This window comes from Manis pentadactyla, chromosome 1 (assembly GCF_030020395.1).
Source record: "Manis pentadactyla isolate mManPen7 chromosome 1, mManPen7.hap1, whole genome shotgun sequence".
Lineage (NCBI taxonomy): Eukaryota > Metazoa > Chordata > Mammalia > Pholidota > Manidae > Manis > Manis pentadactyla.
Genome location: NC_080019.1, coordinates 87,636,492 through 87,708,580, shown reverse-complemented (window position 1 = coordinate 87,708,580; position 72,089 = coordinate 87,636,492). Strand labels below are relative to the sequence as shown.

General features: G+C 35.1%; 1 protein-coding gene across 1 annotated transcript; it reads left to right on the top strand.

The window, feature by feature from the left end:
• Positions 1–19,848: 19,848 nt before the first annotated feature.
• Positions 19,849–71,817, top strand: GPR149 (G protein-coupled receptor 149). The gene is made up of 4 exons (XM_036903957.2): positions 19,849–21,409; positions 22,342–22,534; positions 27,446–27,903; positions 70,869–71,817. The coding sequence occupies exons 1-4, from the start codon at positions 20,417–20,419 to the stop codon at positions 71,439–71,441; spliced, it is 2,217 nt and encodes a 738-aa protein (XP_036759852.2). The 5' UTR covers positions 19,849–20,416; the 3' UTR covers positions 71,442–71,817.
• Positions 71,818–72,089: the final 272 nt, after the last annotated feature.

The following is a 72,089-nucleotide window of genomic DNA, read 5'->3' as shown; positions in this document are numbered from 1 at the left end:
ATACAAAGATGCATCATCATTTAAGGGTGCTGGAATATAATAAAAGATGAAGGGACCATTTCTGCAATTCTTCTAGAAAACAAAGTTCTGGTTATATTTTGCATCTTTGCCACTCATGTTTCTCGAGTTCCTAAAAGGAAATGCTGTGTTTGGAAGAAATACATGAGAAACAAAAAAGACAGACAGAGACAGAGGCAGAAGGAGGGAAGGAGAAAGAGAGAATCTAAACTAAAGAGCTAGAAGATTTGTACTCTGTATGATTTAATTATGAACAAGTGGAACTATAAAAAGAATATTCTATAGTTTCACAGAATGCTTGTTGTCTTTTCAATAAACTGATGGGAGTTGTGTTGGTAATTGGCTATGTTAACAGTAAACTCCCTTCTGGAAATATGTTTAAAAGAGAAAAGAATGTTTTATTAGGTTTATTAGTCAATTACTAACTAGACTGTCATTTTAATACTTTAATATGTGTCCTAAAATCTTATAGAATACATTTAAATCTAACTTCAACACCTCAATATCAAAAGCCTATGTTTTTATTTCTAAAGATGCATTGCTTTTTCTACTGAGATCCAAGAAAGAAATGAATTCTAGACCCATAGATTTTTTGGAATTGGAAGAGGCTATGTCATTCAGTCTAACCTCCAACTCAAATTATGAATTATCTCTACAATGTGCCAGACCAGTGGGAATCCACATGTTCTTTGGACATTTCCCACTACTCCAGGAGATCTTCATTTGAATTTCAAGAGTTCTAGTGGGTTCTTTTTAAAAATGTATATGTTCACTTTAAATCATCCTTCTTAAAATTTACACAGCTTAGTTCTAAATTCTCCATATGGAGAATCAAAGAATAAATCTAATCCCACTTCCATATGAAAACCCCAAAACATTAAAAAATAGCTGTGATAAGTAAGGCACTTGGAAGAGACTGTAGCACCTAACAATCACTCAATAAATGCAAGCTATTATTATTTTTATCATCAAAACCCTAAAAATGTGTTTTTTCTCATACTTTCCATGCCTAGTTTCTTCACGATACTCTTATTTAGAATATTTTAAATATTCCTCTCAACTTCAATTTCTAGCCATGTTCACGACACAATTCTTTTCAGAGAGGTTGAGAATATTACCTAATGTGACAGGATGCTGTGACTCTATCCTCATCTTTACTTTTTCACCATTTTTTATTTGTTTACAAAGGCAGCTTAGTTCAACAACATAAAACAAATATTTACTGAATGCTTATTCTATGCATGACACAATGGAGTCTCAACTCTTTCTACTAGGTGGTCTTCAGAGAAGAGAAAATAATCATGCAAGTTTTCCTTTGCTCTTTCATAATCATTATTTATAGAAGTATTTACCCATTACCAATATATATTAAAACCCATATTTATGCTTAATATTGATTAGTTCTCTTACCAACTGATACTATTCATTGGCTTTATTTAAGAAAGCTTGACTCTAATATATATATTAATATTATATTATAAATATTTATGTAATAGAAATGCTTGTTTTTTAATAGGTCAAACCCCATTACAATCAAAATCTTAAAAAAGTATTTCGGAGCGGAGGATTCAAGATGGCAGCATGAGAGGTGAGATGAAGAACTCCTCCCAAAACCACAAATAGAGTCTCTTCCAACTAACCCTAAAAGAGCAACAAGAAAGAAGGCTGAACCAGACTGCATACAGACCTCACGAACAGAGCAGACCTTGCAAAACAGGGTAACGTTCAAAAACCTTGATCCCGCGGGACCCAGGTACTTCCCCTACCCCAGCTCACTGGCGGGAGGAAGAGAAACAGAGTGGGGAAGGGGTGGAGGCCTGGGACTGCTGAACACCTAGCCCTTGAGATCTGCTTTGTTAGCAGAAACCTACACTGTGTGGTGCTTTGGATGTTGGGGAACTGGGACAGGAGGAGTGTTTGGGAGACTGAGATTCCAGCCTTTGTGGAGGAGGGGATCCACAACGGCCGCTCTGTGTCAGAGGAAAGGCAGGTGGTCTGAGAGGCTTCCTAGCAGCAAGGGGGCTGTTGAAGGGGTGGGGTTTGCATGGAGCTTGCTGCACAGGAGAAGGGAGAACTGGACAAGGTTGTTTGGGCATGCTCTGCCCAGCTTCAGGAGCTCCATCCCCCTGGCTGCCTAGTCAGCTCTGAGGCCCCACACTGTGATATGCAACCTGCTGCAACTTCTTCCTGGAGTGCGGCACCAGTTCACAAACCAGCAGTCACGGTGCTGGCCTCAGGCCAGCCAGAGGGAGGCCCCGCCTACAACAGCTAGAGATGCCAAGCACAGAGACTTACACCTGTGTGCTCGGTGCACTGGCTCTGACACAGGAGACAGGCACTGCAGCCGGGAATCAGGAAACATACCTTTCCTCCCACCAGGCTCCAGCTCCACTCCCCTACAACTCCCAACCTCATTCTAGGGGCTGAGAAGCTACAGAGACTGGACCTTCTGGGCACTAGAGGGCACAACACAGAAGTATGAAATGTAAAAAGAACATAGTTCAGACCAAAATCTCACAAACCCCGGAAAAAGGGCCACATGAAACTGAACTCACCAATCTTCCTGAAAGAGAATTCAAAATAAAAATTATAAACATGCTTATGAAAGTACAAAAAAAATATTCAAGAACTCAGGAACAAATTTAAGCTGGAGATTCAATCATTAAGAAATTCCATATCTGAAATGAAACATACAATGAAGGGATTTAAAGGCAGATTAGATGTAGCAAATGAGACGGTAAATGGAATAGAAAGTAGAGAAGAGGCATGCAGAGAAGCTGAGGCATAGAGAGGAAAAAGAATCTCTAAGAATGAAAAACTATTGAGAGAACTGTGTGACCAATCCAAACAGAACAATATTCACATTGTAGGGGTACCAGAAGAAGAGAGAGAAAAAGGTATAGAAAGTGTTATTGAGGAGGTAATTGCTGAAAACTTCCCCAATCTGGGGAAGGAGATAGTCTCTTAGGCCATGGAGATCCACAGATCTCCCAACACAAGGGACCCAAGGAAGACAACATCAAGATACATAATAATTATAATGGCCAAGATCAAGGATAAAACAGACTTTTAAAAGCAGCTAGAGAGAGAAAACAGATAACATACAAAGGAAAACCCATCAGGCTCTCATCAGACTTCTTAACAGAAACCATACAGGCCAGAAGGGAGTGGTATGATATATTTAATGCAATGAAGCAGAAGGGCCTTGAACCAAGAATACTCTACCCAACAAGGTTATCATTTAAATTTGAAGGAGGGATTAAACAATTTTCAGATAAGAAAAGCTGAGAGAATTTGCCTCCCACAAACCACCTCTACAGTACATTTTGGAGGGACTCCTATAGATGGATGTATTCCGAAGGCTAAATAGATGTCACCCAAGGGATAGTCAAAGAGTACAGAATATGATTCATAACATACAAATAACGGGGGAGGAAGAAAAAAGAGAAAAAAAAAAGAACCTTTATGTTGCGTTTGTAATAGCATACAAAAGTGAGTTAAATCAGACTGTGATATAGTAAGGGAATTACCCTTGAACCTTTGGTAACCACGAATCTAAAGCCTGCAATGGCAATAAGTACATACCTATCAATAATCACCCTCAATGTAAATGCTCTGAATACACCAATCAAAAGACATAGAGTTACCAAATGGATAAAAAAACAAGACCCATCTATATGCTGCCTACAAGAGACTCACTTCAAACCCAAAGACATACACAGACTGAAAGTAAAGGGATGGAAAAAGATATTTCATGCAACTAATAGCGAGAAAAAGCAGGAGTTGCAGTACTTGTATCAGACAAAATAGACTTCAAAACAAAGAAAGTAACAAGAGATAAAGAAGGACATTACATAATGATAAAAGAGTCAGTCCAACAAGAGGATATAACTATTATAAATATCTATGCATCCAACAAAGGATCACCTACATATGTGAAACAAATATTAACAGAATTAAAGGGGGAAATAGAATGCAATGCATACACTTTAGGAGACTTCAACACACTACTCACTCCAAAGGACAGATCAACCAGACAGAAAATAAATAAAGAGGCTGAGGCACTGAACAACATATTAGAACAGATGGACCTAATGGACATCTACAGAACACTCCATCCAAAAACAACAGGACGCATATTCTTCTCAAGTGCACATGGAACATTTTCAAGAATAGATCATCTACTAGGCCACAAAAAGAACCTCAGTAAATTCAAAATGACTGAAATTGTACCATCCAGCTTCTCAGATCACAAAGGTTTGAAACTAGAAATAAATAGAAATAAATTACAGAAAGAAAATGAAAAAGCCCACAAAAACATGGAGGCTTAATAACATGCTCCTAAATAATCAATGGATCAATGACCAAATAAAAAAGCAGAGATAAAGCAATATATGGAGACAAATGACAATAATTCAACAACACAAAATCTGTGGGATGCAGCAAAGGCCTTGCGAAGAGGAAAATATATTGCAATACAGGCCTACCTCAGGAAAGAAGAACAATCCCAGATGAACTCCCTAAACTCACAATTAATGAAACTAGAAAAGGAAGAACAAATGAGGCCCAAAGTCAGTAGAAGGGAGATATAATAAAGATTAAAGCAGAAATAAATAAAATTGAGAAGAATAAAACAATAGAAAGAGTCAATGAAAGCAGGAGCTGGTTCATCAAGAAAATAAACAAAACAGATAAAATCCTAGCCAGACTTATCAAGGAAAAAAGACACACATAAACAGAATCAGAAATGAGAATAGGAAAAATCACTATGGACACCACAGAAATACAAAGAATTATGAGAGAATACTATGAAAAATTATATGCTAACAAACTGGATAATCTAGAAGAAATGGACAACTTTCTAGAAAAATACAACCTTCCAAGGCTGACTGAGGAAGAAACAGAAAATCTGAATAGACCAATTACCAGGAAAGAAATTGAATTGGTAATCAAAAAACTACCAGGCAGCAAAACCCCTATACCAGATGTTATCACTGCTGAATTTTATCAAACATTTAGTGAAGATGTAATACCCATCCTCCTTAAAGTTTTCCAAAAAGTAGAAGAGGAGGGAATACTCCCAAACTGATTCTATGAGGCCAACATCACTCTAATATCAAAAACTGGCAAAAATAAAATTACAGACCAATATCCCTGATGAAAGAACATAGATGCAAAAATACTCAACAACTATTAGCAAAATGCATTCAAAAATACATCAAAAAGGTCATCCATCATGATCAAGTGGGATTCATCCCAGGGATGCAAGGATGGCACAACATTCGAAAATCCATCAACATCATCCACCACATCAACAAAAAAGAAGGACAAAAACCACATGATCATCTTCATAGATGCTGAAAAAGCATTTGACAAAATTCAACATCCATTCATGATAAAAACTCTCAACAAAATGGGTATAGAGGGCAAATACCTCAACATAATTAAGGCCATATATGACAAACCCACAACCAACATTATACTTTACAGAGAGAAGCTGAAAGCTTTTCCTTTAAGTACAGGAACAAGACAAGGATGCCCACTCTCCCCACTTTACTCAACATAGTTCTGGAGGTCCTAGCCACGGCAATCAGACAACACAAAGAAATAAAAAGCATCCAGATTGGCAAGGATGAAGTCAAACTGTCCCTGTTTGCAGATGACATGATGTTGTACATAAAAAACCCCAAAGAATACACTCCAAAACTACTAGATCTAATATCTGAATTCAGCAAAGTTGCAGGATACATAGTTAATATACAGAAATCTGTTGCATTCCTATACACTAGCGATGAACTAGCAGAAAGAGAAATCAGGAAAACAATTCCATTCACAACTGCATCAAAAAGAATAAAATGCCTAGGAATAAACCTAACCAAAGACATGAAAGACCTATACCCTGAAAACTACAAGACACTCTTAAGAAGAAATTAAAGACAACACTGATAAATGAAATTAATCCCATGCTCTTGTCTAGGAAGAATTAATATTATCAAAATGGCCATCCTGCCTAAAGCAATCTACAGATTCAATGCAAACCCTATCAAAATACCTACAGCATTCTTCAATGAACTAGAGCAAATAGTTCTAAAATTCATATGGAATGATGAAAGACCCCAAATAGCCAAAACAATCCTTAGAAGGAAGAATAAAGCAGGGGGAATTATGCTCCCTGACTTCAAGCTCTACTACAAAGCCACAGTAATCAAGACAATTTTGTACTGGCACAAGAACAGACCCACAGATCAGTGGAACAGAATAGAGAGCTGAGATATAAACCCAAGCACATATGGTCAATTAATATATGATAAAGGAGCCATGGATATACAATGGGGAAATGACAGCCTCTTCAACCGCTGGTGTTGGCAAAACGGGACAGCTAAATGTAAGAGAATGAAATTGGATCCTTGTCTAACCCCATACACAAAAGTAAGCTCAAAATGGATTAAAGGCCTGAATGTAAGTCCTGAAACCATAAAACTCTTATAAAAATATATAGGCAAAAATCTGTTAGACATAAACCTCAGCAACTTCTTCATGAACATATCTCCCCAGGCAATGGAAACAAAAGCAAAAATGTACAAGTGGGACTATATCAAACTAAAATGCTTCTTTACAGCAAAGGACACCATCAGTAGAACAAAAAGACATCCTACAGTATGGGAGAATATATTCATAAATGACATATCTGATAAGGAGTTGACATCCAATTCTATAAAGAGCTCATGCACCTCAACAAAAAAAAGCAAATAGGCCAATTAAAAAATGGGCAGAGGTGGTGAACAGACACTTCTCCAAAGAAGCAATTCAGATGCCCAACAGACACATGAAAAGATGCTCCACATTGCTTGTCATCAGAGAAATGCAAATTAAAACCACAATGAGATATCACCTCACACCAGTAAGGATCTTCACCATCCAAAAGACAAACAACAACAAATGTTGGTGAGGATGTGGAGAAAGGGGAACCCTCCTACACTGCTGGTGGGAATGTAAACTAGTTCAACCATTGTGGAAAGCAATATGGAGGTTCCTCAAAAAGCTCAAAATAGAAATATCATTTGACCCAGGAATTCCACTCCTAGGAATTTACCCTAAGAATGCAGGATCCCAGTTTGAAAAAGACATATGCACCCCTATGTTTATCGCTGCACTATTTACAATAGCCAAGAAATGGAAGCAACCTAAGTGTCCATCAGTAGATGAATGGATAAAGAAGATGTGGTATATATACACAATCAAATATTATTCAGCCATAAGAAGAAAACAAATCCTACCATTTGCAACAACATGGATGGAGCTAGAGCGTGTTATGCTCAGTGAAATAAGCCAGGCAGAGAAAGACAAATATCAAATGATTTCACTCATCTGTGGAGTGTAAGAACAAAGCAAAAACTGAAGATACAAAATAGCAGCAGACTCACAGAACCCAAGAAGGGACTAACAGTTACAAAGGGAAAGGGACTGGGGAGGATAGGTGGGAAGGGAGTGATAAGGGGGGAAAAGGGGCATTACAATTAGCACACATAATGTAGCAATGGAGGGCACAGGAAAGGCAGTATATACAGAGAAGACAAGTAATGATTCTATAGCATCTTACTACACTTATGGACAGTGACTGTAATGGGGAATATGGGGGGATCTGATAATAGGGTGAGTCTAGTAACGATAATGTTCAAGTAATTGCACATTAATGATATTTTAAAAATTGTATTTCAGGCTTCATTCTAACAAGATTCCAACAATCCCTAAAAAGATTCCAAGAATGAATCTAAGAGTGTTCTAACAATAAAATTATAATACAAAGAGAGAATTGTAGGAGTCATGTGAAAAACCTTAAAGAATTTTTACTATAGAACTTGAGCATAATATAGGCTCCTTGTTTTCACTTGAAACAAGTAAGTTCTTTAATTCTATACATTTAACTTAGACTTCATTATCTTTTTTATTTTCAAGTCTTATTTTAAAGCATTTATTAGGGGAACTTCTAATCAATATAGTGGTGAAAAGGTATTTCTATTCAGCCCTCCTATACAAAACTAACCATGCCACTACCAAAAAAAGGAAAATGACAAATAGAAAATAAAACCCCCTCTTTAATGAAGCTGTCCAATGCAATGAATTTTGTACAGGAGGTAGTGAGAAGATAGCAAGAGTAAACACATGTCTCTGTGGTTAAATTAATTAAACAAGGAAGACAGTAGACAGAGGTGGTTGTAATGCCATAGCAGCCTACATAAGCAATGCGAAATCTAAGCCTGAAATGCCTCAAGTTAAGGAAATAGAAACTTAAGAATAAGCAATCACAGCCAACTAGGCTCTAAGCTATAGTCAATCAACAGTTTCCCTTCTTTGCTTCTGTACCTTCTTTATATAAATAGTTCCCCTAGTTTCCTTACTTCCGGTTTGGGATGCCCAATTCAAATCAATTTTTGCTCAAATAAACTCTTAAAATGTTTAATATGCCTCAGCTTCTCTTTTAATACTGTAGTCCAGAGCAGAGTTATACACACGTCTGTCAATGCTGTATTTCAAAATAGACTATAACTTTTTTTTAAATGTCCATGGATCTTTCATAAAAATGAATCAAATATATCACCAAGAAAGCTTGAATTCATTACAAAATTTAAAAAACATTTTCTCTCATCCAATACAATAAAACTAGAAAGTAAGTAAAAAACATGAAAAATATCCTCTCACTTGGAACCTAAAATGAAACCTCAATTTTGGATCAAGGTGAAAAATACTCCAAACTGCATATAATGTTTTAAAATCATGAAATTAATATGAAACCCTATATTCTTCTTCATCTGCCTCTCCTGTGTTGCTCATTCCATGAAAATCTGCTACCTGTTTTATGAGGAGGCATCTAAGAAGAGTCTAATGTTCATTATAGCAAGCAAAAGCCCAAGGACAAAACCAAAACTCAGAACAGAAAGTTATCCATTTTCAAGCAACAGACAAATCCTAGTGTGATTGGCAGGATTTGTCATTGAGATTAGAATAAGATTGCAATTTGATGGTCAGTCATTCAATGAAATAAACACATGCACAGCTGGAAATGGAGGAGCAAGTTTCATTTGAGTTCAGAAGAGAAGATGCTACAGAATTATTATCCCATAGACAACAATGCATTCACAATTAGAAAATACCATCTGGTTCTAGAACATACAGACTAATACTTCTGTTCTCACTGCAAATAAGAATCTATAGGATTTAGCTACAAGAAAGCAAAATGGATTTTTTGTAATAATAATTATATATACACATATATCTTTAAGTATTCACATTACTAAACAAGAAAGGTGGAATTAACTAATTAATTATGCATTCTAAGAAGGAAAAAAAGTGATTTAAATTAAAATGAAAATAGCTTCCTTCAAGTTATGAGCATCGAGGTTACCTCCAACTCACCACCCACACAACTAACTCTATAATGAAAACACTGTTACATGTCCATTTATGAATATGTATTAAAACTTCATATAAATACAAGGTTGTAGGTATGAATTTCCTTAATATCCATGAGGAGTGCTTTCTCAGAATACAGGTTACACCATGCTATACTCCCATCAGCGATGCAAAAACATTTCTATAGTTTCATATCCCTGTTAAACTTCGGTGTGATTTAGCTTTCCTATTTTTGTCAGTTCAATAGATGTAAAATGCTATCTCATCATTGTTTTAATTTGCATTTCTCTACTTTTTACATCTCTTCATTGCTTTCTTGGCTTTCAGGATTTCTTCTTCAATCAATCATCTGTTCACAACATTTGCCCATTTTTCTATTGGGATGGTTGTCCTCTGAATGTTGACTTAGCTCTATTACTTTTCTTTTTTTTAATTTAATTTAATTATTCTAAGAACACTTACTATGAGATCTACCCTCTTTTAACAAATGTTTAAGTGTACAGTACAGTATTGTTAGCTATTTCAAAGTGATGTTAGCACTTCTATGTTCATTGAAGCACTATTCACAATAGTCAAATATGAAAACAGTCTAAATGGTCAGTGATAGATGAATAGATAATGAAAATACATACAATGAAATATTGTTCAGCATTAATAAGGAGATTCTGTAATATGCAATACTAGAGATGAGCCTTATGGTCATCATGCTAAGTGAAATAAGCCAGTTACAGATGGAACTATTCTTTTTAAAAGATATCAATCATCTTTTGTTTTTCTTTGGTTTTAGCAATTGCAAAAATATTCTTTCCTTATATTATCTCTCCACAAACTTTGTCCATGGTTATTTGCTTTTTTAAGCAGGAATTCTTCATTTCTTAATTTTAATGTAAAAAAGATTCATCAGTATTTTTCTCTCATGATTTGTATGCTTTTAGTTTAATTAATAAAACCTTCACAGCCCTGGGTTATAAAGAGCTTAGCAATATGTCTTTTATATTTAGGTCTCTGATCCACCTAAAAATCTCTTTTGTATATGATACAAGGAGTCATTTTTATTTTTCTCCACATGGTAATCCATCACCTTCTTTCATCTTTCATGTGTTTCATGGGCTTTATTTGTTATATTAGTTGTCATATATACATATGCCTGTTTCTGAACTTTCTGTTCTATTGCATTAGTTTATGTGTTCTTGTACAAACCTCACACTGCCTTTAGAACAACGGCTTCATTGTATGTATTACTCCTCTTTTATATCACTGACCTAACTATTAATGAACCTCTACCAAATAAACTTTAAATTAAGTTTGACTTCTTCAGAAATTTTTAAAGAATTTTTATTAAGATTAACTAACATTTTTATTAAGATTGTATTGAACATATAAGTTTGTATAAAAATTATATCATCTTTATACTAAGTCATTTTACCTGGAATCATGGAATAGCTCTTGTGGGTAAATGGTTTACTTGTCCCAGGCTGGGAACATGCTTTCCCCAGGAGCTACACTCTCCATTTATTTAGATCCTTTTCTTTGGACTTTTATTAAAGTTTTTAAGTTTTCTCTAAGTAGGGCTTGAGTGTTCATGGTTAAATTAATTCCTCAGACATGAAATCATGATTTTTATGGTTCCAAGGGTAGAAATTATGATAATAGGTATTTTATTATATTTTCTAGTTGGTTATTACTCTATTGATTTTTAACAATTGATTTTTTGCCCAACTGAATTCTTTTTAGTTGTAATAATATGTAAATTGTTTTGCTCTCCAGGTTTATGATATCATCTGCACATAGTGATACTCTTCTTTCTTAACTTCCATTCTTTCCAAACTCTTGCTTGCATTTTTGCCTCATAGCAGAGCATTGACTAGAACCCTCGGCAGTTGGTAAACATTGATGGTAAAAGTGGACATACTTGTCCTGTTCCTCCTGGGAGACAATTATATATGTGTATCTCATGTTTCTGTATGTCTTATAAGCAGACACTGACTGCCTTTCTATAATCTCTTTTCAGTGGTGTCTGCATCCAAAGTAAATGGCAGTTTTGCTTACAACCTTGAAATAAGTCTCCCTCCAGAGTGAAGAGCAGGCACTGCCCAGGATAAATTGTTTGTGTTCCCTCAGCTAGTGCAGGGTTCTCTCCCATAAAGCATCCTCCGTTTTGTGTGCAGGGGTCACCTGGCCCTCTGCATGTGACTCTGTGGGATTTAGGCTTGGGGTACTGGCACAAGAAAATACTGACATACTATTCCTATTGCTGTAATAAGGGCCTTTAGTTCTGAACCATGATCCTCCCCCATATTCTGCCATGAAACTGCAGCAAGCTAATTTATCAGCTTGTAAGAAGGTAAAGTCTACAAGCACTTGTTTGTAATAACCCAAATTCGCAATAATGCAAATGTCCATCTATGGTGGAATTGATAAGCTGTACAACATTCATAAATTTAGATTAAAATTATGTTGCAGCAACTGGACAGCTACTTGGGAAATAAAAATTGAGCAAATCTTTTCCTAAATCCTTGTATCAATATACATTCAACAAGTAAAAATTTAAATGTAAAAAAGTGACTCCACACTAGTACAAAACATGATATAATTTTATGTTTTTGATGTGAAACGTTTTATGCAACACAAAGAAAAACAGTAATTAACTTGTCTGAAAAATAAAAACTTCTTTTAAAAAATAAACTGTAAAAAGATTAACAAGTAACCTGAGAGACTATTTCTTAGACCTTGTTTCTCCCAACTCATGAAGTCTTTGATTACCTTTAAGTTATTCAGCCATACAATTTGTTTGGAACAAAAGGGATGAATGACAATGCTGAAGTTAACTAAGCCCTTTGCTCCCAGAAAGCAGGTTGAGAGACTCCCACCTTTATGTTCTGAGAAAAGGCTAAATTCAAAGGACCACCATGTTCTGGCATTTTCCCAGGTAAGACCCACCTACACTCTTGTCAATAATTCTTTTATTTACCTGCCTATATACAACTCAGACCCACTTCCTTTCCTTGGAGTTGTTTTTCATTAATGTCTATTACAATTACATTGTATCCCAATTACAACAGCCTGAATAAAATAATCCCCTTTAAAAATAAAAATAAATCATAAACAAGATCAAAGTATAATCAACAAATTCATAATATCTAAACATATAAAGTTCTTATTTCCTTCACAGGCACTTACAAATGAATGTTTTTTTAACCTAGCAATTGACCAAAAACATTAAAACTTTTCATAATGCTCAGTACTGGTGAGAATGTAAGGAAAAATGGGCAGTCTTAGTATATTTATATTTATACTTCTGTTATTGGTATAACTTCTTGATAGGTGCATAACCAAATCTGTCACAACTTGGAGCAACTTTGGCCCAGCAATTCTAATGTTAAGAATCTACCTTGTGTATGTACTCACAAAAACATGCAATATATGTGCAAGGATGTTTACTCAATATTGATTTTTAGAGCAAAACAACAGGGAAAAGGTACATGTTCTTTAACAAGGAACTAACTAACAGTTCATGCATCCAGTCAAATAAAAAATAGCTATATAATAGGAATGAAGTTCTGATATAAAGTGATCTTCAAGATGATTTTTTCCTTGAAAAAAATAAGATGTAAGTATGATCACATATGATTACTAGGTTCCATTTCTATGTATATGTGAAACTGCTAACAGTCATTGCTTCTGCACAGTGAAAGCATGACTTCCTCTCATAGTTTTATTTTATTTATTTGTCATATCTTTAGAATTACATTTAAACCATTTTCAAGTCTGACTTAATGGCTTTCATCTCAAATCCTTTCTGGAACAAATCAATTTTAAAATATAGAATCGGTGTCCACCAATTTCTCTGTATCTCTTACTCCTGACCTTGCTAGGCTGGCCATATTCCCTCCAAGCCCAATGCCTACCACCACCAGTACCACCATATATCAGCCCAAATACCTCAAGTCTACTATATAGACTCACTCTTGCTCTCTCCCCTGCCCCCACTGTTTTTCTCTCCCCTCTTTTCATTGCACATTTTAACATCAAATGGAAAGTGACATAATACATACAGTGACTTTTGTGGTTCTGATATCCAATGCATTGGATATGGTTAAGAAAGGAAGGAGGTAAATGCCTCACCACAACCGTTTCCCCTTTATTGTTATCTAGCAGAGAGCTAAGAGCTGGTGACGTTTCGAAGGAAACAGTACAGAGATCAGTATACCAGAAACCCATCATTATTTAATCTAAGCTCTTATACACCTTACATCTGGGCTTTTAAAGGTCTTCAGGATAGGCATTATTATGCTGTCTATGAAGACAGAGGAATTGAGCCACAGGAGAGATTAAGTGGCCTGTGAAAGGATTCAAAGCAAGCCTAGTGAGTGTTAGAAATCACAATCAGCTTGTCAGATTCCAGCTTTGCCACAGTGACCAGAGAATCGATATCACTTTTCACCTCTACAAGACTATTATTTCTAAGGCCTTACCATGTCTCTCTTTCATTCAAGATTTAAAAGTCCTCATAAACAAATAACCTTCCCATTGCAAATAAACCTAAAACTCTGGGGTACTTCTCACTACACAGCCCAGAGATACCTCTGCCCTTGTGAGAAGACAATGAATGAGGAAAAGGAGGAATGCAGATTTAATATCCACCACAGTCACTGAATTACACTGTCATTTTGAATGAGTGATTTCACTTGCATGCTCTAGCTTCTCAGTTGCAGAGTTTGGATAAAACTTTACCCCTCCACAGGGTAGTAAGAGCCACCATGATAATTTCTTTAAAACTGCTGGAGCTCAATGAAGAGAACAGGCGGCCATCTGCCTCATTCTGTTACTGAGTTAGGACCTTACAAATTTGTATTGCCTAAGGAAGTTCTCTTATCCAGCAACCCCTTTGATTTAATGAAGCTCACCGGATGTTTGCAAAGGCAAGAAATCTAGAGAATTTGACAGAAAAATAAAGCACACACAATCCTGCCACTATAAACTACAGTTCTATGTCTGGATAACTTAGGTTCAAATCCTAACCCTTTCTCTTACCAGCAATGTGACTTTCTCTCTATGCCTGAGTTCCTTTGTCTGGGAAAAACTAATACCCACATCATAGGAATGAAATTAAATTAGTTAGAACATATAAATAACTTAAAGAATGTCAGCATGTTATAAGAATTAAATAAATGTTAGTCCTTGTAATAATTATTATTGATATTATTGTTAGTCATAATTTATATGTAATATATGTAACTTATTATATAATATATATTATTATGTATGTTAGAACACATAAGATGTAGATGTATCTAAATCTCACAAATGACCCAAACAATCAGAGATTACTTTGCATTGAAATGCTCCTCTTTTAGACAAACAAAGGATCAACAAATTATTTTTTAGTAAAGAGGTAGTAAATATTTTTTGCTTTGTGGGTGACACTCTCTGTCACAAGGACTCATGGTTCAATTCTGCCTTTGTAACTTGAAAGTAACCACAAAAAGACTTAGATGAATGGGTCTGGCTAAATTCCAATAAAACTCTATTTACAGAAACAGACCATAGTTTGCCAACCTCTAAAATAAATCAAGAAATCTTTCAAGGTCATTGTTTTTACTTAGTGAAGTAAACTGGAACCTCATTAAGGAAATGACTCTTCCTGCCAAAAAATATGAGATAAAACATATTTCCCATCACCTTTCCCTGGATATCACCAAGGCAAGATGATGGTGCTCCCACAATCAAAGTGCTCAGGTTAGAAAGTGAAGTGAAGCCATAGCACTGAGCACAGGGAGAGGAGCCACCACTAGGGCAATGAGTGGCATTCATTTCACAGAGTTCGGAAGAACAACCATCTTTGAGAACATGGTTGATGAGATACGTCAAGCAAACTGTGGACATTTATAGATATAGAGGCTGAGAAGTATGACAATACTAAGAAAGGCTTTACTTAAGGAAGCGATATCCCAGCACACACTGGTATGTGATAGGAATGAGAGGGAGAAGGAAGGGAGCACATAATAATTAAGGATCAGGATGACATGGACCATACAAGATGAAGAGAAATCTGGAGTAGGCCAGAACCAAGAACTATTCTCAAAGCTACTGAAGACTTCATGCCAGCTTACTAGTGAAAAGAAACTAAAAATTAATATCCTAACGCCTTTGTATATCACTTAATAGTGATAGTAATTTGCTCAGAATATTATTCTATCCTTGAGAAAGAGATGTTGAAATAAATTCTTTGAAACCTTGTAGCTCAGATGGACCCTGAGAAAATAAGGTACAGTGGTCTCCCTACATTGTCTAATTACTAATTTAAGGCTTGGTCAATTTGTTGAGCATCAGGACATTTTCATCCTAAGTATTAAATATTTATTGTATGGAATCCCCTGGGTTGAAAAAGTTATTTTCAGAATGGAATTTAAGGAAGGAGATAATATGTAAAATAACTGGCCATAAGCTTCACGAGAATAGAAATATAATGTTCTACTTACCACCAACGCACACTGTCTGACTCTTAGGCATTCAAATAGATGAATGAAAATCTTTACTATATAATTATGTTTAGAACAGCTATATATTACTTATACTTCTATGGGATGGGTTCAGTCATTCTCAATCCATTCAACAGCTTCACAGCTCTATATAAAAACTCTTTCCACATATTTGGTTGATTATATCACTACATGGACCTTACATAACTACCACAGTCAAGGTCCTTGCCCAGAATGAGTAAAACTGAATAAGCAATGACCATTAATAACAAACCTTATTTCTCTCTGTAGCTGTTTTACATTAACACATGTACATGCATATGTATGTACATACATACATACCTCCAAATTTTAGTCTCACCCAAGAAACAGATTCAAAAAGTCAAGGAATTTCCCATTTGAGAGATCTTTGAAACAACCCTTACAAATATCAAGAAGCATCTTTCGTTCAACAGTGTATTTAGCAGGATTCTAAAAATTAAAATTCCTGAAGTTAGTCTCTTTGACTCAGAGCCAAGTTAAATTGTGTTCTTACTCATAGTTATTAGACAGTATTAAATACTGCAGTTTTCTGATGAGACATTGAAAAGAAGAAAAGAAATCACAGCATTGTGTCTCTTATGATGCTAAATTGCTTGTCACTTTTTTGGAAAACCATCAGCTAAAGCTAAAGCAGAATCTGCATGTATTTTACATAATTTAGATACTATATAATACAATATATAATCATAAATAAACTCATATACTTATTAATAAAATCTAGATTTTATTTATGCTATATATGATGTATACAATAATTTACAAGATCTTTCACTTGAGCTTTGATAAGTTTGTAAGAGTCTTAAGCTGACCAGTCCTCTAAAATGTTTTGGCTGTGCAACACTATATTTCTAGGAACAGATGAACATTATGCCTTCATGATTAACTATCTCTATTATGCCTTTTAAATTTTTTTCATAAAACAAGACTAAATGTTTTCATTTGGTCCTGTGGTTACATTTTTATTACCAAGTCCCACATTGATAAGGATGTTGTTTTGCTATATTCAACTAGAATTTGTTATGCTATTCCCTACTCTTTGAAGACTTTCAGATATAATGTAGACTTTTAGAGAAATGAATTGCCTGCAGTGCTTTGTAAAGGTATAATTATGTCAAGGATTTCATAAACTAAAAACTTTATGATTTTTGCTGTGTAATTTTCTGTAGCTTGTTTTATAGTCCACAATGCTATATTCAGTATATGTTTTAAAGTAACCGAAGCAGCAGTGTGACAACGATAAGTAAGTCTTCACCTAAACTGTTCTGGCATAATCATCACTTATATTTAAATCAATATAAATTTGTACTATTATGTAATTTGAAGACAGAATTTTAAATAAGACATAAAGCTTTATTATAAGTGAGATAGGGGAATGAGGCTCACTCACAAGAACTGAGTACATTTTTTAAGGCACAGAGGGTCTTTTTAGAAATCTTTCTTCCTGGTCTCCTAAAAGTTATCCTCGTTATTTGAAAAACGTAAGAGTGTATGATGATTTTATATATATATACACACACACACAAATATATATATATATATATATACACAAATATATATAATGTAGGTGGATTATAAAACAGTCTGGTAAAAGGTGGTCTATAAGTGAAAATTTTAAAAAAGGAGACATTTCAAAGATGCTTTCTGAGAAAGAAAAGCAGAAACATAACTTTGCAATTATCAACATTGATTGGAAGTATTCCCAAAAGTGAGATGCTAAGTGGGAGTAACTAGAAAATGTGTGTCTCTTGGAATTAAGAATGCAGAGTCAGACTATGATTTTAAAATCTGGCTCTTCTACTTACTGTGTGGAGGCAGTAATATACCTAACCACATTGAAATGTGTTAGGTTACCATCCAGTAAAAATCAACTCCCAAAGCTCAGTGACTTACCCAACAAATTTTACTTCTCACTCATACAAGGCTTACTACTGTAGGCTCACACAGATCTCCAAGGCAGCCATGATCCTTTAGTTGGCCCAACATTCCAGGCTTCTTAAATCTTATACCATCTTCATATTAATAAGGGCCTCCATGCATCATAGCAAGGAAAGAAAAAGCATGGAGAATCCAAGCATCAGCTCTTACAGGCTTCCACCTTCTATTTGATGACAATATTATTTAAGTAGACAGAAAAGAAAACCAAAATAAAGTTAACCTGAACCATTTAAGAATTATATCATTCAATTTTAGAACTTGAAAGAGCCTTAAAATAATCCAGTCAAGCCCCCTTATTTTACAGATGTGGAAAGAAATGCCCAGAGAAAGTATAAGAATTTTTGTCCAGCAACAGCAGAGTCTGGAGTCAAATTCAGACATTCCTCCTAGCTCCCTACTGGCTATAATTCCACCAGCAACCTTTGCAAGTGTGCTAACATTCTCACCTCTTCTGTTACATCCTAGAGACCAGGGCAACATGGTGGTTAGGTGTCCCTTTTCCAAATTTAAATTTAATTGAAAACTGAGAAATAATGGTAATGATAGAGGGAACTGCCCCAGGCCTCAAATAACATTGCAACAGCTATTTATTAATTTCTAGTCATTGTATTTTAATAATGTGATACTTATTGTCTAACCCAACTAAGAACCCAGGATTAGATACCACACTGAAGAATAATATTTTTACTTATGGCAGGAAAGTATAAGGTCTAAGAGACAGAACTACATGTCACACAACTTTGAAAATTATATATTTTAAAAAGGATCTGTTTATCATTTTGTGCTTTCTAAAGCAACATCATTTAAAAATGAATTTACCCCCACTTCTTACACATCACTCTAATTTACCACCAGGAGGAAGAGCTTGAGTACCAAGCTAGGTGGGTTTTGATTCCATTTGCTGAATAAAGGGGAATCAAACATGTCAAGGTAAGGCAAGAACCTATGTGTGTATTGAATAGTATGGTTTGCAGTGACTAATAACAATCATTTTCCACTCAAAACAGATACAGGTTTAAAATGTAGCTTCAGTTACCTCTACAATGAAAGGAATGATCAGAGTTCTATTACCACTTCTGTTCATTGAGATCATCAGAATATCAACTTTCTCCTTTTCCTTCCAGCGCTTTCATCAGACCCCAGCACTGTGTGGGGAAAGGCAGCCCTCAGGTCATGAGGCTGAGCTGAGGAGGAATACTGCCCTAAAGTATCCTGGGAAATGCCTGATCAGAACTACTGCCATCAGTTACTTCTTGGCTCAGCCACTCATCTTGCAACTCTGCCAATTCTTAAAATGAATTCATAGATGTAATTATCATACTCAATACACCAAATACTCTACTTTAAAATATTTTTGTGGGGGACCTCCATTTTAGGCCCTATATAATGTCATCTGACTTTAACAACTAGAAATAACATTATTTATTCAAATGGAAGCTTGCTTCCTGGATGCCAATGACAAGGAATACTTACATATCTAAAGCTAGTATTGCTCTACCCAAAAATTCTGCGAAAATCTTGTTTAGTGTAATGTAATGAGGACCATACAATATTATTAAGTACAATATATATTTTAAAACAAAGATGATATGTCTTATTCTTTTAAAAATGACATTGGTAGCATTCTTCCTCCAATGGACTATGAATTAAAGAGGTTTAGATGAGAATAAAAGCAGTCCCTTAGCGAAGTAGCTTGTACCTCACAAAGATGATATTTGTCATTCACATCAAGCCTGAGCAAGTATTTGGGCTAGTTTCATATATCAAAACCAGAGGGGAAGGCTTCACAAGTACATCGTTTCTTGCTTCGAATGAGGCAGGCTGAGAAGATGTACATCATTTTGCTCGTACACTGAACTCCCCTCCCTTTTGTTCTTCTCTCCGGCTTGGAGCTGACTCCTCCTTCCTGCAGCTCCGAGGATCACAGGCTGATTGAAGAACACAGCGGTTCAGACGGGGAGCTGTTCTCATTCTCTCCCTCTCCCTCCCTGTCCCTCTCATTCCCTTTCTCTTTCTCCTCTCTCCCTCAGTCCCTTCTTCCTCTCACTGAATCGGCAAAGCTGAAACTTACCTGATAACCACTCTGCTTTTGAATCCAGCTCTGGAACTAAATGCATCATTTTACTGCTCTAAAAAGTGAATAGAGTTTGATTACCTCAAGCTACAATCTGCTTTGCTCCATAAGAAGAACCCAAAAGGACTCAGACATCATTGTTTTTCAACCTACATGAGGAGCTTTTGCTTGCATGCCTGAAACTTGATGAGTTCAAGAAGGAGTTTTGGTTTGTTTTTAATTGGAATATTGAAAAGTTTCTTATTAATGCTTTAAATGGAACCCCGTTTTTAAATATGGGTTGAGTCAGATCTAAAGGAGACATGACTGACCATTTCTGCTGGAATGATGGGGGAACATCTAGAGGGAAACTGAGAAGGAGAAAAGGAGATCTGATTTGCAATTAACAGTCATGCTTTATTTTGAGAATATTTACAGTCTCATTGGAAGGGAAATTAAATATTGACCAAAGACAATGTCTGAATTTCTCAGTAACTTATCAACAAATGACTCTAGCCTGCGGAAAGAATATCATAATTCGACCGATCTTTTAAATCCACCAGGAACTCTGAATGTCTATCTTTTTTGCCTGACGTGCTTAATGACCATTGCAGCCCTGGCAGGCAGCATTTATTCACTAGTTTCCCTGCTGAAAATGCAGAACAGAACTGTTGTATCCATGCTTGTGGCTTCCTGGTCTGGGGATGATCTCTTAAGCGTCCTTTCTGTGACCATCTTCATGTTTCTGCAGTGGGCAAACGAGATCCCTGACTACTCTCAGTCTCTGTGCACAACCTCTGCCTTAGTATATTTATGCCAGGGCCTCTCGAGCAACTTGAAGGCGACTCTCCTGGTCTTGTACAACTTCTACACGTTGCACAGGGCTGTGGGGAGCCAAGCAGCCTCCGGAAGATCGGGCCAGGTGCTAGGCGTGGCGCTGACCGTGTGGACAGCCAGTCTGCTGCTCTCCGCGCTCCCGCTGTGCGGCTGGGGCGCCTTCGTGCGCACGCCTTGGGGCTGCCTGGCAGACTGCTCCAGCTCATACGTGCTGCTCCTCTTCTCTGTGTACACTTTGGCCTTCGGTCTCCTCGCCGGCCTCTCGGTTCCGCTCACTCACCAGTTGCTGTGTTCGGAGGAGCCGCCGAGACTCCATGCCAACTACCAGGAAATTTCCCGCAGAGCTTCCACTCCCGGGACACCTCCAACGAGGGGGAGAGTGCTTTCTCTGTCCCCAGATGACGCTCCGGGCCCTGCCCCGCGGCTCTCTGGGCGATGCTCCCCGAGCGCGGACACTGTGTGTGGACCGGGGCGGGGAACCGGGCGCGGGGCCGCCGCTGCGGTGGGAACCTGCAGGCGTAAGAACCGGGGGACTCTCTATGGCACCAAGAGCTTCACCGTGAGCGTAGCCCAGAAGCGCTTCTCTCTGATCCTAGCGCTGACAAAAGTCATCCTTTGGCTGCCCATGATGGTAAAAGTGCAGTTGCTCAGAGCGCGCGGGTGTGTGTGCCAGACAGTGTGAGTGCGTGCTGGGACGAGCGTCCCTGATTTGGAGAGTCACCAAGAGAGGCGCAGTTAAGTCCGCTTCCAAATGTATCTCGCTGGTTTTAGAGACGTACTTGGAGACAGGCAGTTCACCGGTGGGGGCTAGCTGGCCCGGAAACCTTTGCTACTAAGTGCTTCTCGTTTCAAAACTAGGGAGGGCGGGAGCGTTTTCGGGCGCGGGCAACCGTTTTCCTAGATCTGACTTGGCCAAAGATGTTCTCTCCTCTTGCAGCAGTATCTGAGAGTAAAGAGGGAGGTAGTAAAACAGCTTCCCCCACACCCCATCTTCCACCTCTCTCCGCTCCATTCCTGCCTAGTAAGGACTCCGCCCATCCCCTGCACGGAGAGGCATAGGAGAGGCAATCCAGAAATAGAAAATAGAGGAGACAAAACAAGCTTTTGTTCAAGCCTCCAGGAAGGTGCGCAGCTGAGAGATGACAGGGTGGTGTCCTGCTATGACAAGACAAGACGTAGGGCCGAGGTGAGTCCAGGGGTGTGACAAAGTCAGCTGGAACACCAGGTGCAGGGTTAACAGAAGGCTGCCTGTTTTCCCTGGTAACACCCCCCACATTGGGGACATTGCTTCCCTTGTAGAGACTTGAGCTGGCAATGGCATAGACCAGGCACTGAAGGGTGGAAATCTCCCAAAATTCTGGGCGATCTAGGGCAGTGGGCTTGTCCCAAGGGGTCCCATCAGTCTACCACCAAAATGAAGGTGCTAGCCCAGGAGCAGAGCTTCTGGCTTTCAGGCAGGAAAGGGGCCTGGAGGAGGGGGCTGGGGAAACATGACTGGGGAAAAGGTTTGATGAAAAGGAAAATCCCATCCTGGGAGAGATCTGAAGCTCTCTGCCTTTGCAGATCCACATGATGGTCCAGCACGTGGTGGGGTTTCAGAGCCCTCCCTTTGAGACACTCAGCTTTCTGCTAACCCTGCTGGCCACGACTGTAACTCCAGTGTTTGTCTTCTCCAAACGCTGGGCCCACTTGCCCTGTGGCTGCATCATCAACTGCAAGCAGAACACATATGCAGTGGCATCCGATGGGAAAAAAAGTAAGTCCTCAACAGTGCCATGGTTGGGAACAATGTGCATATGGTCAAATATAGTATAGTGGTGGTCTGTTGACAAAGTTACCTAAGTTGGGGATGAAGAGTCCAAGGTAAATGGTATATGGATGGGAAGAAATTACAATGCAAGCAATTGTTAGCACACTGTTGAAGTGAATTTTAAATGAGGCAAGCTTAAAACAACTCTGTGAAGTGTTTGTACATTGAATAATTATTTTAGGTAAGAAAGGATGAGACAGAATTCATTCCACACAGCATGAAGTCAACAAAGGGCCTTAGATGTTATTATATCCACCATAGCCCTTAGCTCAGAATAGAAAACAAATCCCTCTCCCAAATCTACATATGAGAAACTTGCATCTGAAAAGAAATTAATTCTTTAAAGAGTTAAAAACTCATTATATTATAGCCCATGATTATTTAATTGAACACAGTAAAGAACAGCATTCTCATTATTTTGCTGCTTATGTTCTTCCAGGATTTTGGAAAGCTTTCAAAGTAAGGAGTGACTGAAAACAGTTTCAAACAAATTTTAAGTGGATGCCTCTGAATTTAGAAAGCACACACATAAAATAGCAATTGAAAAATAAAGCCTTTAGTTTCAAGAAAGCACAAAGGTGACAGAGTTTGACATGTATGTTCATGCATGAATCTAGCCATGCTAGTTACTGGGGAAAAAAACAACAACAACTATGTTCTAAAGAGTACACCTAGAATGAGAGTGGGGTCAATTATAAAACTCACTAGAGTGTAACTGTTCCCATAATGAGACAGAAAAAGTTGAGGAATGGTCTGTGTATTTTGACTCTGCCAGGAAGGAAAAGGATATTCCAGAAAAAATATCCTTTTTTTCCTATCATTCCAGACAAAATATAGGATGTTCTACTATTTAATAAACCTGAGAGTGCATTAGTGTATGCTGAATTAACTGTTCTTTTCATTGACTTTTTGCTCTGAATAAGCAAGTATATTACCTTTAATAGAAGAGAAAATTAAGAAAAACAGCTAATCTCAAGACTATTTTAGGGCTGTAAATACTGGAGACTATGAAAGTATATTCTGCAATCAGTGTTACAGCAGAATTATTTTATAAACATTAATTAGTCATGAACTGGTCATTTATCATATATTAATGACATTTAGAATTTACTATGGCTAGATATTTTTCAGTGTTAAGGATGCCATAAAGTTTTACTGTTAATAGAAGCCATTCTCATCTATGTCTTTAAAATAAAACAACCACAGAATTTATAATAATTATGTGCTTTGGAGTTAATATCCAGAGCAACAGTGACACAGAAAATAAATAATAAATCTTTTTGAGCCACGTAGAACATATTAACACATGAAAATCATTTACAAGCTGAAAGTTCTAACATTCTATCAAATGTTAACATTTTGCCACTAAATTAGTGTTCCAGCCCTGTCTTGTAGTATTTAAAATTGCAAGTGAGGCTACAGCCAGCGAAAATAGAAAGTCCTAGGGAAGTGGTTTAGGGCAGCACTTTCAAGAAGTAAAGGACGCCTGTTATAAGAGCTGAGATCAATGCAACACAACAGAGCCATTACTGCAAATGGTCTAGGAAGTGTTTGATCTGGTACTGCACAAGGCAAAGAGTCTAGGGCAAGCTGGCAGAATCAACAATCACGTTAATATCTGATGTTTGGAATTAGAACTCTAACTTTCAAAATAATATTTTTCCTCTAAAATTACCATTGTTCTTAATTTTAAATTCCAGGGAAGCCACTGAAATACATAGGCTTATAGAGAGGCATGGCTTCAAGAATGAAACATTGTGAGAAGTGTTAGTTTAAAATGCTTAAGTTCAAATGGTTCCATTCTCTTTTATGATCCCAGAATCTGCCATAAGAAATTCCAAGAATAAGAATCATAGGTTTCCACTGTCCGAGGACCCCACCGTAAGTTTTCCTATTGCTAGGATGACACGCCAATGGTATTCTGAAGTCTCAAAAATGGCTCATTCTCAGATGGGCATGTGTTTGATCAGTTATAGTACTTTGATACTTTGGGAATATGGCTCCAGTTTCACATTTAGCTTTTTTCTCCTTAAAAAACTAAGATCATCCCCCTTTACATTCTTTAGAAGATAAAACAAACAACCCTACTAAACAAGGAAAGGAAGTTAATTTTTCATAACTTATAATTGTTTTATGTTAATTTTGCAGATGTAAATATAATTCTGTATCTCAGCTTCACTGAATGGAAACAGATTTACACCAGAAAATGTGTGTCAGTAATGGAAAATAATTTGCAGAAATAATAATTCTCTCCTGTTTCCAACAATTATCTGTCTTATTAGTGTCTCAAAACAAATTTTGTTAAGATGGTTTTAATACAGAGGTTTCAGATGGAAGATATAGGGGCAAGATATGGCTTTCACACTCATTTTGTTTACATGACATGATGTTTTCTCTTTTAATTAAATAGTTAAACATTTTATAAGTAAATCAGCTTTCCAGCTTTTATTTTTTGACAAAATCAAACTATTTGATAAATAACATATAGTTCTGAAGACTTATTTATTTTATAAGCTGATGTAATTACTTATGTCTGAAATTATAATTAGCAAGACATGATTAAAAGCAAAGGATTAGAGCTAATTCATGCTTTATCCAGAGTTTTGTTTTTCAGAACAAATACGTTATATTACTTTTTTCATAAGTGTGGAAGAAACCTCAGAAGATTTTGACTATATTCTAGCGGTCTTTAATAAAGTTCCTTGCAAGTTATTAGTCAAACTTTGTCAATTCTATTATATTGTTATAACCTATTATATTCATTAGTTACTTCAGTCAGAATACCATAAGTGTTAAAGAAAGTCACTAACAAGAAATGTTTTTATTGTTTATACTTCATGATTAGGGTACTTCACCTAACTTAAAAGATAGCACAGCTAGGACATTCTGCTTCTATTAGCATATTTCTCCCATGGGTCTGATGAGCAGTAAAGCATTTCACATAGTTGTTAGTAACTCCAATTCTGGAATCAGTTAGCTTTAAATTCAAATCTCTTTACCACGTAAGTAATCTTCGGTAGGTTTTCTCTGTCAGCCTCAGATTTCTCATCCATAAAATAGAACCAAAGGCTTTTTATTATGTTGAATTGTTGCTGTCCTAAATGGCATAACCTATGTGTATAACTTGACTCTAGAATGCTCTATTCGTGTATCTGTCACAATCCCACTTCCTTACATAGCCTACCTCAGATTGCCTCTGGCACCTCATGATAAAGAGGCAGAGTCTCCACTGACATATTATGCAGACTCCTTCAAAAACAGTACTCGTTTTTGCTTTATATATTTCATAATTATAATATGCAATTAATAAAATGTATAGTCTCAAACATTGTTATATGATATATGTTACATGATAAAGTTGGGATTTTATGACTTTATAAAGTTTTTGCTTGTTAAATATCCCTGAATTGACAATTTGTCACTTTATATCTTTTTTTAGAGAAAAGGGAAACTCATCAATAATTAAAACATCTTTTAATTCCTTTAGCTCACACTGTTAGAGTAAGTTAAAAATACTAATTTATTTTACTGGACCGTATTACTAGAAAAAGTAGAGCAATAAATGAGACTGTGTATAAAATATTGACATCTGTTTCTACTTTTCCATTTTCTTTGAAGAGAAAATCTTTTTGTGTTCTGGTTCAAGTAATGGATGTTTTGGCTGAAAAAATAAATGACACTTAAAAATTCTATTTAGTCAGCAGCAATGGTTTGTAAATCTTCAGTTCTGTGGAAATTTAATTAATAGAATCAGCATAGGAATGACACTAGGAAGTATGGTAAACTTAATAAAATTTTACCTATTATTCCCGTAGAAATTTTATAACTTTTTATAAATTTCTCCATCAAGGATAGCTAAATGTCTGCTACAAAATACTGATCTATCCAAGCAGAACTTTCTTTTCTGAAATGAGCCATGCTTTGAAACATGAAAATTGAAACATAAAATTGCATTTTGTCTATCATCTTGATATAATTTCATTCATAATACATAAAAACTAATATTTAATGACTTTCACACTCAAAGATTTTATCACTTTCTGCTACATTCTTACTTGTTATTCTACTAAGACTTTGTACCATATCTACCAAATAGAAGTACTACATTTAAGGTATCATCACATTTCACCTGATTTAAACCATAAAAAGTTTTATTCATGCCTGCTAAACTCATCCTGTAATTAGTGAGGTTTATAGACATGTTGTGAAGTGCTTCAATTCACAAAAATATAAATCTATTCACTCTTGTTTACAATTCATTCCAAAATTTGTATCAGGAATACATGTTTTTTATAAAGTTTAAAAATCATATCACAGCATTGTCTAATTTTTAATTAATGCATTTATAAACATATGTTAGGAATAGTATATATCAAAATATTTAAAGCAGTTAATCTGTTGGTGGTACTGTCACCTGAATAACTCATATAATATTAAGAGCTACTTAATAATTAATTTCTAGCAAAATAGAAGTTATAAACAATATATTTTAACCCAAAATAAAGAAATGTACAGATAATTGGTAGGTTGCAAAAGGTAAAACTAAAGCTGAATGTATATGAGTTTTCTAATCTATGGTTAAATTTTTGTTGAATAAAATTGCTTTAAGGATCTTTAGGATTATATGTATTTCAAGCCCCTCATTGTGCAAGTGAGAAAAAAATAGGTCCAAAGTGATAAAATGACTTGAATTTGTGAGGCAAGATTGCTTTGCATAATTGACAAGAAGTTAAAGTAGTTTTTAAGTTCAGAGTAACCAGGCTGAATGTGCTTTGCTATTTTTATTAAGTATGCATTTCCAACTGTTGTTTATATCTACCTTCCTAACTATGTAATTTTATTTTTGTTTTAACTTAGCCAAGAGGAGAGGCTTTGAATTCAATCTATCATTCCAAGGAAGTTACGGAATCTATAAAATAGCACATGAAGATTACTATGATGATGATGAAAATTCTACATCCTATCACAATCTTATGAACTATGAGTGCAAAACTACAAAAGACTCTCAGAGAGACACTCAAAATATTTTGAACGCCATAAAAGTAGAAATCAGCACCACACCCTGTCCGGACAGCTCCACACTCAAAGGCATCAACAAATGCACAAATACCGATATTACAGAAGCTACACGGGATTCCCACAGTGAAAAGGGCATTGATCCAATGTTTTTTGAAAAAACAGAAGGTGCTATTAACTATGAAGAAAGTACCTTTTTGGAAGGGCCAGAAAGAAGACTTTCTCATGAGGAGAGTCAGAAACCAGACCTTTCAGACTGGGAATGGTGTAGGAGTAAATCAGAAAGAAACCCTCGTCAGGTACAGTAAAGGTTGTTCTTCCTGTGAAATTAAAAGTGAGACCAAATAGAATGGGCATGAAAAAAATTATCAGTCGCTTATTTCATTCAATCAAGTCCAAGGTTAGTTTCTCTTGCCTTGATTCATTTCCATAATACTAATGTCTAAATTCAGACTAATCTCAGACAGACTATACTCTCTGAACAAATTAAATTATTTAACTTGTAGGTTTTATTTTTTCTTCCCTCACTCAAAAAATGGTTTTTCTTTGTTTGCCTAAATGCAAATATTTATATAACTAGTGGTAAAGAGTTGCTGGAACTAGTGTGTGTGTGTGTGTGTGTGTGTGTGTAAAAAGATTTGTTCCAGAACACACCCAAGTTTGCTTTTGCAAGCCCTGCTTAATGTTCTGTCCCTTTAAGGATGGAGTGTTCTGTCCCTTTAAGGATGGAGGAATGGTTTTATAATGTTACATAAAACTGAAAGAATTGCATCTTAATGTCATCCCATTCTCTCCTAGATTACAGCCTGCCTAAAATAATGAGGGATACTTTTTATTTCATTGAAAATGCAGTGTGATATTTTGACATGAGATTGTTCTTTCCTTCAACTCTCATATCTGGTAATTAAAGTTGTCCATGCATTCCACACTACTGATTTACTAGGAAGAGGAGCCTTTTTAAAAATGAGTTTATGGGAATCAAAGTCAACTTGCACTTAGTTTCTAGAGTCAAACGTAATTCCAGAAATATCTGCTCAGAATAATAGATTCATTCAGTGATCAAAAGTATATGATCCCATAACACCAACTATGAATATGAGCAGAATAATCTGAGATTTCCTTTATTCTCATTATTTAATTAAGACTACCAGTCTTACTCTGATAACATTATTTGAAAAGCAAGTTGGCTAATAAAATATACAAAATATATTACTAAATGTAATTATTCATATTTAGTGATTAGGTAACTCAGAAAAATATCACTAAATATTTGCCATAAATTGAATAATACAGTGAAAAATATATTATTGATAGGTTACAATGCTCAATATTTTTATAACAAAATGCTTAAGAGGGACATCCTTTAATTTCATTATCAAGTTGTTCCTGAATAATCTAAATCTCCTAGTTTTCTTGTACTTAAAAACTGTTAAAATTCATGATGAAGCATAGTGTGTGTGTGTGTGTGTGTGTGTGTGTGTGTGTGTGTGTGTGTATCTCTGTACCAATAATCTGCAACTGCCCTATGTGCTATTCCCCTATCCCATCCTCATGCTTATCACTTAGGGGTTACATGAATTTTGCTCATGCTTTTTTTTTCTTGCTTTATCACAAATGAACATACTTGTAACAAAACATAGTTTAGTTTTGTTATTTTGTGTTTTCTAAAGATGGTCATAATTTACTTAGTCTTGGGTCTTGCTTTTCTTCCACTCAATATTACTTTAAATGACTTCGTTTTATGTATTTTCTCAAAACTTGGGAATTATTATCTAAAACATCAATTTATAGCTCTCATTTAAAAGTTGGTTATAATTTGGAGAATATAATCAATTAACTACACCTAGAAACATGTGAAGGGATCAGATACTGCTTACACATAAGTATATTGTGCTGTGAGAATGATCAACCACAGCTTATCCACAAACCACTGTAATTCAAAAAATAAAATGAAATATGAGAAGCACAAAACTTTTATCAATCAAGATTTCTTTCTACTACAAATATTTATCTGTTAAGATTAATATTTGCTTAACTATTTAAAAACAACATAAGAAATTCTTAAGCCACAGTTTGATATTATTGCTAAGAATTTCCTTAGCAAAATTGCCTGTGGACTTTAAGGTTAACATTATAACCAAAATACATTTAGGGTTGAAAAGCATATGAGAACTTTCCTGTGACCAAAGACATGTTTTAACTCTATTATTTACCAGCAGATATTTCACAGGAGTAGATGGTGACTTAGAAAGCACTTTCATTTCATTCTTTTCTTCCAAGTGCCTTCGTTCTGAAAACAATGTTTACTTAGTATCTTTAGTGATATGTTAAACTGTAGTATATACTGCAGTAAGTCTGAAAAACTCTTTTGATTTTCTATGGTTATACGTTCAAATAGTTAGGCCCACTTTATCAGTCCGTGTATCTAACGGTGCCACATTGAATAGTGTGTGTTCTTTGTTCTTGGGCTTTAAAAGAAGCAGGTATGATTTAAAATGCAGTTAGTGAATTTTACTCATTTTTACAATATATGTTGCTTAATTTTCATTAGAGTTTATGTCTGTAAACAAATTCTCAGTGTATCTTGTTGGAAATCTTGGTGAGAGTGATAATAACAGACCAACGTTAAGGTGTAGTAAAGAAAATGGAAGTAGGAAGGCTTCAGTAGGTTTAAATGTGATACAATTAAATTTATCAGAATTGAGAGTGTACGACTGAAATTCAGTATTAAATTGGTTACACAATCACTTCTTTTCTTGGACCCCTGGTAGCCAGGATCCTAAGCATTTCGCTATTAAAATGTTCAGAGAAATCAGCAATGTTAGAGTTCTTCAGTTACAAAGTTTAAATGTGGTGGTCATGGTATGACTGTTCTTCAAATGAAATAATGATATTCCAGGATCCAACAGTTTTGTCATCTGTGAGAAATATAAAATAATTTAGCAGCTTGTGAGTGATCATTCTAATTTTCTCTTTTAATATTAAGCTCATCAAATTACTCATGGATCCCATTTTATTTCTTTTATTTTTATTTTTTTATTTTTTTTTGGTATCATTAATCTACAATTACATGAAGGACATTATGTTTACTAGGTTCACTAAGTCCCCCCCCCACATACCTCTTCACAGTCACTGTTCATCAGCGTATGAAGATGCTGTAAAATCAATAATTGTCTTCTCTGTGTTGTACAGCCCTCCACATGCCACACACACACTATATATGCTAATCGTAATGCCCTCTTTCTTTTTCCCTGCCCTTGTGCCTCCCTTCCCACCCATCCTTCCCAGTCCCTTTCCCTTTGGTAACTATTAGTCCATTCTTGGGTTCTGTGATTCTCCTGCTGTTTTGTTCCTTCAGTTTTCCTTTGTTCTTATACTCCACATATGAGTGAAATCATTTGGTACTTGTCTTTCTCCACCTGGCTTATTTCACTGAGCATAATACCCTCTAGCTCCATCCAAATTGGTGCAAATGGTAGGATCTGTTTTTTTCTTATGGCTGAGTAATATTCCATTGTGTATATGTACCACATCTTCTTTATCCATTCATCTACTGGTGGACATTTAGGTTGCTTCCATATCTTGGCTATTGTAAATAGTGCAGTGATAAACATAGGGGTGCATCTGTCTTTTTCAAACTAGAGTGCTGCATTCTTAGGGTAAATTCCTAGAAGTGGAGTTCCTGGGTCAAATGGTATTTCTATTTTGAGCATTTTGAGGAACCTCCATACTGCTTTCCACAATGGTTGAACTAATATACATTCCCACCAGCAGTGTAGGAGGGTTCCCCTTTCTCCACAACCTCGCCAACATTTGTTGTTGTCTTTTCAATGATGGCGATCCTTATTGGTGTGAGGTGATATCTCATTGTGGTTTTAATTTGCATTTCTCTGATGACAAGCAATGTGGAGCATCTTTTCATGTGTCCGTTGGCCATCTGAATTTCTTCTTTAGAGAACTATCTTTTCAGCTCCTTTGCCAATTTTTTAAATTGGATTATTTGCTTTTTGTTTGTTGAGGTGTGTGAGCTCTTTATATATTTTGGATGTCAGCCCTTTATCGGTTCTGTCATTGATGAATATATTCTCCCATACTGAAGGATACCTTTTTGTTCTATTGATGGTGTCCTTTGCTGTACAGAAGCTTTTCAGCTTGATATAGTCCCACTTGTTCATTTTTGCTTTTGTTTCCCTTGCCTGGGGAGATATGTTCATGAAGAAGTCACTCATGTTTATGTCCATGAGATTTTTGCCTATGTTTTTTTCTAAGTGTTTTATGGTTTCATGACTTATATTCAGGTCTTTGATCCATTTTGAATTTACTTTCATGTATGGGGTTAGACAGTGATCCAGTTTCATTCTTTTACATGTAGCTATCCAGTTTTGCCAGCACCAACTGTTGAAGAGACTGTCATTTCCCCATTGTATGTCCATGGCTTCTTTATTGTATATTAATTGGCCATATATGTTTGGGTTAATGTTTGGAGTCTCTATTCTGTTCCACTGGTCTGTGGCTCTGTTCTTATGCCAGTACCAAATTGTCTTGATTACTGTGGCTTTGTAGTAGAGCTTGAAGTTGGGGAGCGAGATCCCCCCCACTTTATTCTTCCTTCTCAGGATTGCTTTGGCTATTTGGTGTCTTAGGTGGTTTCATATGAATTTTTAAACTATTTTTTCCAGTTCATTGAAGAATGCTGTTGGTAATTTGATAGGGATTGCATCGAATCTGTATATTGCTTTGGGCAGGATGCCATTTTGATGATATTAATTCTTCCTAGCCAGGAGCATGGAATGAGTTTCCATTTGTTAGTGTCCTCTTTAATTTCTCTTAAGAGTGTCCTATAGTTTTCAGGATAATAGGTCTTTCACTTCCTTGGTTAGGTTTATTCCTAGGTATTTTATTCTTTTTGATGCAATTGTGAATGGAATTGTTTTCCTGATTTCTTTTTCTATTAGTTCATTGTTGGTGTATAGGAAAGTCACAGATTTCTGTTTGTTAATTTTGTATCCTGCAACTTTGCTGAACTACGATATTAGTTCTAGTAGTTTTGGAGTGGAGCCTTTAGGGTTTTTTATTTATAATATCATGTCATCTGCAAATAGTAACAGTGTGACTTCTTCTTTACCAATCTGGATTCCTTGTATTTCTTTGTTTTGTCTAATTGTTGTGGCTAGGACCTCCAGTACTATGTTGAATAACAGTGTGGAGAGTGGGCATCCCTGTCGTGCTCCCGATCTCAGAGGAAAAGCTTTCAGCCTCTCGCTGTTCAGTATGATGTTAGCTGTGGGTTTATCATATATGGCCTTTATTATGTTGAGGCACTTGCCCTCTATACCCATTTTGTTGAGAGTTTTTATCATGAATGGATGTTGAATTTTGTCAAATGCTGTTTCAGCATCTATGGAGATGATCATGTGGTTTTTGTCTTTCTTTTTGTTGATGTGGTGGATGATGTTGATAGATTTTCGAATGTTGTATCATCCTTGCATCCCTGGGATGAATCCCACTTGGTCATGGTGTATGATCCTTTTGATGTATTTTTGAATTTGGTTTGCTAATATTTTATTGAGTATTTTTGCATCTACGTTAATCAGGGATATTGGTCTGTAGTTTTATTTTTTGGTGGAATATTTGCCTGGTTTTGGTACTAGGGTGATGTTGGCTTCATAGAATGAGTTTGGGAGTATTCACTCCTCTTCTATTTTTTGGAAAACTTTAAAGAGAATGGGTATATGTCTTCTCTGTATGTCTGATAAAATTCCGAAGTAAATCCATCTGACCCAGGGGTTTTGTTCTTGGGTAGGTTTTTGATTACCGCTTCAATTTCATTGCTGGTAATTGGTCTGTTTAGATTTTCTGTTTCTTTCTGGGTCAGTCTTGGAAGGTTGTATTTTTCTAGGAAGTTGTCCATTTCTCCTAGGTTTTCCAGCTTGTTAGCACATAGGTTTTCATAGTATTCTCTTAAAATTCGTTGTATTTCTGTGGGGTCTGTTGTGATTTTTCCTTTCTCATTTCTGATTCTGTTGATGTGTGTTGACTCTCTTTTTCTCTTAATAAGTCTGGCTAGAGGCTTATCTATTTTGTTTATTTTCTTGAAGAACCAGCTCTTGGTTTCATTGATTTTTTCTATTGTTTTATTCTTCTCAATTTTATTTATTTCTTCTCTGATCTTTATTATGTCCCTCCTTCTGCTGACCTTAGGCCTCATTTGTTCTTCTTTTTCCAATTTCGATAATTGTGACATTAGACTATTCATTTGGGACTCTTCTTTCTTTCTTTAAATATGCCTGGATTGATATATACTTTCCTCTTAAGACTGCTTTTGCTGCGTCCCACAGAAGTTGGGGCTTTGTGTTGTTGTTGTCATTTGTTTCCATATATTGCTGGATCTCCGTTTTAATTTGGTCGTTAATCCATTGATTATTTAGGAGCATGTTGTTAAGCCTCCATGTGTTTGTGGGCCTTTTTGCTTTCTTCTTACAATTTATTTCTAGTTTTGTACCTTTGTGGTCTGAAAAGTTGGTTGGTAGGATTTCAATCTTTTGGAATTTACTGAGGCTCTTTTTGTCTACTATGTGGTCTATTCTGGAGAATGTTCCATGTGCACTTGAGAAGAATGTGTATCCTGTTGCTTTTGGATGTAGAGTTCTGTAGATGTCTATTAGGTCCATCTGTTCTAGTGTGTTGTTCAGTGCCTCTGTGTCTTACTTATTTTCTGTCTGTTGGATCTGTCCTTTGGAGTGAGTGGTGTGTTAAAATCTCCCAAAATGAATGCACTGCATTCTATTTCCTCCTTTAATTCTGTTAGTATTTGTTTCACATATATTGGTGCTCTTGTATTGGGTGCATATATGTTTATAATGGTTATATCCTCTTGTTGGAGTGAGCCCTTTATCATTATGTAGTGTCCTTCTTTATCTCTTGTTACCTTCTTTGTTTTGAACTCTATTTTGTCTAATACTGGTATTGCAAAGCCTGCTTTTTTCTCCCTATTGTTTGCATGAGATATCTTTTCCATCCCTTGACTCTTAATCTGTGCCTGTCTTTGGGTTTGAGGTGAGTCTCTTGTAAGCAGCATATGGATGGGTCTTGCTTTTTTATCCATTCTACTACTCTGTGTCTTTTGATTGGTGCATTCAGTCCATTTACATTTAGGGTGATTATTGAAAGATATGTACTTATTGCCATTGCAGGCTTTAGATTCGTGGTTACCAAATGTTCAAGGTTAGCTTCTTTACTACCTTACCGTCTAACTTAACTCACTTATTGAGCTATTATAAATGCAGCCTGATAATTATTTCTCTCCCTTCTTATTCCTCCTCCTCCATTCTTCATATATTGGGTGTTTTGTTCTGTGCTCTTTTTAGGAGTGCTCCCATCTAGAGCAGTCCCTCTAAAATACCCTGTAGAGGTGATTTGTGGGAGGCAAATTCCCTCAACTTTTGCTTGTCTGGGAATTGTTTAATCCTGCCTTCATATTTCTATGATAATCATGCTGGATACAGTATCCTTGGTTCAAGGCCCTTCTGTTTCATTGTATTAAATATATCATGCCATTCTCTTCTGGCCTGTAAGGTTTCTGTTGAGAAGTCTGATGATAGCCTGATGGATTTTCCTTTGTAGGTGACTTTTTTTCTCTCTCTGGCTGCCTTTAATACTCTGTCCTTGTCCTTGATCTTTGCTATTTTAATTATTATGTGTCTTGTTGTTGTCCTCTTTGGGTTCTTTCTGTTGGGAGTTCTGTGTACTTCGTAGTCTGAGCAACTATTTCCTCCCCCAGTTTGGGGAAGTTCTCAGCAATTATTTCTTCAAAGACACTTTCTATCCCTTTTTCTCTATCTTCTTCTTCTTCTGGTACCCCTATAATGCGGATATTGTTCCTTTTCGTTTGGTCACACAGTTCTCTTAATATTGTTTCATTCCTGGAGATCCTTTTATCTCTCTCTGCATCAGCTTCTATGCGTTCCTGTTCTCTGGTTTCTATTCCATCAATGGCCTCTTGCATCTTATGCATTCTGCTTATAAATGCTTCCAGAGATTATTTCACTTCTGTAATCTCCCTCCGGATGTCATCCCTTAGCCCTTGTATATTTCTCTGCATCTCCATCAGCATGTTTATGATTTTTATTTTGAATTCTTTTTCAGGAAGTCTGGTTAGGTCAATCTCCTTCTCAGGTATTGTCTCTGTGGTTTTTGTCTGTCTCAGATTCTGCCTTTTCATGGCGATAGAGATAGATTGCGGAGCTGGTGCGAGTGATGGCTGGGAGAACGTCCCTTCTTGTTGGTTTGTGGCCCTCCTCTCCTTGGAGAACAGTGACCTCTAGTGGCTTGTGCTGGGCAGCTGCATGCAGACAGGGCCTCTGATTCTTGCCCGGCCGCTATGGCATTTAGCTCCACAGTTGCTGTGGGCGTGGCCTGCCTCGGGCTGCTCCTCGACCAGATATGGCAGAGCCATGTCAGAGGAGAAACGGCCGGGAGGCTGTTTATTTCTGTAAGGGGCCTCCGAGCTGCCCTGCTGTACAGAGGGTTAGGGCGCCCAGTGTTCCCTGGGATTCCAGCTGCTGGGCTAAGTGTCCCGGGACATTTCCTTCCAGCTGTGGAGTCACTGTCCCTTTAAGACTTACAAAAAGCACTCACTTTTCTTTGTCCCAGGGGCACCGGCTGCGAGGACCTTCTCACAGGTCTTACTGTCCTGTTTCCCTAGTTTCCAGCACCCCATGCGTGCACTGTGTCTGCGCTCCGGTGTGGATGGCTGGGTCTGGGTGTTCAGCAGTCCTGGGCTCCCTCTCCCTCCCCGCTCCGACTCCTCTCCTCCCGCCGGGAGCTGGGGGGAGGGGCGCTAGGGTCCCGCCAGGCGGCGGCTTGTATCTTACCCCCTTTGCGAGGCGCTGGGTTCTCACAGGTGTGGATGTAGTCTGTCTATTGTCCTGTGTCTTCTGGTTTCTCTTTTAGGGAGAGTTGTATTTGTTGTATTTTCAAAAATATATGTGGTTTTGGGAGGAGACTTCCACTGCTCTACTCATGCTGCCATCTTGGCTCCACCTCCCCATTTTATTTTACAGTGTTGTCTTAGAGTTCTAGAAACTAATTTATTATTGTAAATCAGAAACAAGGATATTCTGTAACTATGCATTATAATCACATTTATAATCCTATCATAGCATCTGAAAGGTGAGGTTCCTCCATTATACAGTAGAATATAGAAAAAAAGATTCTGAAGTAATCTTCAAATGAAAGACAAAGCAGGGAGAAGTAATTGTATCTGAGTTACCTAAACAAAACAATTAGCGTAAGGTTGAATACACCAACAAGAATTAACTTAAAAGTCATCTGAGAATCAAATGAAATTTTATTTTCATTTTAAGAAAAGTGTTTTAACTATCTAAAAATAGGTTTACAAATCAAAGTTGTGTAGTTTGCTAACAGAGTTCTGTGGCAACATTGGTTTCTATGATCTTTTTTAATGCTATTATTTCTCTAAATAATTTTCATAGAAGACTGTAAAAACCAAAAGTCATGCTAGACTATTTTGGGCTCATTAGATCAGAGGTTCTCAAATTTTAATGTGGAAATAAGTCAAATAGGGACCTCATTAAAATGTAGGTTATTATTGAGTAAATCTGATGTGGGGTCCAGAATTCTGCATGTCTAACAAAGCTTCATATAACTCCAGCGTAAAATTGAAGCTCATTCCAGACCTGCAGAATCAGAATCCTACTTGGTTCAGATGCACAGTAAAATTAAGTATTCCTTTAGAGACTGATTACTAGAAGATGGATAGTAGTTAAAATAACATGGCAAATTAATCCTTTCTATTTAATATATGCCCCATAAAGTGAAATAAGACTAGAAGAAAATATCCAGTACATATCTTTCCCTAAAAAAGTGCATTTTACCTTGTCATTTAAAAAACTATTAAAAAATTAAATCAGGTATAAGATGTTAGTGTTTCCTGTGATGATGTTAGCTTAATAATTGCAAACGCTTAAACTTGTCTCTGAATAATTTTTGACATTTTTAACAGAAGTGACCACAGGAGAAAAACTCACATACCACCTCCTATTTGTAGTTTTAAGGTGGTCATCCTAATACAAATGGCTCTCTAGAGTATAGATATTTTATATTTGGCTATATTCATTTGTTTGGAATGATCAGTTCATTATTCACTATTCACAGACCTAAAAAATTTTTACATTGCTTTGTTTTTAGAACATTATAACCATTAAAACCTTTACTGTTTTATGATTAGAAAGTAATATAATTATTGTAGCAAATTTAAGAATTTCTGGTAAACAAAGAAAAAACACCCACTTCTGGCCACCAGGAGTTAACTATTGTTTACATTTTATCACATTAAAATTTAGGTCCTTTCCTATGCATATATTTTTACTTGTGGGAAAAAAAATGTACTCTTATGTACTATTTTGGAAACTGCCTTGCTACACCTGAGTGTAATTTTCACCTAATGTAAGTTGTTTGGGCCCCTTTTGTGAAAATCTGGTATAGAGCAAAGTGACTATTTTTTTTAGTGTAGCTGAAAACTCATCTATGAATGTAAATTTGTTCTCAAGTATCAAGTCTTTGAAATTGAGGCTAGAGTAATTTCACTGTAAACAAAATCAAATAGCTTTTAACACATCTTGTGATGTTCACAGTCTAAATGAGTAAAATTGAGCTAACTGTTCACTTTCTATAAATTCAGGGGGGTTAGCACTGAATCAGAACTTGTGTGGAATTCTATAATTCACCTTTTAAGCTAAGAATTCCATTAACATTTTCAAAACAACCTCATAAATAATGAGACCTTAAATTAGAACAACTAGTTATGGGTTGAATTTCTTCTAAAACCTCCTATTCAGTGGTTATCTCTTACTGGAACTCAAGTGGCTGGAAAATTGCTACTTTTAAAAAATTTTTAATAATGAACTAATCTTAGACTTATAAAACAGTTTTGAAAAACAGTACAGAGTCCTACTATATCCTTCACCTAACTTCCACTAATGTTAACATATTACATGACAATAATGTAATTATCAGGAAATTAAAAACTAATTTATAGACCTTATTTCAATTTTGCCATTTGTCTTGGGGATGTTCTCTTCCTTGTCCATAATCTAATCCCTGAACCAATATTGCATTTGTTGTCATGTCTCTTCAGTCTCTTCCAATTTATAGCAGTTCTTCAATCTTTCTTTGTCTTTCATGACTTTGACACTTTTGAAGAAGTTTATTTTGTTTTGTTTTGTTTCTGGAATATCCTTCAACTTGTAATTGTCTTATGTTTTTCACTGGTTAAATTGAAGTCAGACATTTTTCACAAGAATGCCATAGAAGTGATGTTAGCCTTTTCCAGTGCATTACATCAAGAGGGACATGATGTTGATTTGTCTTAAGATGATGTAAACTTTGATTACTTTATAAAGGTGATGTCTGCCAGATTTCTCCATGTTACTATCTTTCCCTTTGTAATTTATAATGTCTTCTGTGGAGACATTCTGAGACTATGTGAATATTCTGTTTCATAGCATACTTTTGTCCACTATTTTATCATTAATTGATAAATCTTATCTGCAACAATTATTATGTGGACGTGATTTTCTATTTTTACATTCCTTCCATATTTATTATTGGAATCCTCTTGTAAGAAAGAGCTATCTCTTCTCCATTTACATTTTATGACAGTATGGCTTACAGATATTTATTTTAATTTATGATTTATAAGCCATATTATTAATCATTTTGTTACTCCAATTGTTCTATATTGGTCATTAGGAGCTTTTTCAGGTTGATGCCTGTATCCAATCAACATAGCATCCTCATCTTTTTTAGCACATCCTTATTTTCTGGCAGCACAAGGTATTCCAACCTCATTTTGTATTTTTCCTGACACATCCCTACAAAAAACCATTTTTCCAAGGAGTTCTGGTTCCTTTTATTGGAGAATGGCATTTAGAAACCAACATTTGGGTACTAGATGTGCTCATTGCTCTTGGGGTATCTTGTTTCTATACTATCACTGGACAGATCTAAGAAATACATATATGTATATGAGCACATCTGTATTTCTGTATCAACTTCTCTGTATAAATTTATGAATGATAAGTTTATATTGATACTTACCAATCCAATCAAATACCAGAGGATTCATTCATGCCTTTCCCTTTTTGTGTTTGTTACTTCTTTTTCTAACAGTGAGAAAATTGACTCTCCTTCACCACAAATTATTTACTTATTTGTTCAATCCTGGTGTACACAGAAAGTAGTTTGAAAATTGCTAACATCCCCGTGGGGGGTGGGAGGAAGTATTAATTAGAGTATAACAGCTGTAATATTTAATACAGCTGTATTTATTAATATATATATGTAATATTTAATACAGCTGTATTTATTAATATATTAAATATATTAAATATATACAGCTGTATTAATAAACAGCTGTAATATTTAATTTGTAATAATTAATTAGAGTATAACAGTATAATATTGATTTTGATTATTTATATTGGGTATATGAAACACTACCATGTTTCCAAGAGTTAGAACTACATGAAGGTTTCCTCTCCTCCCTCATTTCCTCTTCCCTGTTACTGTTTTCCCATTCTTGACACCCTATTCCCACCTATTCCCTGTATAATTTCTGGTCTAAGCACCCCGTATTTATTAAAACTCCCTATGTGTGGATATTTGCAGAATATATAATCAACAAAAGGCTTGTATTTAGAATATACAATTTATAAAGAACACCAATACATCAATAAGAAAATAACAAACAACCCAATAGTATCTGAGCAAAAGGTTTAAACTGGTACTTCACTCATAAGAGGAAATCCAAATAGTCACAGACTTATGTAAAGATACACCACATCATTAATAATCTTGAGATCTCAATGAAAACAGCAATGAGAGACCACTGCACACCCACTAGAACAGCTGAAATTAAAGAGTCTAACAATGTAGAACAATAGGAGCTCACATAAACTGTTGGTGGAGTAAATTGTTCAAACTTCTTTGGAAAACAGTTTGGCAACATCTGCAAAAGTTCCATATATCCATGCTCGTGCCCCAGCAATTCTACTCCCTACCACTGCATTATCCAATATAGTAGCCACTAGTCCTATGTAGCTATTTATATCTAAATAAATTTTAAAATTTTTTTAATTTAAAATTCAGCTCCTCCATTGCACTGCCCACAGTTTGAGTGCTTAACACCCAAATGTGACTAGTGGCTTAGAACAAATATGAAACATTCACACTTGGGCAGTTCTCTTGGACAGTGCTTACCCTAGGACACATTTTTGTTTCTGGAAGCTCTGTTTATAATTGCCCCAGCATTTAGGGACAGACCAAAAGTCCATCAGCATTAGAATGGGTAAAAAAATTAATATTTTTACAGTAGAATACCACATACAGAACTACATTTTCCATGAAGCCAATGAAGCTTAAACTTTAGGCCCTCTACGTGCCCTGATCTCTTCCAAAGCTGGAAGCGGGCCCTAGCAATGCATTCAGAGGATAAATATTTTTATAAAATCAACAAAAACAAGAATTTTGTAGTCTTTCTTCTTATAGAACACAAGTAATATAAGATTCAAGCCCCTCAAAATCTGGTTCAACAATGAAAATTAACAAATTAAAGCTACACATAATGTGAATGAGTTTTGCAAACATAATATAATGAAAGAAAATACAATCAAAGGAGCAAGCACTCTATGATTGTATTGAATAAATCTTGAAAGCATACACAAATAAATTAAATAGCTTAGGGATACATACAAAAACGGTGAAACCACAAAAAGCTGGGAGGTAATTACAACAGATATCTGAGCAGTGTTTGTCTTTAGGAAGAGAGAGAGCAAGAAAGCATACATGGTGTCCCCTCGGGTGCTGGAAATCTTCTATTGCTCATCTTAGGGAGTATACTCTTTTACACTGTATAGTTACTCTTAATGCTCTCCTGAATGCATATGTCACAATTTTAAAGAAGTTAAAAGTACATAAAGTTTCTTCAGATGATTCTGATAAGAATGTCACCATGTCCTGATTCTGCCTCTTGGGCCCATCCAGAACCATTCTGTTCTCTCTCCTGCTTGCTGTTAATGGGATGTGATTATCCACTTGTTCACTTTGCTGTTTTTTCTCAGCGTTGCTAACCAAATATTGTTACTTTCCTTAACCTTCCTCATGACAAATTCACTTAAAATAGCCTATAGCCCTTTAATTATGTAAAACCCAGAATTAAACAAAATATTCCAGTCATCTTTCCTCTTTTACTCTATGACTTATACTTAATGCATCTTAAGAACACATTCACTTATTCAGTAGCCATATCATACTGCTTGTGTGTTAACATCAGCTAACACCCATAAACCTGTTTTGCTCATCCTGACGCTTGGTAATTTTGTACATTTTTAGTCTATTGTTTGGACCCAATTATATCTAATCTCTCTCTAATTTTATTTTGTTCCACTTAACCTACTCTTCCATTCCTTTGACAGCCTTTCCCAATGCTATCAAAAATGCTTTTAGATGCTGACTATAAGACCTGACTTCTATACTGTCATTCCAAATTTGTGTCACCCATGGATTTAATAAGTCACCCTTCATATTTTTATTCAAAGTGTTGATTAAAAATGTGGAGCAAGACACGGCCAAAAGCAGAAACCTCCTGCACACTAACAGGAACAAGTCCCCTTGTTCATTTTGGTTTATTTAAAAATAACTTTGGTATTGTGGTTCCTTTAGTTATTAACCCCCTTAGTTGCCCTTGCAATCAGTACATTTTCACTCCCTCTTGTTCATATGGATATCATTAGGATATGCGATGCTTTAATGAAATACCAATATAAAATTTCTGATGCATTTATTTTATCTCCATTAATTAATTTTTTCTATAAATATTATTCACAGAAATACTACGGCTATAAAGATGAAAGCTCCCTGACTTCAAGTTACTCACAGCCAAGTACAGGAAGTAGGCTTTCAAGCAAATAGCTACACCTTGGTGAGAAAGAGTGCAGAGTATAGACAATACGTTTTTAGACCACAGAGAATGGAGTGGTAAGTCCAGCAACTCTGAGGAGGGAGGAACTGGACTCATGAGACATCCTCTTAGTGAATTCATACTGTGTCATCATTTTATAAATTCTTTCTCCTGGCTCTCAAACTCTGTCCTTTTATCAGTAATAGGAACTGGATTTGATTCCATTTCAAATGCAATCTCAAATTCATAAACATTTACTTCCCTCCCTCCCCCCACAATTCTCAATGGACATTCAGAACTGTGGGAAGGATTCAGATATCCAAGTTACATGGCTAGTATTATAAGCTTTAAACTCAAGGCCATATTTTCTAGTTCAATGTTTAGTGGTCATTTTAAAAAACTATATTAATTAAAATAAAAAGGAACTAAGTGAACTAAGTCATTCTCATTTTTTTTTTTTCATTTGAATCCTTCCCTACCCTAGGCTGGTAGAAATTACTGATGAAGATATAAGGGGGTAACAAAGAGAAAGGGAAGAGAGAGGGGATCTCTAGCCCCCAATGAAGTCCTTACATACATAATAAAAATCTGACCTTAGTATTTACATTCCTAAAAATATTTATTGATATCAAGCTTTATTTGAAATTGTGTTTTTAGAAACAATATATTTTGTTTATCTTCACATATAATTTAGATTCTTAAACCCTTTGAATATGGCTCCCCATCAAATTATAGAATGTTTAATTTAGATGGAGGCTCATATACTGAGTCACAAAGAGTTTTAGATTTAGGGAGTTTATGAGGCAAAAGAAGAGTAATAAAGTCAACTTCTTACAGACAGAAACAATTTTAAGCCTCCCATTGTAGTAAGTGAAAGTCATAAAACAAAAGAATGTGTGTGTGTGTGTGTGTGTGTGTGTAAGCATATAATTCATAATTCAGAAAACTGTTTCTTTTGTTATGGATTAAAATATAAATTCCTCAGTAATAGAAACTAGTAACACATGACCTCCACTATTCCTTGACAATTAATTAGCTGCTTGACTGTATTTCTTAGTGTCTAACTTACCCGACTTACAAAATGACAATAGTTATATTGGTTCTGCACTAAACAAAGATACCCTAATAACAAATGGAGGGTTGGTCTGAAAAGATTTAAATATAATTTATAAGTTGAAACTCATTTGGGCAATGTAAAAAAAAACTTATTTGAATGAAATAGTCTACTGAGAGTCTTAAAGAATTTCAATCACCTCAGTACTCATTAGATTTAGGTTCAAAACTAGACACACATTAGCACACTTATTAATTCTTGATAGCTGGTGTCTCCCGAACCTAAGAAATCAGGAAAAGCATTAATAGTCAAGAAACTTACAACTTTCAAGTATTAAATAAATCTTTTGAAGCTCTTGGCTTTGGCTATGTCTTCTTATCAAGAAATTATTTTTGCATGTTGTCTTGCTTTCCCACATCTGTTTTTTTTGGGGGTTTTTTTTGGCTGTATAAATCAAAGTTTGGAAAACATTACATAACAAAGTATATGATTTTTTAGGCATCCATGGTTTTACTCTTGCTCTAGAAATTACTAAACAATATGATTTTAAAGGTATTTCCCACAGTCTACCTTCTTACCTTTCTGCTCACATCCTAAGAATAAGTCAATTCTTCTATTTACTTGCTTTTTTTTTTTTTTTAGGTTATTCTTAAGGTTTTCTTTAGTTTCCTAGGTTAGTATCCCAGCACTCACTTTTCCTTCAAAATATCTTCATTTTATATGTCTTTCTCATTGTTGTTTTCCACATACTGAATTTACAGACTCGCTGATTTAAGACAATATATTTCAGATTTGAAATCTGTAAGAAAGCAATCACTCTTTTTACAAAGCGAGAAGGGAGGAATCAGCTTGAATGATAACTAGTAGACAGAAACTACTTATTGGAGACTTGGAATGCAAATTATTAGACAATTATCATAAGGCCTCTGGCAGCTGACTGGTTAATGCTAGTTAATAGGCATCCCCATATCTATATAATTGGAATGTTTAAAACATTTAGATTTGGGTTTAAAAGCCTTATAGTACTTAAAATGTTCTTCCAACTGTATTCTAGAATACTCATACTTGTTAATTAAGTTGTTAATCTAAATTGAACATTTCATCTCAGTTTTCTGTCCAATAATGATGCACTGTGCAATAAGATAGCCACTAGCCACATGTGACTAAACTTAAATTTTAAGAGCTCAATACCACATGTGTCTAGTGGCTACTTCAATGGAGAGTGAAATCATAGAACACTTCTATCATTGCAAAAAGCTGGATGGAACTGCTCAATAGCTTCTATGGTTTAAAGCACATGTAAATAGTTGAAGTGAATTTTTTCTTCTCATCTGCTACTGCCAAAATAAGGTTATTACAGAGCAGAAATCAAAGAGACTAAGGATTCAAATTCCACCCTACCCACTCCCGATCCAAGATAAGCACCAACCCAAAGCCAGGAGGCTTCAGTCCTCACAAAAACATCTACAAAACATTTGCTTTTAAATGTAATGATTCCAAGAGACCCAGTGTTTCTGTTGGTCATCTCTGAAATAGAAGTCTCATAAGGAGATAAGGTCATTTCCCCAGATGATATGGACCCATTTCCCAAATGACTTCAGTAAGTTTGGATGTACTCTATCCTCAGCATAAGTAATCTTTCCCTTGTGCCCTTTTTAATATATATCCCTCTGCACTCTGTATTTAATCATGTGTTTTTTAAATTATGTGTCTGCCACCTCCAGTAGAGTTATGATTGAATCTTCGTGTCTCTCAGAGTCAGTATGGTGCCTGGTGTGAACTTAATACTCCATAATGATAATCAAATGAATGAATGATCTAAAATGATCTAAATCAAATGAATGAATGATCTAAATCTGGGGCTCAACCATTCTCTCAGATTTTCCTACCAGTGTCTACCTTTACTTGGAACTCTGAGGAAACCCATTTGTTGTTCTTCTCCTGTGCTTAACTCCCACTCCCACTCATCATCAGGCAGTACCCTCACATGGATAAAGTGACTATTATACTTTATTTGAATACACGTTTATATATGTGAAGTTTTTAGCTTAGCAGTGATCTTGGTTGGAGGCCCACATATTTAGAAACTCAGAAAATTCAGAAATAAGAGTGTGGAATGCAGTAGAAAACTGGGGAGAAAGAGAGACAGAGACAGAGATAAATTGTTTGAAATTCTGATACACTCAGAAAAAAAAAAAACTGGACTCCAAATTGGTAATTTTCCCACAAATTACAGTTCATCAGAATGCAAAAATTTTGGAATGCTGCTATTTAATCAACAATTTACAGTTAATTTTCCACAACTCATTTAATAGATGAGAAAAACTAAATGCAAACATACGTTAAATGTAAGGTAACAGAGGCATTGAGATTTTCCAAATAAGTTATTAACTAAAACATGATTTTCCAGAACAATCTGAAAAACCGGTGGTATTATTTAAAATGCAGTTTATTAGAAACTGTGTATGACTCACACATCAGTATGCTTTCTTGCAATTAAAAATAGGCAAAACAATTATTATTTATTTTAAATACCTCTGCACTTTGAGGCAAGTTACAGAAATCAGTGGTCCTCCACACACACACAAAAAAATGCTCAGGCTTATTTTTGCTCACTGTTTATATTATCCTCTGCTTCATTTTTCTAAAGTCATACCATAGTGGTTCACAGGATGTGTACTGTTTAATAATAGAAAACCACACAGGTAGAGTGAAAATGTTTCCAGGTTGTTTTTTGCTACTCAGGTTAGATTTCCAGCACTCTAGAGAGTACCAGGAACTTGCTTGATGTGATGATAATAATGTACTCTCTAATAAGAAACCCTGGTTCTTTAGATGTGTTCTCACTATTTCCCACCACTCCCATGAGGTAGGAGAAGATACAGCTTTTTAAAGTTTAAAAATATCTAGAGATAGTCTATGATTGAAATATGTAGAAATAATTTAAGGTCACTGACTACTAATCTACCAAATTAAAGATGATATGAGATCTGACCTATGCTTGTGTTCAGTAAGTTTTGAGTTTCTGTCAGGTCACTACATCTTGATCTTAGGTAGTGTGGGAAGAATGTGAGGGTATTCTGACTGAGCCAAAATTATTCACGCAACAAATATTAAGCCCAGGACTTAGGCACTAATATTCAAAGGCAATAAGATAAAGCCCTTGCTCTCAAGTACTCAGAGATAAGGAAGGTTGGGAAGGCAAAGACAATGACAATATCTCAGTATAACTGATTACTATGGTTTCCACAAAAATGCTAAAGGTACAGCTAATTCTGTGAAAAGTGAATGGAAATCATTACAGCTTTTACTGTGAGCCTTAAGGAATAATGGTTCACCCTGAAGAAAGCGTGGGAGGAAGAGAGCACATTTCAGCACAGAGAGGTACGAAAAGTCCAGAACTTTCCATATTTCATTAGGTATAAAATTTCTATTAAAAATTGCAATGATAGGTATTGTTTTTATATATTCAATTACACATTTTAAGAATTTAATATGTGGTGAGCATAAAACTGAGATTCTTTTGGCTATTACTTTTAAAGGGAAAAAGAAAAATGCACTGCAATTTGTCTTTCCAAAAAAGAAAACTGAATTTCCCTAAAGAATAGGAGGGAAATACATAGATTATTATCATATTTTTAAAATATTGACTTCCCTATTAAGAAATTTGTAACTTTATTAATTGGGAATGCCTTTGCAAGAACGATTATGAATTGACTGTCTTTGTTTGCAACACTGTATGTATGACACAAAGATTCAATCATAACTCTACTGGAGGTGGCAGACACATAATTTTAAAAATTTGGTTATTTTTTAGATAACCAAATCATAATGCCAGAGGATTATTGACAGTGGCCATTTCTCTTTTTTGTCTCTGATTCTGAGTTTTCTTCAGCAACATCTTTCACAGGGGTATCTTGCTCATATGGAATGCACAGTCCTTCTGAGGTGAAATCAAAGAGTGATAGGTGGTCTCTCCTGGGGGGATAAATGCATGTTGCCCTAAAGAACTGGTTTACACTACAAAGGGCTTCCTGTGCAGTCAGGGAAATGAATACGAGCTCCACTTAGAACCCCGATCTCTTTTATAACATCTGTACAAACAGCCCTTTCTCTGATCATGGAGTTGCACCGTGAGACAGCACCATCCTTCTCCCTCAGTAGAGTATTCCACTGACCAGGTCTGCATTTTCCTGGTGGAATTTGTCAGGCTGAGCCGATGGTGTTGCAAACAAAGACAAACAGGTATTCTTGGGTCTTCAGAAAAGACATCTAGCTCTTTAAGGTTGTTTAAGTTTTAACTGTGGTTCTCTGGAGTCAGAACCAATGCTTTGAAGCAGGAGCTTTCTAGTTCTGATCCACAATTATTGTTTCACGTCTTTGGATCTTCAATTCCCTCAGCAGAGAAGGGAGACAAAAATACCCACTTCACAGGGTATTGAAGTGAACCAAGCTAAAAGTATGAAGCATCTTTCAAATATTAGGAGTTTGCCGTTAATTAAATATGGATTTATTCATGTATTCATTCAACTAATATTTGTTATGAGCCATTAGTCATTCTGCTTATCTGCACCAAAGAGCCACATAAAGGCACATAAAGCAGAGAACCTTGGTTAGCTTTCTTGTTGCTGGGCAGCATTTGGATTCTAGTTCTTGCTCTGGGACTATTTGACATTGGGCAGGTTCTTTGCCTTTGTTTTCCCATCTGAAAAAATGAGACATTTGAGAAGAATAGAAAGTTTGAACTTAGGTAATTTCAGGTCTTTTCTGGCCCTATAACACTATGGTCTATAGTTCTTTCCTACATTCACAGTCCCCAAATTTCAGTTCTCTCTCCAGGTTTTCCCAACTGCTGGGCTTATACGGCAACTATGTAACTACCTCAGTTGATATTTCTTATCGAAGTTGGTTTATATCTACTACAAAACTATATATTTTGAGGCAGTTATTGTTGAGGCAAACTGACTTTGGTTTTGAATAACTATCTTTATGTTTGAGGTGTTCCCAACTGCTTTATATAATTAAAGAGTCAGGAAATGTTTATATACAAGAAAATAGCTAGACCTTTGCTTTACTAGTATTAGCTATTTATAACTTTGCTTCTTTTAAATTTAGTTTACTGAAAATAAAATCTCATCTGAGGCTTCAGGAAAACAATTGGACCTTTTAATATTTACAAATTTCTAAACCCCTTCTGAACTTCCAGCACTCTGAGTGCAGAGGACATGTTTTCAATCTAGTTACCTTGAATGTAACTTATTTCTCCTCAAAGGTCAAAGTATAGCTGTTGAATCTCTTTTTCTCAAACATAAGTCCATAGAACATGGGATTCTAAGAATGGGGAGTTTGACATACCAAGCATGAATCAGAACTTTGTCATAAGAAAGCTGTAAGTGACTTGACGAGAGTTTTCAAGAGTTCACATATAACTTCATCTAGTCAACAAGAATTTTTTAACCTGCTTCAGCAGTACTGTGCTCTCTGTATTAACTTTCAGGGACTAAAACAAAATAAGAATTTAAAATATTGCTTCCTTTCAAGGGAAGAAATAAATCTGTACAGAAGCAGGTTCCTGCAGCCTCAGCCAAACCCTGTTTGAATTATATCCCATCATGGGACAACCCATGACTTAAAGGAAGCAGACAGAGATCACAGTGTGTACTCTGAAATGGAATTTCTTAGCTCTAGGACCATTTTGCAAACTTCCACCTACCCCCATTCTCCACAGCTGGGTCAACTAATTTCATCTTCTGTGGATCCTGTCACACTATTTTCAGAGCAATTTGGATTTTTGTAGGCTATAAATAAACAGCTTCAGGCTCAATGCCTCCATTCATCCAGGCTCATTATTGCATTCCTTTTTTTGCAGGCTGGCCCCAGATATGGGGTATAGGCATCATTTACTGGGTTGCCCTTGCTACAATCTAAACTATAGCCATTTTCTACTCTTACCAGACCTCAACACTCCCAACACAGCTCTAATCCTACCCTCCAAATTTCAGCCCACATAGAAGACAAAGCAACTCACCAAAAACAAATTCTCTGAAGGAGCAATTTTCTGAATGACTAATTCACTGAATTTAACAGATTTATTAATATATCAACAATCTGTTTTAAGGAACATCCTTTTTGAATATATTAAAGGAATTGGGATATATGCTTATTGAGAATATATTCAAGAATATATTTTACTTGAATATGATCAAAAATATACTCTTTCTTGAATATATTAACTATGACTATTGTTATGAACCTATTCTTCATGAACAAACTCATAAGAAAACTTAATGACCCCTATGACCCTCAGCATTTAATAAAATGAACACCACTTAAAATACAGCTAGAGTGAAATATTTTCATTGAATATATTTAAGAGGCCAATTTCTCAGTATGAGCTTTTGATAATTGGTTAATTTGATCAAATTGTTGTTTGACAAATTGATCTTTTAATAAATTGGCTTTCTGCAAAATAATTTTGGCAAAGAGATTGAGAGACAACTGTATGCTATGTCTACGCTCCTAAACTGATGGTCAGCCTTCCTGAATTTCTGAGTATTTTCTACACCACCCACCCCTGGCTGAGCTCTAATATGTCTAGCCCTTGTTGCTGACTGGAGAATGCCACTTCCTGAAGTAGCTAGATCTTACCTATAAGACTGCAGTGCCTTTGCTGGCTACCTTGTTTTACCTAAATGGAGCCCTACAGTGCTGAGCCACTCTCTCTTGCTCAGTTTCACTGAAAAATCTCAAGATATAACAGAGCAAAGGACTATCATCTTTTTCTTTCAAATACCCAGTTTTTAAATGTTTCCTATTCTCTCATAATAATGCCAAGTTGTAAGAAACCTTGGAAATCCACAGGGAAATATATTAATTCCCTATGTTGAAAAATATCTTTCTGGCTTTTAGAAGAATAACCTCTGTTGGAAGGTTTCTTACTGTTGAGTATGATAGAGGTCGTTGGGCAGCAAAATAAGCAATTTTAGCAACAATTTGATTCATTTAGGTTGAGAATAATACTTTCTCTTACTCTCTTGTAAAAACAAGTGCATATTCCTAAGAAATGTGTGCTAGGAAGTAAAATCATGTATTTTTTTAAATAGTATGTATCACCAAATTCAATTTTGAGTGCTTATGATTTAGCATATTATCTTTATTTCTCCAATTACATCTTAGTAAGTTGTTTAGTTCCACACCATAAAGTATATTTTGTCTTGCACCTCCTCACCACCACCAAATATTATGACTTCTTACATTAAATATCTTAAGGCAATTAGACATTTCTCACATAGTAGAGAACATCTCAAAATAATTGCTGGTTATAAGAAAAACTAAATCCTAAGTATTTGGAAACCAAGAGAACTGAATTAATTTAAAAACAGCAATTCAAAGAGTAAAACCTTATTTTATTAGCACTCAAGAAAAATACTACCTGAAAAAACTCTATTTTTCAAATCCAAATGAAATTTAGATTTCTGAGTGTGGAATCTTGTATTTGTATTTTTAAAAAATTTTCCTGAAGAGATTCTGATGAATATCTAGATATGGAACCACTGATTTACAGCAATAATATCTGCTAGGTTAAAAAAATGAAATAACTGTTAGAATTTTCCATCAGCTTTTTCTCTCCCTGGGGCCTGGTCAGTGGCTTTAAGGTCCCTACATAGTTTAGAAGATGCTGGGCTTTGTGTGGTTGGGACTTACTTAAACACAAGGCCTAATAAAGGTGGTTAAGTTAATGTGCTTTAAAAAAAAAACTCTATTATGAATAATCTAACCCTTAAATATTTTATAGAATTGGATATTGGCAGTTGGATTTATTTTACTTAAGCATAACAATTTTGATCTTGAAATAATTACTTAATGTTAATTATTAGTTCAGAATATTAAATTAAAAACATATTAATTTCTAAAAGAAGGATGGAAAAAAGAGAAAATGATCTGGGGAGGTATTACAGGGCTATTTGCAGAATACAAGAGCCTATTTACAGAAGCACATGATGAAGGAATGACTTCTTTTTCTCAGCCACAGTAGGATCCACATGATTCTCATCAGTATAAATGTTTATTTCTGTTTTTAATCTTTAATAAGCAGTAGTCTCTGTATTTAGTTAAATTAAGGTACAAAGAGAATCACAAAGTGCTTCAAGAAGATTCAGCAAATAGATCGGTCGTAGTTCCTTGGATATACCTGATATAATGAAGACAGGCATCTAAATTAAAAAATCACTATGAGTGATGTTTAGAGTTATTCATGCTTTAATATTTCTATTCTGTGACAGGGGCACTATGCTCATGTTTGATCCCTTAACAGTAAACTGAACATGATGTATGGTATGCATATACCATATACTTTGAGGTGAGAGGGAAAGGAGAACGCAATAATTAAGTCAAAGAAAGTCATAATAAGCTCTTAATTAGTTTTCCATACAAAAGGGAGTTTAAATGGGGCTTTAGATGAAATAAATTGTGCTATTTCTATAAATCACATAAGTAAATTAATGCAATTACATAACTGTAGGAATAAATAATGTAGAAGCAATTCCTTTATGAAATGGACACCTTTCCTGCTTATTTAGTTTAGTTTTGTTCCCTATTTGTGTTAAATGACTGTGACAACATTGGAAGTTTGGGGAAATGGGCATCAGTTCAAATGGCAGAAAAATCTTTCTCCCAAACAATAATTTTACAATTAATTATTTGGGTTTCTGTATGCAATATAATGCATGCACTTAACTCCCTGGAAGTAGACAGACAGAATAAAAGTTCAATTCTACAGGAACTGCACACCATCAATGCTTGCAAGTTTAGCCAATATGAAAACACACACACACACACACACACACACACACACACACACTCTGTTGGAAGTATTAATGAACAAGAGCTAGCTAAGGTAAACTATGCACCAAAACAAAAAACATATACATTAATTTACCGTATGCACCTAATCCTTTCATTTTCTAGAAAATAGAAGAGGGTTGGGTTTTTTTTGTTGTTGTTCTTTGTTGTTTTTTGTTTGATTGTTTCTATCAAAAAGATGAATAGAGAACACATACTCTCCACAGGTACCCTAAAATTTATTTTGTATTTAAATCTTATATTTTTAAAATGTAAACAATGCTATAAATAGCAGTACAAAAGAACAACAGAGTTGAAGGACTTACAGTACTTGATTTCAAGATTTAACTGTATAAGACACAGTAATCAAGATAGTTTGATACTGGCATAATGATAGACCTATATATAAATGAAACAAAATTGATAGTCTAGAAAAAATGTCTTACATTAGTGGGAAATAAATTTTTTTTATAAAGAAGCCAAAAAATTAATGGATAAACAATGTAGACATCTCAGTAAATGTCAGGTACTGACAACTGAATACCAATATGTAAAAAAAAAAAAAAAATGAACTTAGACCCTTACCTTATACCATACCTAAAAATTAATGCAAAATAAACCAAAGATATAAATGCAAGAATACAACAAAACTTGTAGAGGAAAACACAGGAAAAAAATATTTAGGACCTTGGATTAGGCAGAGTTATTTGATATGACACCAAAAGGGAATTCATTAAAGAATGAATTGATAAAGCTGAACATCAAAATAAATAAATAATTTTAATTTATAAAAGAGAGTAAATAAATAACTTTTGTGATCCAAAGGATACATTGAGAAAATTAATAAATAAATAAGCCACAAACTGGGAGAAAATATTTGTAAATTATACATCTGATAAAGGACTTATTTAACATAATATATAAAGAATTCTTACAAACAATTATAAGAAGAAAGTCAACCCAGTGTTTAAAATGAACATAATATTTGAACAGATGCTTAGCCAAAGGATAGAGAATGGTTAATAAGCACATGAAAAGATCCTCAACATCACTGGAGAAACAAAATTAAAACTACCATGAGATACCACTACATACCCACTAAAATGGCTATGATCAAAAAAGATAGACAATAATAAGTGTTGCTAAGGATGTAAAGGAACTGGAACATTTATACACTGCTGGTGGGAACATAAAATTGTGCAATTACTTTGGCAACTTGGTGGTTTCCAAAATAGTTAAACAGCTCAACAATTCCACTCCAAGGATTATATCCAAGAGAAATGAAAACATATGTTCGTACAAAGGCATGAAAATGAATGTTTATAGCAGCATCATTTATAATGGCCAAAAACTGCAAACAATCCAAATGTCCATCAAGTACAGAATGGATAAAAGATGTAGTATACCCAAACAATGGGATTCTATTCAGCCACAGAAAGGAATGAACTACCAATATATGTTATCGCCTGGAAAAACCTCAAACACATTTTGCAAAGTATGAGAAAACAAACCCAAAAGACTACTTATTATAGGATTACACTAATATGGAATGTCCATAAGTTTAAATCTATATAGACAGAAAGGAGGTTACTGGTTTCCAGGAGCTAAGGGCCAGAACAGGGATTAACTGCAAATGGGCTTGAGGAAACTTACAGGTGAGGGAATGTGATGGAAATGTTCTAAAATTGGATTGTGGAGATGGTTGCACAGTTTTATAAATTTATTAGAAATTACTACATTGCCTATTTACACTGGGTAAGTTTAACACTATGTAAATTTTACCTTAATAAAGCTGTTTGTAAAAATAAAAAAATAACTGCAGAACAGGGCACGAACATGTTCTAGCCCAGAGCACACTACTCATATTGGCTTACACAGGTATGCATAATAAACTTAAAACCAAAACACATTTTACCTAAATTCTCTCTTAATATTTTATTCTTGTTCAAGGGCCATATTATCAAACATTCATTTGATATAACATATTTTCTTCCCACTCTAAAATAATGTTCCACTGCCAATTTACATCTTTTACTTTCTCAATACCTGCCACAATTTACTACTTTCATCTACCCTATGTATTTTACTGTTATCTTCTGTTAGTTATTTTTTTTTAATCAGGACTACTAGTGGTTAGAGCTCATAATAACAGCTAACATTTATTTAAACTACAATCTTCTAACTACTTTGCACATGTTTTAATTACTTCTCACCTTATTTCATTTAATTCTCAAAATAATCCTATGAAGTGGGTATTGTTATCCCTATATTATCTTAAAGGAAACTGAAGCACAGAGAAGTTGCCCAAGGTCACCCATATCTAAGGAGGTAGAGCCAAGATATGATTCCTAAGCCCAACCTCTTAACCACTAAGCTGAAACACCTCTCAGGACCATTGCAAGAGAGAGAGTGTTTTCCATGTTACTTTCTATTGCTATTACAGTAGCCTTGTTTCCTTGTGCATTTTTAGCTAAAGGTCTGTAGAACAGTAATGCCCTGTTAAGTGTATACTGCTCCTTCCCTCCAGTTTCCCTAACACAAACCATGAATTGAATTTGCTATCCATTCCTCCAAAATAATTTTTTTTTGACATTAGTAATTGGAAAAAGTTATAAGAACACATACATACAATATGAATAATGCTCAAATATTATTTTACTTTCTGGTAGAACTTTGAACTTTATCCCAATAATAATCTCTTTATATACATTGCTTCAACATGACATGTATCATGTATTTGAGGAGGAGCAAGTTGGACAGAACTGATTTATAAAAACACAAAGCTACTTACTATAGATGGATTTTTAGAAACTTTGATTGAAGCAGAAGATATGGGTCTCTTCAAGAAAATTGAAGGCCTGACTATATGACTTCTTTACAAACAATGAGATGGGTACTGTGAGAACTACCTCTTTCACCAACTAAAGGTTGAATAATTAAGGAGCAAGTTAAAAAAACACGAAATTATTTTATACTTTTCATAATAAGGGATATGAACTTACACCCAATTTTGGTATAACCAATCATTAACAGTACTTTTCAGATTGACTGCCACTATGGATTGTGAGTTATTAGAAAATATACTTAGATTCATGATAATTTTCAGGATTAGGATCTGTTCAGCATGTTGAAAATTAATGTTCTGGCACATCTAGTCCTCTGGTGAAAATAATATCCTAGTTTCAAGTTGACAAAATAGCTTAGAGGTATTTAGACAGGAATATATACAGATTTAATATTGACAAGAATACCCTGTGGTGAGTTCTGATGATCATATTGAATAGGGTTCAATGGGGGAAAAAATTTTTTTTAAAGGTGAAAGTCATTTGAAAAAAATAGAATATTTCCACAATGTAGTATTTTGGCATGGACCTTTTGAGAACAAAATGTTCTCAAGTCATTTGTTAAACTTTTTTAAGTTAATGTTTCCTTCTTAACACAAATAAAATTGCATATTAAAACACAGTGCACTCTTGGATGAACAACTGGATTAAAATTTCATGTTGAGTCTTTCCTAAGGAGCAAAATATATTAGAACAACCAGAAACAAAGCTCTGTCAAAAGCTGCTATATAGCTAGCTCCAAATATTTGTCTTTGCTCAAACGGTACTGCATCCTGTAAGACTTGGAAGGGTAGTCGAAGAGAACAGGGCTATTAAGCACCTCTGCAATAACATCCTGTTGAAAGGATGGGTGTGTGGTTGGATATGCCAGTAAATTTGCTAAGCCAATTCCAAAAGTTTCTCTGTGGACTGAAATCTGCATCTCCAATGATGGTACCCCGAAAGTAAGAGATAGGCCAACAGTCAACTGCTTTTCAATCTTTCCCTGCTTCCTAAGATTTGCCAAGAATGGTTTTGTGTACTAAAACATGCCCCTGGGCTGTAAAACACTAATTCAATCAAATGTGACATATCAAGCTTCTTCTCCTTGATTATTCCAACTATTGGGATATTCATTTTTGTGCATTTTCACCAAGCTGAGTGTGAGTCTGGAACACCACTCTATTCCTGGATATTGAGAGATGAAAGCCCTTGCCAACTGCTCGTCATTTGGGGACTCTTGGAAAATGGTAAGACTTGTGTGAGCCACTTAAATACTGCGGTCAAGCTCTCAAAGAGCTCTAGTTTTTTAAAATTGGTCAAACAACTCTAAGCACCCAAAAGACATTTTCTATAGCAGTGATTTTCCCTCACTTTTCCCTTAGACATGAAGATTAAAATTGCTTCCTCCATTTTCCTTCATTTGTTCATTTGGTATTTATTAAGGGCCCACGATGTGCCAGGCACCCTCTTAGGCACTGAGAATGTAGCAATGAATAGTCGTCTACTTCCCTTTGTGGCTTATTATTGTTACCTAAAATACTACATACCATCCTGGTACAGAAGAGTTTAAGTATAGATGCCAGAAAAAAGGAACCCTGAGGGAAGCAGAAAAAGATACAGAATTCTGGGACCAAGCCATGTACATTCTCTTTAGGCCTCCACAATACAAGAATGTAGAAGGCAGAGTGAACCATATCGCTTGTTCTCTAAAATATACAGTGACTGTCTTTCCTGAACAACAACAAAAAAATTATTACAAACTCTGACAAACATAAACACATGTGACAAGAAAGGGTTTTCTTTAACTGAAACTGCCAGATAAAAATCAGGCTATTTGCACCATCCCAAAGACAAGAAATAACAAAGGCTGGCAAGGATGCAGAGACATGGGAACCCTCCTACACTGTCGGTGGGAATGTAAATTGGTTCAACTGTTGTGGAAAGTAGTATGGAGGGTCTTCAAAAAACTAAAAATAGAAACACCATTTGACTCACTAATTCCACTCCTAGGAATATAAAGAAGAAAATAAAATCCCTGATTCAAAAAGATTTATGCACCCTATGTTTATTGCCACATCATTTACAATAGCTAAGATATGGAAGCAACCTAAGTGTCCATCAAAAGATGAGTGGCTAAAGAAGATGTGGTATACATATTAATATATACATAATGGAATATTATTCAGCCATAAAAAGAGAAGAAATCCTGCCATTTGCAACAACATGGATGGATCTAGAGGGTATTATGCTGTGAAGTCAGCCAGGCAGAGAAAGACAAATACCATATGATTTCACTTATTTGTGGAATATATAAAAACAAAGCAAAACTGAAGGAACAAAACAGCAGTAGACTCATAGACACTGAGAAGTGACTAGTGGTTACCAAGGGGAAGTGGGAAGGACAGGTTGGGGAGCAGGTTGAGGGGGATAAAGGGACACAATAATTTGTAATTAAAACAAAAATCAAGGAAAGATATTAAATGTAAGTATCTTAGTAATTCCATCAATTAAAAAAGCATTACCAGGCATGTTACTAATATATAAATTTTACATGAAGTACTTTCACCTATGATGTTATTATAAATGTGCATATTATTCTCTCCCCAGGAATAAGACTAGTCAGATACCATTTTCACTTCTATAGGACTCACTTCCTCTGAAAGCAAGTGGTTAATTTCCAAAGAGTGTTCATATGGAAGATGTTGTATGTATAATTACATCATTAGCATTCTCCTTTTTTGAGATCCAGTAATGTCACTAAGATTTTTAGTTCATTTTTTCTAGAGAACCTTTGTAATAATGTTTTTAAAAAGAATTGCTTTAGTATTTGCTGTGTGGGTTGGGAAGATTTTGGAGACCTTGCTTTCTGAATCAGTCTTAGAAAACAGTTTTCACGTGTCATGTCCTATTACTTTTTAAGTAGTGAGAATAAAGAAAATTTAAGTGTGAGAAGAAAGAATGGAGCAGTCTTTTCAGACTCCTTTAAGATTTGAAATTTTACTTTGTATTTTCTTCAAAAGAAATGAATTGCATTAGGTTTTGTCTTAAGAATAATTACTTTATTGTTTTTTATAAAAATAACATGTTCACTATTTTTAAAATTCAAGCAGTACAGAAAATACCAACAAGAGAAAGGTAACTAACTAAAATCATTCTACTGAGAAAGAACTATACCTTTCTGTGCACATATACAGAGAGAAGGATGGATGGATGGATGGATGGATGGATGGGTGGATGGGTGGGTGGGTGGGTGGATGGATGGGTGGATGGATGATGGATTCGAGTGGATGGATGGAAAACCATTTTATATCCCCAGTCCCTGGAATTGTGTCTGGCTCATATTAGTTACTGAACAAAAATACAGTGAATGAATGAATTGGATTGTATAATTTTTTTCTAGAGCTATTCTACTCAGATTAGAATATCATTTCTACCACTTAGTATCTCTTTGACCTTGAAAAAGGTACTTAATAGCTATGCACTCAGTTAATTTATCTGTAAAATGGGGTAACTAATACTATTCACTTTAATCAAGGACATTCTTAAGTGAAATTGGACTGTGCGTGTGTGTGTGTGTGTGTGTGTGTGTGTGTGCCCAGCTACATATTCAGTGGTAAAACATACAGTGCCTACTAGTGGATTATGGTGCCATGGCCTTAATCCATATTAAAGTACTAACAGTTTTACCCATCACTGCTTTTTCATCATCAGTGAACATGCCAACACAGTGAAAATGGCAAATAAAGCTTTAGTATTATTATAATGATAGTTTGACTATACAGACCCCCTCATTTTGAGAACCACTGTGTCAAACCACCTCTTGCCAAAATGGAGTCTATGGCCAGAATTCTCAGAATATTTTCAAGTCATCTTTTTTTCTGTATAACTGCTTATAGAACTGGGTGAATTATTTGTTTTGTTTTGTGGTTATACCTTTAGAAGTTTACACATGAAGTTTAGTCCTTTCTTGTTTTGGTTGCTGTTGAATCTATGGCTATTTTCTTTTTTTTTATTAATGAATGAGAGGATTCTGTGCATTTGGACTACAGTATGCCACCATAAGTTTCTTTTGGGTTTTGAATTAATTAAAAATAATTTCTTTCTTAAATTAAGGTTGGCGTTTCTCTCCATTGAATAGGATTTTGTATTTGTCAGGGGAGAAGAAGCACTATTAGTGTTAGGTGATAAGAGACTCATTTAGAATTGTGGGAAAAGCAGGGGAAGTAAAGGTCTGGAAGAGAATTTGGAGAGTTTGAGACAGAGTTAACAGTCAATTTGAGAAGCCAAGTATGTCTAGTCCCAGTGTAGGAACACGAAGAGGGAATCGGTGTAGAAGTCTATAAAAAAAGGTTGCCTCTGAATAATCTACATTTGTGGATCCACAGGCAAGCATCTGGGAGTGGATGTGAGGCCACTGTTGGTCAACAATGCCAGTAGTCAGGTAGGAAAGCTGCCTGTGGGGCCCGACAGGGAGATGACAAGCTGTTTTCTCTTCTTTGGACTGACTCTATCTGCCTGTGAAAAGGGTTTCAGATGGCTATGGCCACAGCCTTTTTCCTACTTCCAAATATTGAACAAATTCCTGTCTTGGCCAACTCTAACCTGGAAGCATACAAGGACGGGAATTATATCGAATTTAATTCCCAGTTTAGCTACAATGACAGCACAAGCCGTCTGAGACTAATGGTATGTATTGTCCTTTTTTCCAAAGGTATAAATATTAGACTTACCAAATAATTTTCTAGATAAGAAGTATAAAATAACTTCCTAAAGAATTTTGAAAAAAAATTGCAAAAAATTAGAAAACCCTGAATTTAGATAACCCATAATATCCATAGGTTATATAGAGTTGAATGATTCTTTTTCTTCAAAAGGATTAAAATTCTTATTATAGTCATACAGAAGCCATCCTTAATTATCTATAACCTAAGGACTGCTGGTGCATATTCGTTAGGTATAATTTTAATTGCAAAAATTAAACAGTAAGGTATTATTTTTATCAGGAAAAAGTTAACTATAAATTATTATACACACATACACATAATACATAAATACACAATCCCATATATACTTGTATGTGCAGGATTCTGCATAGTTTCTTACCTATACCTAGTGTTTAATAAATGTTTCCTATGATTGAAGATTAAAATCAAATCTACATAAGTGTCACTAAACCCTCCTTACAGGTTTCTTTCTAAATATTGGTTTATAATCTGCTTCCATTTTTTTCTTGTTATTTATCTTTGTACAAAAGACATCTTAATTGTACAGAGTGCATGGTGGCTTAGATTTCATATATTTCAAAAGCATAAAAAATCTTGCATTGACAACAATGCCTTATTGATAAAAAGGGGGGCAGTCTTTGAAGGCGCATGAATCCATAATTTCTTCTGTTAAGTTTTTAAAGTCAATTTTAAAGTCAAGATTTTGATTTCTTTCAGAAAGGCATCTGTCCTTAGATATTTTTCAAGGAACAAAAGTGATTTCTTTAAGGCTAACTTTGCCAAAATAGAGTCGTAAATGTGAAGATACAAGAGGCACTTTTGGGATCATCCGCCTGACCCCCACTTTGTATAGACGATGAAATAAAAGTCTATAGTGAGCACACTACTTGTCTAAGGTTGCACAGCTATTTATTTAGTAGCAGAGCAAGACTTCATTTCAGGGTCTCCTGAATATGTTAAGTGTGTTTTCTTAATTAAGGGAATTTTTTACATGTCATATAATTCTCCCATTTCAGTTGTACAATTCAATAATTTCTAGTAAATTTACCAAGTGCACAATCACCACTATAAATCAGTTTTAGAACATTTTCATCATACCACCATCCCCTATCCCAGGATACCCCTCATCTGTGTCCATAGATATTTTTTTGGCTTGAACTTTTACTGTATTTTGCTGACTAATAAAAACATTTTGGTCTTCTGTATTTTTATAAATTCCATCAACTTGAATTTTAATACCTTTCTGGAATATAATAATTTTACTCAAAGCACTGTATTTATCCTTTGAAGCTGTCTTACAAATGACAATATATCTTCATTTCTGACCAAATTCTGGTTAACTGGGTATGAGAAAAATTTTATGAGAAAAACATGTAACCAGTTTTTAGTAGGATATTCCTGATATAATACCAAATTGAATGAGTATTTATCATTAAGATAGAAAAAGTGTTTCATTTCTTAGGACTCATTTTTTCCTGATAAAGCCTTATTTCTTTTAAAATGGAGTCAATGCATGCATCTTTTCAAGTTAGGTTATTCTTTGTTGATTAAGAAAACGGAAAGATTGGTAACATGTGGAAATAAGTTTGGATAAACATCATATCTGAGTTGAAATGTCATTATTGGAGATAGGACAACAGACTTAGTTTTTATTAGACCAGAGAATGGAAAAAACTATCCAATAATCCCAAGAGCAACAACAGATTTAAATTCAAAATTCCCACAGGATATCCTGTAGCCAGTGATGGTTGTGCTCTTGGGAACAGATGAAGCCAAAAAGTATGAATTGAAAATATGAGAATACCAACTTCCATTAAAAAAATAATTTAAATACAATGATAAATTCTTTTCAGAAGTCTACATTTTGGCCATAAGATCCATGTAAAATAAAGATTTATGCTGAAACTTGGTCATTTTTCATCAAATGGTTCATCATTTGAAATATGTGTCGTTTAAATAAAGCAGTAGAATATATTAAATGTATTCAAAAAGATTTTGAATCTTAAGATTTTGACTTTCATTTCATTCAGTTATAAAGCTATCATTCGGGGGATTTCTGTTATTCTTTTAACTGAACTTGAATTATCTCCTCTATTTCTCTAAATTGCTAGCACTAAAAAAATAACAAAATCTATTTACCCATGAAATCATGTAATTTTAGAATTATAAGGAGCCTTACAGTTTTATGTTCTCTGCTGCCCAGCCTCAGCAGCTTCAGCACCATCTGAGAGCTTTTAGTGAGTGCAGAATCTCAGACCACCACAGACCTACTGAATCAGAGTATTTGCATAGAACAAGTTTCTAAATTTTATGAAGTCTAATTTATCAGTTTTTTCTTTTATAGTTCATATTTTTGAGTATCAAGGTCTCTAGATACTCTGCCTAACACTAGATCTCAAAGATCTTCTCCTGTGTTTTTAATAAAAGTTTTATAGCTTTAATTCTGATCCATTTTGTTATTTTTGAATTAAAAATGAGAGTTTTAGGTTAACTGTTCTTGCCTATGGATTTCCAATTGCTCCAGCACCATTTGTTGAAAAGATTGTCTTTTCCTCTATCAAATTGTTTTTTGCACCTGTCAAAGAGCAGTTGGGCATGTTTCTATAGTTCTATTACTTCTGAGTTGTCTCATTGACCTATGTGTCTATCCTCTCACCAATAATACAACCTTGATTATTGTAGCTATACTGAACTAGGTAGACTGATTACTCCCACTATATTCATTTTTTAAAAATAAATTTACTGTTCTGTTCATTTGTCTTTCCAAATTTTAGAATAATATGTCTATATCTGCAAAAAATATCTTGATTGGATTTTATTAGGAAATGCACTAAACCTATTTATCAACTTGGGAAGAATTGACATCTTTACTATGTTGAATCTTCCAATCCATGTACATAATATGTCTCTCCATTTATTTAGATCTTTGATTTCTTTCATGAGTCATATATTTTTCAGCATATAAGTCTTATATGGGTTTGATTAGACTAACGCCTAAGTGTTTCACTTATTTTTAGCAATTGCAAATGGTACTGTATTTTTAATTTTTATATCCATATGTTCATTGCTAGTATTTAGAAATACAAATGATTTTGTATTTTTACCTTGCAGGCAGGCAACCTTAATTAGCTCTAGGAGCATCAGTAGATTCCATGGGATTTTCTAATTAGACCAATCTTTTCACCTGCAGGTTTTGTAGATGTTTTAGTTCTTTCTATCTGATCTGTATACCTTTAATTTCCTTTCCTTGATTTATTGCACTGGCTAGAACTTCTAGCACTATGTTGAATAGGAGTGGTAAGAATTGACATCTTTTCCTTGTTTTCATCTCCAGGGAAAGCAGTGTTTCACTACTAAGTATTATATTAGCTGTAGGGTTTTTATTGATGCTTTTTATCAAGGTGAGGAACTTACTCTCTATTCCTATTTTTATTGTCTTAAGATGTTGAATTTGCCAAATAGTTTTTCTGAAATTGATATAATCATGGGAATTTGCTTCTTTATCCTATTAATTTGGTGGACATCAGTTTATTTCTGAATATTGAAATGTGTTTTCATTTTCATACAGTTCGTGTATTTTTTTAAGTTTCGAGACTTTTTCTTTTTGACTCATGGAATGTTTAGAAGTGTTTTGTTTAATTTCCAAGAGTTTGGATATTTTCCTGTTATCTTTTTGTTATTTATTTTTACCTTGAATCCACTGTGGCTAGGGAACACAGTCTTGTGTAATTTTAGTTCTTTTAAACTCAATGAGGTTTTTTATGGCCCAGATATGATCTGTCTTGGTATATGTTCATGGACACTTGAAAATAATGTGTACTCTGCTCTTACTAGATAGTTTTCTACAAATAAAAATTTTTCTTCATATAAAATTTTCTATAGATGTTGATTAGATCTTGTTAGCTGATGGTGTACCTCTAAAACCTTGCTGATTTTCAGTCTAACTGTTCTATCAATTATTGAGAGAATGGTGGTGAAGTCCAGCTGTAATCGTGAATTTGACTATTTCTCCTTTTATTTATATCAGTTTGCTTAACGTATTTTGCAGCTCTGTTGTTTGGTGTATAAAGTTAGAATTACTAAGTCTTCTTGGTAGATTGATCCTTTTATCACTATATAATAATCCCCCCTGTCTCTACTAATTTACTTTGCTCTGAAATCTATTTTTCTGATGTTAACACAGCCATTGTTGCCTTCATTTGACTGATGTTTGCATGCTTTATCTTTTTTTATTCTTTTACTTTCAGCTTGCTTGTACAATTTTTATTTCAAGTGAGTTTTTTGTAGATAGTATATAGTCAAGTCATTATTTTAATCCACTTTGGTAATAACTGGGTTTTATTTAGTATATTTAGACCATTAGAATAAAATATTGCAGAGGAATATGCTACCTGATTATGAGATGAAGATGTTAAGTGTAGCATTGTATTATCTACATCCTCCTGACCTCCCTATATCTCAACTTCTGGTACTAGACACTAGTACTAAAATATCAAAGACATCATGAATTCTGTTCTCTTACACACCTCCCAATAATAACTACTATTTATGAAGCACTTACTCATGAAGCTGAGTTTGAGGCACTCAGCTCATAATTTTATATGCATAAACTCATTTATTCCTCATATTTTGCAAATAAGACAACAAAGGCTTACTGAGGTAAGGATTATAGAGATTGTGAATCAAGTGAGTTTGAAGGCAGGTGTATGTGAGTCCATAGTACTTCACCATAACCATCTGCATCCTGAGTTTTGTCTCTGCCATTCCCTTTCAGTCCATCCCACATTTGCCATTTCCACTACCAGTAGTGAAGCTCAGATGTCCTTTTTTTTGCACACAGTGATTATAAAAACCTCCTAATGTCCCTACTGCCATGCTCTCCATCCTCTAATCTGGCTTCCACAAGGTCCCCAATTATCTTCTTAGACCTTAAGTACAAAAGCATTTGAAATCTGAGATCAGTTTAGATCACAATTCAAAACTTAACTTCTTATGTAACCTAAGCAAATTAGTTAACCTTTTCACATTTCAATTTCCTTATGTATAAATGGAAATAATTTTACATCCCTTAAGGATTATATCAAGTCAGATTTCACGCATAAAGTGGCAAGTGCACATAGTAGACATTCTACATATCTTAATTTCCTTCCTTTCCATTAAAAGTGAAAACAGAAATCAGTAGGTCTGCCTTGTCTATAGGGCATAATCAAAATTTGGTATCCTGATGTACAGGTCTCTTAGCCCTGGGCCAAACCTCTGTTTCTAGTTTCATTTTTCTCTACTATTTTGTCACACCAAAATTGGACTTGTCTTTGTTCTTACTATTCCCTCATCCTGGAGTACATTTTTCCTGTTTTTTGGTCTACTGAAACTGTCTTTCAGGACCCTATTTAGGAGCCATTTTCTTAACTATCTTCTCTATACATTCCCTTCACTTCCTAATATGAATAAATCCCTCTCCTCACCCCACCTTGTTCCCACAGGATATTATGGGTTCTTGGTAGATTAGCAGAGTGAGGTGTTAGTTCATATTTTATCCCCTAACAGTATGCCTTGAATTAGCAAAATGGGTAAGAAAAGAGGGTTTGAGATAGATAATCCTGCTTCTTGGATTTGACTATGCCATTTTCTAACTTCAATTATCTCCCCATGACTCAATTCTGTTATCATAAAATAAGGATGACTACTGCCTCTATTAGTAAGACTGATGTGAAAATTAAGTAAGAAAATGTATGTAAAGTGGTTAGTAAGAAATCTAATACATGGCTTGTGTTCATTAGTCAATAAACATTTGTTGTGATAAGTATCAATCCTAAATCTGTTATTAATTTGTGGGAGTTTTCATTCCACATTAAAAGAAAAAGCTTAATTGATAGCTCAAAAGTCTGTTAAGATTAAGTGGGAAATGTGTTGATACCTAGCACTTTCCATGCCAAACAGTAGGTCCTTTATAAAGGCCCTTATTTTCTTGCCCTCCTCTCTTTTCCTTAAGCAATTCATGTGTTTTCATTTTGGTTTACTAAATATTTAAATGAAGGTGACAGAATGACACAGGGATATTTTGGGAGTTGAATATATGAAAATATAGTAGTCACATAGCTTAAAATAATTAAAAAGTAAGTTATTAAAATCAATTGTTTTCCTCACAAAATTCTCAAGCACGCCTGTTTTTTTAGTGTCCCTCATCTCCTCCCTCAAACCATCTTAGATAGTCAGCTGGACTTAATTCCTCAATGTCTATACTTTTAGATGCCTAAAAGTCACATAAATCACCTAAAGATCCTCTAAATGATTTAAATTAGATTAAAATTGTCAGTCACTTGAATTATTCATGAGTTAGTGATAGAAATCTAGCTTCCAGGGCAGAAAACCCATGATCCACTCCTGGTTATAGTAGATTTCTTTTAAACTGGAAGTTATTATGTGAAATATTATTATTCATAAGGGTAGTCTCCATTTGAGTCACAAGTAAAAACATAGAGATGGATTATATAAAAACAGATTTGGGTATGTATCTTTACACTATTAATCTAAAATTAACAAGTTAGTTTCCACAAGTTGGTTTCCACTGATAGTACTATCAGTTTAAACAGATTTAGTAATTTTACTGATTATGAAAGTAATGTATAAATTTGCCTTGGTTTTAGATTTGTATAAGAACTGTATGTAAGTGCAAGGAGTTTATACCTAGTATTTTATATGTCTTTAAGCAAAACCATAAAAATTTGATTTGACAGTGAGATTCATATAATTTTTTTTTAAAGAAACTTGTTTATTATTCAATAATAATGTTGGAAGAACCTTTTCAAGTTCCAAAATACAATTCCACTGGTATTCCATTAGGATTTTTATTAAAATTGTATTAAATCAATAAAGTAGAAGATTGCCATATTTACAATGGAGAGTTTTCTTTCCCATGTGAAAACATTCTTTTGTTTCCTATTTACTCAGGACTTCTTCTATTAGTGCTTTCCTCACAGAGCGTTCACACATTTTAATAGTTTTGTTGCTATTTTGAATGAGACATTTTTCAAATGTATTTTTGCTTAGTAACTGCTATTGATGTCTTACACATTACCTAGAATTCTGACACCTTACTCAACTCGCAAATTAGTCCTCTTTTAGATTTACTTCTCCATAATTTCTAGGTAGACAATATTTAAAAATTGTTATTTTATCTCTTCCTGTTCAATGTTTGTATTTCTTATTTCTTTTCCTTGATTTTTTTCCAGGTAGGAGCTCTAGAACAATGCTAACCTATAGCACTGATATCAGGTATTTCCCATCTGTAAAAATGGAACCCTGCTTTGGAAAGATTCATAGGTCTCCTTTTCCCTCACTCCACTAGGCTAGGTGCTCTTAGTCCATATTGTTACCATACTCCATCCTGGGTCTATTATAGCCCAAGTCACAAGGAAATGCAATTATTTATGAACTTGGTATTTGTGTATTCTTTTTTTTTTTTTTTTGGTATTTGTGTATTCTATAGGTGCATGAAGCATGATAGCATCTTCATTGCTACAGAACTACCAACTAACCCAGTCCTAGTATGTAACAGTGGTTCAATTAGTCTGTTCTCCTAGCTTACAGTCTCTTTCCATTTGCCTTCCCTCCATATACTACAAGAAACAGAAAATTCTGTTGATTTTACTCAAATTCTGTCAGCTTCCCTGAGTCTCTAGCCCTAATATTGCTCCCTTCACTAAGCTCCCACTTTCCCACAACTAGTGCAAGGCTTCTCTAACTTGAATAATAAACAAGTTTCTTTAAAAAAAAATTATATGAATCTCACTGTCAAATCAAATTTTTATGGTTTTGCTTAAAGACATATAAAATACTAGGTATAAACTCCTTGCACTTACATACAGTTCTTATACAAATCTAAAACCAAGGCAAATTTATACATTACTTTCATAATCAGTAAAATTACTAAATCTGTTTAAACTGATAGTACTATCAGTGGAAACCAACTTGTGGAAACTAACTTGTTAATTTTAGATTAATAGTGTAAAGATACATACCCAAATCTGTTTTTATATAATCCATCTCTATGTTTTTACTTGTGACTCAAATGGAGACTACCCTTATGAATAATAATATTTCACATAATAATTGTGATAACTCAAGACTTTGTGTGCTATTTCAGAATATCAGACTTCATACTTAGCTAAACTCTGGCACTGTGCAGTTCTCAAATGCCAATTTTAATGAACTGTCATTTGATAACTCAGTAAAGCTTGTCTGTTCATTTGAACATAAGGTTAACAGAGGGGGAGTTACTAAAATCTGCATTATGCGGATGTATAATATCAGCAGCAAAAATAAAAACCCTCTATCACATTTACTTTTATATTAACTGCTCATCAGTGAAGCAAGTTGGTACGTATAAAGACATGGTTATGCTGCCAATACTCTAGTGAAGGTTCCTTCAAGACAGACATGCCAAAACTGCTGTTTGATAACTCAGTCTTCTCATCATATTTTTCTTTTTTAAACGAATATGCTCCATAGTAGTTTGTTTATACACTGTACCATGTCAAAGAGAAAATATAAAAACTTTAAAAGCACAAAGATGTTTTTTTTCTTGAAAATAAGGTAGTTCAGTTTTCATATAAACTAACTCTTAGAAACTAAGTCTATATTTATAATTAACATTAAATGACAGTCAAATTTTCTGATTAAATATTTCAGTCAATTTTTATTTAAAAAAGAAATATGTTTCCCTCTCTGATAACAGAATGGGAAGCTTTTAGTTTAGTCTTTTAACTTTCTGGCACTTTGCTTTCTGACCACTCAGAAAAGCAAGATTTTTAAAACTAAATATTTTCTAAGATCCATATCAAACACCACCCTGATATGGAATCCCTCTTCCAGAGGTGGTCATTCCTTGGATGCCATAGAACTATCTCTACCTCATTTCCTTTGTACCCTCTCTGCCTACAGAGGGTCACTGGATTCCAGAGCATTGTGACTATGGACAACTGAAACTGCAGAAAGCGAAACCACGGAGAATGGAGAGCAGCTATAATAAGCACTAAGCAACTGTTTAACAAACAGATGAATAAGGCACAAATTGAAGGCCACTTCGCCTTTGCCAAAAGTTACCACCATTCAAATAATGGTGGTAGAGTGAACCTAAGTTTAGTTCCTGTCTCTCCTGCTTCAGTCAACATCACACATGGGAAGTTGATGAAGTTCTTTCCCTCTGCAGAAGGGTAAAGTGAACTTCACAGTGTAAGTTTTCAAAGTTTCCATTCTTTTAGGTTACAAGGCCCTAAGTGAGGTTTCCAGGTTCCCTTATGGAAAAACAGAATTCAAAACTTCTACATAGGGAATAATGGAAAGACCGGTTACATGTCTCACACACATTCTCGACTGTATTTTCTGTGGTCCTAAATCAAACAGTGGGGCATGAAGGCACCTGAATGAAGCTCATGATACATACCCACTTAAAATTTTTTCTAAGTATCAGAGAATCCAAACTGCTCTGCAATAATGGGACTCTGGTCCTGGTCTTCCTTTAGCACAATTAAATCCAGACAAATAAATGTCAATGGCCAATAGGGTAACCAGCCATCCTGGCTTCCCTGGGACAAAGGTTTTTGGGATGCAGAAATTTCAGTTCTTAAACACACAAAGTCGCAGGCATGCTAGGAAGGTTGATCATCCCAAACTGGCCAACTCCCCTAGTGGAAAGACATATTTAAGCCAACTTAATAACTCTTGGCTTTATAGGTGGTAGGCACTGTATAAAAAGTGTCTGTTAACCACATCTTCCCTTCCTTTCTTTTTCTGGACTACATTTTATTAGTTGGATAGAAATGGGTATCAAACCTTACATGTACCAGAATCACCTGAAGGACTTGTTAAAACAGAAATTGCTAGAGGTTTTAATCCAGTAGGTCTGAGGTAGGGCTCAAAAATCTGCATTTCTAACAAGTTATCAGGTGACACTGATGATGCTGGTCTAAGAACCACTGCTCTACAAGTCTGGCATACTACTATCTTCTGAAATTAACATAAAAAAGAGTCAATTGAAAGTATGAAGGCATGAAATCAACAAAATGCAGACTATTGTAATAAGTGGCCTTATTTTCTTCATTTCCTAAGCACTTCCCAATGGTGAGAACAGCTTTTCAAAAAATCTTAACATTCAAAGTTTTAAATATAATATAAAAGGTTAAACTTCCAGGCAAGTTTTTGCAGAGATGTGGGGGAGTTCTCTATAATAGGATTTACTTTAATGACGGATTTCTCTGTGGAAAAGTAAGTACACTGTTGCCCAGTTCTGGTGCCATTTGGTTCCTCTCCTGCTTCCTCAAACCCAACAGTTGGAATATTCTTTGTATTCAATCTGAATATAGTTTCACAATTATCATTCTTTCTGACATACTAAACAGGGGACAAAAGTATATTTTGATAACACAGTTGCACTTCCTTCATCCTATGCAAACTTTTTAGTGTAAATGAACATGTAACCAAAATATAAAAATAATTCCTGACTATAAGTATGCATTCAGTTTTGTGCCCAAATTCTGCCCAAATTCTTGGAACATCTACTGCTATCCATCCATACACAAATGTTGCCTTAAACAATAACAATAGTGATAGGTCCCTTATCCTCTAAGAAAGGTTCCTGATTGCCTTCATTTAAATGTTATAAGAGAAACTGAGGTACAGGACTTTGATGGCTGAATTTAAATTCCGTATCTAGAAGGTTTCTAGGGAAATGGGTGTGAAACAGAAAAACTTTAACCATTTTGATGAATAAAATGAACCTCTAAATGGTCCAATCTCAGAAACCAGTATTCATTAGTAATAATTGTGTCTTTGTCTGCAGCGTTCTGGTGGTGCCCTTGCCATTCCCTTGTGTGCATTCCAGGGCACTGTGTCTCTCCAGGCGCCTACAGGGAAAACCCTCTCTCTTTCTACCTATGAGGTAAGTGCAGAAGGACAAAAAATAACCCCAGCCTCCAAGAAAATAGAAGTCTATCGATCCAAAAGTGTTGGCCACGAACCGAACACAGAGGATTCTCCCTCTACATTTGCGGACACCAGTGTGAAAATACACTTGGAAGTTCTTGAGATCTGTGATAATGAAGAAGCCCTGGACACTGTGTCAATCATTAGCAACATCAGTCAGTCCTCCACCCAGGTCAGGTCTCCATCTCTACGCTACTCAAGGAAAGAAAACAGATTTGTTTCATGTGATTTAGGGGAAACAGCCTCATACTCACTCTTTTTACCCACAAGTAATCCTGATGGTGATATCAACATATCAATCCCAGACACCGTTGAAGCACACAGGCAGAACAGCAAAAGGCAGCATCAAGAAAAGGATGGCTACCAGGAGGAAATCCAGTTGTTAAATAAAGCTTATAGAAAAAGAGAGGAAGAAAGCAAGGGTAACTAGTGATGATTTGATCTAATGGAGGCAAGAATGGCTCTGCAACTTCAAACTGCTGAACACTTTTGTTCTGAGGCTATTTTGTTTTCTTTTTTATTTGTTGTTTTACATACCTTTTATACAGATTTATCAGCTAATTATTTTTAGTGCAAACAGCTGGAACTTGTGCAAACACTCAAGTGCTTTTGATGTATTACCTATAGATCACACACTGTGGTAATTTAAAAATGTTACTTCTTAGTCAATTTCTAAAATATTTTCTATATCAAATCTTGACCTAGTTTACTAATGTTTTTGCCTGTGTTTGTCAACTTCAGAGTAGGCAGAAAGTTGCATAAACTCAATATACTCTTCCTATACATGTTTCTACACATGATGTTGTCCTTTACTGCAAGGAGTAAATTGTATTTGAAGAGAGCTGCCTACATGCAGCTAGCAAAATAAGCTTATTATTATTACTGCGTTAGCTTTACACTGATGCCTAGGAAATATATTCTTGTGTAAAATGGCAAATTAGCTAGCTTCGAACTTCAAAACACGCATGTGCCCAGTCTGTAAATAGTTGTTTCCTTCATTTCTATAACATACAAACTGTTCACAGAATTTTTTTTTATTTTTCTTGAATGTAACACTATTTTCCTTTTATCTTTTCAC

What these genes read in the sequence shown, in the direction of transcription:
- GPR149 (XM_036903957.2), top strand. Translation starts at nt 20,417, where the DNA reads ATGTCTGAATTTCTCAGTAACTTATCAACAAATGACTCTAGCCTGCGG. An exon ending in GGCATCCGATGGGAAAAAAA is followed by an intron (nt 22,535 to 27,445) that starts GTAAGTCCTCAA and finishes GTTTTAACTTAG; the next exon opens with CCAAGAGGAGAGGCTTTGAA. An exon ending in CAGAAAGAAACCCTCGTCAG is followed by an intron (nt 27,904 to 70,868) that starts GTACAGTAAAGG and finishes CTTTGTCTGCAG; the next exon opens with CGTTCTGGTGGTGCCCTTGC.